The sequence below is a fragment of the Lepidochelys olivacea genome (genome assembly GCF_965140295.1).
Source record: "Lepidochelys olivacea isolate rLepOli2 genome assembly, chromosome: 4".
Classification (NCBI taxonomy): Eukaryota; Metazoa; Chordata; order Testudines; family Cheloniidae; genus Lepidochelys; species Lepidochelys olivacea.
Window position 1 is genome coordinate 121,431,517 of NC_140414.1, and position 72,089 is coordinate 121,503,605.

The 72,089-nt window shown below is 42.4% G+C and overlaps 1 protein-coding gene and 1 long non-coding RNA gene across 5 annotated transcripts; one reads left to right on the forward strand and one right to left on the reverse strand.

The window, feature by feature from the left end:
• Nucleotides 1-20,334: 20,334 nt before the first annotated feature.
• LOC311520053 lies at nucleotides 20,335-43,103 on the reverse strand. 2 transcript variants are annotated; one of them, XR_014711461.1, is made up of 3 exons: nucleotides 42,599-43,103; nucleotides 32,337-32,434; nucleotides 20,335-23,230 (listed from the first exon to the last, which is right to left on the reverse strand). It is a non-coding gene; the product is annotated as an uncharacterized lncRNA (long non-coding RNA). The 2 variants fall into 2 exon arrangements; XR_014711462.1 differs by having other exon boundaries at nucleotides 42,731-43,099.
• A 3-nt stretch (nucleotides 43,104-43,106) lies between these two features.
• Nucleotides 43,107-56,085, forward strand: HS3ST1 (heparan sulfate-glucosamine 3-sulfotransferase 1). Of its 3 annotated transcripts, XM_084627282.1 has the most exons (3): nucleotides 43,325-43,411; nucleotides 45,577-45,823; nucleotides 54,944-56,085. In XM_084627282.1, the coding sequence occupies exon 3, from the start codon at nucleotides 55,072-55,074 to the stop codon at nucleotides 56,017-56,019; it is 948 nt and encodes a 315-aa protein (XP_084483408.1). In that variant the 5' UTR covers nucleotides 43,325-43,411; nucleotides 45,577-45,823; nucleotides 54,944-55,071; the 3' UTR covers nucleotides 56,020-56,085. The 3 variants fall into 3 exon arrangements, with proteins under 3 accessions (XP_084483410.1, XP_084483409.1, XP_084483408.1); XM_084627284.1 differs by lacking the exons at nucleotides 43,325-43,411; nucleotides 45,577-45,823 and adding an exon at nucleotides 43,107-43,145; XM_084627283.1 differs by lacking the exon at nucleotides 45,577-45,823 and having other exon boundaries at nucleotides 43,159-43,411.
• Nucleotides 56,086-72,089: the final 16,004 nt, after the last annotated feature.

Here is a 72,089-nt window from a genome sequence, read left to right on the forward strand (position 1 = left end):
GAGAGTTTGACTTTTTGTGCCGGAGTGGAATTTAAAAAAATGTAGGAATTTTCCACAAAACAGAAATTCCAGTTTCCAGCCAGCTCTACTACATACAGTGGTAGGGAAAAATTGTTCTTTTATCTTCCCCTGAGCTAAATTATGTCTGTTTGACACAGCTCCATGCAGAGCCCCACTGCCCTAGAAGGAACAACAGAAGGCTTCCCAACACTTCCTGATTGCCCTAGCAAGGGCAGGGAGTAATGTGAGATGCCTTTAATGAGTGCAGCCTACTCAGCTCCACTAATCTCACAGAGCTGTTAACTCCAAAGCCCAGTGACTACTTTATTAACTATTTTGTTACAGATATTTAGTGGATAGAGTAGAGAAAGGGAGGGGAGTGATGCCTGTAGCACACTGCATGGAATGTAGAGGGAAGAACCGCATTTGGAGAAGGCACCAGGATGTGAGGCTGTGTGCACTGCTCAGGGCTAGAATGCAAAGCTGTGGCTGGAGCAGCTCTATGAATAGTTGCTTTAATAAAAAGCCAGTTTAGCTTGATGATAAGAATGGAGTCATCACATGTTACTACCCAGCACAGGAGACATGAAACACAAGCCACAGGAGCTGCTGGAGGGAAGGAAATGCAGAGGGAAGAATAGACTTGACACATAGGGACAGAAAAGAGGGAAAGCGAGAAAGAACGATTATTTATGCCACACTTAACAATGTGGTATCTAAGCAGAAGTAGAGAAACTGTGTATAAATGTCACGCCTCATAGGTGTGTCATGAATACCTGCTAAATGTAATGAATCATCATTGCTTCACAATGACTATTCAGCTTTATACAGAAGGATGATTTACAACCCTTGTTTCCCCCCTTCTTTCATTCTGCCCAACCAGAAGAGCTTTTTATCATTTTTGTTTATTAGTTGCTATCTTTCATTGTTGCATGAAGCAGAATCTCCTACAAAGCAAACAGAGAAAGCTGTTTGCTCATGTGATGGTTATACATTCATTCTTCAGTTGAGCACCTGTAAAATAAATATCAATTACTCTGACTTGAATGCATTAGTACATAAATCTAGGTTTTACAGTGAGATGAAAATTCTGCTGCCTCATACAGAATGTATATGCTTTGGTTGTGGGATTATCTTTTGTCACTCTGCAATGGTTGCATCACACAGTACTACGATTGTGTAATAAACAAGGGTTCACACCTGGAAAAAAAAATCTGTGAATATGTGTTCAAATAAGAAATTGAATTAGCTTCACCTGTATTTATGCCTCTTCAGTGTTTGCTATCTATTAATATTCTAGCAAATACATTTACTGTCTGGATTATTCACAGAAATAGTGAATTTAGGCAAATAGTAAAGAGTGCTCATAAAAAGTGAATTTTGAAATGACAACATGAGTATTCACTCTGGAAATCAGATTCTAAGTGTTTCACTCATCCTATTAGAAACTATGTTATGTGACCTATGTACGCATTCAAAACCAAAAAATTTTACTCAAATTGTAAATATCCGGTACCTGCAGTTAACTCCACGCATTAAATATATTAAAAATGGGCTAGTTGATAGGTCTCAAAATAACTGCAAACAGGGAATCATCATCAAGTGGATGTTATTCTGGTGGGGTCCCACAAGCATCAGATCTTGGCCTTACACTACTTAATGTTCTTTATCAGTGATGTCATAAATATAAAGGGAAGGGTAAACCCCTTTGAAATCCCTCCTGGCCAGGGGAAAGCTCCTCTCACCTGTAAAGGGTTAAGAAGCTAAAGGTAACCTCGCTGGCACCTGACCAAAATGACCAATGAGGAGACAAGATACTTTCAAAAGCTGGGAGGAGGGAGAGAAACAAAGGGTCTGTGTCTGTCTGTAGTCGTCTTGGCCAGGGACAGAACAGGAGTGGAGTCTTAGAACTTTTAGTAAGTAATCTAGCTAGGTATGTGTTAGATTATGATTTCTTTAAATGGCTGAGAAAAGAATTGTGCTGAATAGAATAACTATTTCTGTCTGTGTATCTTTTTTGTAACTTAAGGTTTTGCCTAGAGGGGTTCTCTATGTTTTTGAATCTAATTACCCTGTAAGATATCTACCATCCTGATTTTACAGGGGGGATTTCTTTATTTCTATTTACTTCTATTTTTTATTAAAAGTCTTCTTGTAAAACACTGAATGCTTTTTCATTGTTCTCAGATCCAAGGGTTTGGGTCTGTGGTCACCTATGCAAATTGGTGAGGCTTTGTATCCAACATTTCCCAGGAAAGGGGGGGTGCAAGTGTTGGGAGGATTGTTCATTATTCTTAAGATCCAAGGGTCTGGGTCTGTAGTCACCTAGGCAAATTGGTGAGGCTTTTTACCAAACCTTGTCCAGGAAGTAGGGTGCAAGGTTTTGGGAAGTATTTTGGGGGGAAGGACGCGTCCAAACAGCTCTTCCCCAGTAACCAGTATTAGTTTGGTGGTGGTAGCGGCCAGTCCAAGGTGTAATATTTTGTACCTTGGGGAAGTTTTGACCTAAGCTGGTAAAGATAAGCTTAGGAGGTTTTTCATGCAGGTCCCCACATCTGTACCCTAGAGTTCAGAGTGGGGGAGGAACCGTGACAAGTGACCTGGAAGAAAACAAACATTTAAGATGATGCAAAGATTGGGGATGAAGGCTAGTAAATAATGAAGACTGCAGGTCTCTGATACAGAGCAATCTGAATAACTTGGAAAGTGGGGCACAAGCAAACAATATGGATTTCAATATTCAATCAAATGTAAAATCATACATCCAAGAACAAAGAATGTAGCCATACTTACTAACTGGATAACTATCCTGAGAAGCAGTAACTCTAAAAAGGACTTGGGTGTTCAGGTTGGATAATCAGGTGAACATGAGGTCCCAGCATGATGCTATGGCCAAAGTGCTAATGCGATCCTTAGTTGTATAAATGGGAATGTCGAGTAAGAGTAGAGATGTATTACCTCTTTATCTGGGACTGGTGTGACCACTGCTTGTGTCCAGTTCTGGTGTCTACGATTCCACAATTCAAGAAGGATGTTGACTGTAGAGAGTTCAGAGAAGAGCCAAGAGAATGAATAAAGGATTGAAAAACATGCCTAGTAGTGAATGACTCCAGGAGCTACATAGCCTGTCAAAGAGAAAGTTAAGAGGTGACTTGATAGGTCTGTAAGTACCTACACGGGGAAATGAAATTTGATAACTGAAAGCACTTCAGTCTAGCAGACAAAAGAATAACAAGATCTAATGGTTGAAAATTGAGGCTAGGAATATTCAGGTTACAAATTGTTAACAGTGAGAGTAAATTAACCAACCATTGGAACAGCTTAGCCAGGGTTGTGATGGATTCTCCAGTACTAGAAATATTTAAACTGAGACTTTTCTAAGAGATATGTTGTAGTTCACACAAGAATTAATTCAGAGAAGTGCTATGGGTCTCTGTGTTTTACAGGAGATCAGACAAGATGACAACAATGGTCCCTTCTAGCTTTGGAATCTATGAAAGTCAATAAATGAAATCACAATAGGCCAGTGGTCTATTGTTGTCATTTATTTCTATTACATATTTGTTTAGGAGCCCAAGTCATGAAGCAGGACACTAGTGTTTTCCTCTTCCTTTCCTGGAGGCAGTTTGGGCTGTATTTTTGCCTTACAGTTTATTTCTTCCTGCTTTTTTTTATCTCCCTCATCTCTAGTATTTATTTTCTCGTGTCTCTCTTCATTCTTTTTCTTTTTTCTCCCCTTCCTACTTTCCTTGTGCTACTCCTACTCAGTCAGAACATGACATTCAAGGAGTGAGTTTTACACTTCATTCTGAAAGCAGTGAGGTTATTCTAATCTCCTCCAGTAAAGGCTTCCAGAGCCTTGGCACTGTTACTAAGGAAAGTCCTGTCTCCTTCTCTTAAATTGCCAGATAAAAGGATACTGTCGTGACATTAAAAATATCTTTAACTTTGTCACAGCTAAGTCCTTAATTTATTAAAATTCAAATAATTTTGAAATCAAATGCTTTTTCTCTACTTTTTGCTGTTTATTTATTTCTCTCAGCTTGGGGAATGAAAATGGATTTTTAAAAAGACTTGCAAATTTCACCCCTGCTTTTAGCCAGTTGGTAGTCAACTTCAGAGTCAGGTTCTCAGTTAGTAGCACGGTGCAGCAACACTGGAGATAGCAAACACTGGGCAGAAACCTTTAATTGTTGCCAAAATATACACCTTTCTCCACTGGAGTTAAAAACAAAACAAAAAACAATCATGGAAATATTTCTGTAGGTTTTAGTTTATTTTATTTTGAAAGCATTTCTCTAACTCCTACTCCCTCCAAATCATCCCATGTATGCACACCCCTACATTTTGAGACAAATTTGAAAGAAAAAAAAAGAACCAGAGAAAACTAAATTCAGTATCTGGCTTATGAAGGACTGGATGACTTAGGAGAGTGTTACTGGTATGCACAGTTATCCTGACTGTGAAAAAATCAAGACCATCTGATAACTATTTGCTGGTTTTAAGGAATTAAATTGATAATCTCAGTCCAATTGCTGTTTGGTAGGTATTCATAGCGCATCTGGGTCCTTTATTGGTCTGAAGCTGTGTAGTCAAATTCTTAACTGCCTTCCAGCTATTCATTTACCCTTCTGCAATGTAAATATAAGATGTTGCCATTCAGATCTGATAATGTTTTACACCCAGTTTGCAAAGCAGCAAATGTCTATGACAAGAGCTAGCTGGAGAATCAGGCCCAGACCTAAAGGTCAAAGGTGAGGCAAATTGGTATGGCTGTGCAGGGATACATTCATTGCTGCTGCCCATGATCAACCGGATTTGTTGATCTATAGAATGCTTTACTTTCCAGAATTCTCAGTGTAGCTGTTTCTTCCAGAATCTTAAAGTTATAGGAAAAGCAATAAAATTTCAGTTGACACTGAAAAGCCAGGCTAACAAAACTGCCCCCCGCCCCGTCAATGCCTATAAAAATATTATTTAAGATCAGAGAGTTAACCTGATTTTTCTAGTCTTATTATGATTTTTCTTGATTCTGTATGTTCAAGCTTGTCCCATAATATGATTTAATTTTTCTTCCACAAGTTCACATAAAAAGCCAGAAATCCCAATAAAGAGAGAAGTCTTGCAATTACCCACATATTAAAGCAATATTACCCAAGCATTCACTGTGAAATGCTAATATTTTCTATGTGCACAGGATACACAAAAGAAATAAAATCTCAGTTGTTTATCCTCATAATTCTCTATTTAATACTTTGAGTGCACGGTTATAATGCAAGAAGTCAAGGCAAGAACCATGGCAATTCCATTAAATGTAATGTGGAAAATTGAGATAGGCTACAATGAATATCCCAGGTGTGATTCTAATGATTTCAGTGGAGTTAGATCAGGAATGAATTTGGCCTAGTATGTCTTTATATATAAAGGACTCTGTATATTTCATTGAGCAATTATTTCATTATGCAAGAAACCCAGATTGAAATCTAGTGGAACTTTATATGCTAATCTTAGTTAATGCAAACTGAAAAGTATTCTGCAAGCAGCATCAGCGCACACAAACACTGTTCTTTTATCTTAGTTGGGGATACACAGGATGTGGGAAATTCCAGCAATAAGATGAAATGTTTGATTAAGTTACGCATGAATGGCAAGTTGAACAGATTTCTTTCTGTGACGTGTAAAGTAAACTATTACATCAGTGACAAGCCTAGAGTCATGACTGATCTGGTCACCGAGAGTTTCTTTGATCATTTACCCTTTTAAAGCAGCCACCTTATTTGTTTGGTATTTGACTATTACAGGCACAAACAAGTTGCACTGACGAAGCTGAGGGTACAGCAGGTGTTTCAACACACAGAAACTGGAGGGAAAAAAATCCCAAACAGACTGTCATTTAATATCTTGAGTTTCTGGCTGTTAAAGAAAAAGGAAACAATGTTGTTTATTTTAGAGTAAAAGCATTTTTGAAGCTAATATAACTAGAGAAATTAAATATGGGGCTCTAAAAAGAAACCTGGCTTAATGTAAATTGGGTTATCGTTGAAATGAATTCATAAGGACACTGTATATCTTAAAATCATAGGGCTCTACAAAGCTTTTCAATACACACACACTATTTCCATTATGTACACCAACTAACACAGTTATACCCACATGCTAAAAGCTTACATGCAATGCTTTTGTTCCTTTCACTTCTTGACAACAAGAACAAGAACTGGCCAGGATAGAACAGAAGAACTGTAATCCTAGTTTTCGAGAAGCTGATTAAAAAGCTCTTGTTTCTCGTAAGGACAGGGATAACAATAGACAAGCGAACTTCAGGGAAATCACTGGCAAATGTCTTATGAGTTCCACGTTATTGGTTTTTCTTTTAGAGGTGAGAGGAGAAGGAAGGAGGAAGTTATTTTTTCTTTATATAAACTATTCCCACCTGCTCCTCTACCTAGCCATAACTTGGCCCAGTTTTGGCACCCTCACTCTCAGAGTAGTAAGTTTCTTCACAATTACCCCATTCATTCCAATGGAGCTATTTGCTCAGTAAGGTAACTGCTCTAGGTGAGTGAGGGTACCAGAATAATAATACCTAGCACTCATGTAGTGAATTCCATCAGTAGATCTCAAAGCACTTTACAAAGGAAGTCAGTGTCATTATCCCCAATTTTACAGCTGAGGATATTGGGCTGCAGGGAGGTGGCATGATTTACCTGAGGTCACCTAGCAGGCCAATGACTGAGCCAGCAACAGGACCCCAGTCTCCCGAGTCCCAGTTCAGTTCTCTAGTCTAGTCAGGCCAAATTGTTACTATTTAATATTTATGGCCAGATCCTCAAATGACAAATCAGGGTAGTACACTGAAGTGGACAGAGCTATTCCAATTTAAACCAGCTGAGGATCTGGCCCATAAACTACCTGCAATTGTTGTTCTAGCTACTCCTCTGTCCACAGCCACCCACCCTATGTAGTTAACCAAGGTTAATTCACCACTGTTTATTCCTCATGGTTTCCTGCTCTCCAAGTACTCCTCTCCCCTATCTAAGACCTTGAGCTGAGGAAGACGCTGTGTTAGCAGGAGTGTTGCAAGCAAGACACAAGAAATATTTTTTCCACTCTAGTCTGTGCTAATAAAGCCGCACCTGGAGTATTGTATCCAGTTCTGGGTGCCACGTTTCAGGAAAGATGTAGACAAATTGGAGAAAGTCCAGAGGAGATCAACAAAAATGATTAAAGGTCTAGAAAACATGACCTATAAGGAAAGATTGAAAAAAACTGTGTTTGTTTAGTCTGAAGAAGAGAAGACTGAGCAGGGACATGATCATAGTTTTCAAGTACATAAAAGGAGGAGGGTGAAAAATTGTTCTTGTTAAGCTCTGAGGACAGGACAAGAAACTATGGGCTTAAATTGCAGTAAGGGAGACATTAGGAAAAACTTCCTTACTGTCAGGGTGATTAAGCACAGGAACAAATTGTCTAAGGAGGTTGTGGAATCCATCATTGGAGGTTTTTAAGAACAGGTTAGACAAACACCTGTCAGGAATGTCCTAGTTATTACTTAGTCTTGCCTTGAGTGAGGGGATTGGACTAGATGACCTCTCGAGATCCCTTCCAGTCCTATACTTCTATGATTATTGTTTTGTACAATGTTCACATACTTTTATGAAACTCCCTATCTGAAGTGTTGTCATTCAGCTAACAAACAACAACAAAATATTATAATTTTGAACCGAAGCCTCCATACAACCTGTGTCCACTGCTTTCTTCCTTCTAATGTTTTGGGACAAAACCCCTCCACACCTAATGTTTTCCTTTAATACTTTTCAACACAACACATAATTAACCTGTTGAGCTCTCTTTCATAATGTACCATTGAGACCAAGAGCTTTACCAAATTAGAAAAAAAAGAAAAGAAAAGAAAAAAGAATTGGATATTTATAGTGCACAATGAGAAAGTTCACAGTTACACTGGACAGGATAAAAAACAATTGAGATATACATCCTTTTGTTTTGGGGCAAATTTTAATTGGCTGAGATTAAGAAAAAGTGTCTCCTATAGGCACATTATTCCATAACTGCCCATTACAGGGATTCTTGTACCTTCCTGTCAAGTATCTGGTGGAGTCAGGATAATGGGCTAGATGGGCACTAGTCTGACATGATGTAGTAACTGATATGTTTCTACCCCACAGCCTTCCACCCTCCCTCACCCCTAGCCCTCCATAAACATGGCAACCACAGGTCTCTGAACTGAACCATGAGAGTTGCCAAATTTGACACAAACAAAAATGCAAAACAAAGGCCATTTTTGAGCAAAAAGTTGCAATAGTGAATTTTGAAACAGCTGCTGGAAAAGGAGATGATATTCCTCCAGAGTTATATATGGTCTAGTGGGAGAGACAGAAGGCCGAGAGTGAGGAGGTCCTGATGGTTATTTGAACCTTGGCCAAAGATTTGCCCCTAATAATACTTAGGTAGCACTTTACAAACATTATTTAATTGTTATAGGAAGTGGATTAATTATGTTGCCCACGTTTTACCAATGGGGAAACTGAGGATCCGGTAAATCACCTGACCTCTAAGATGACACAGCAAGTCAATGGCAGAACTATCATTAGAGCTGACACGCTAGATTGCAGCACAGCTACTCGGTGAGGGGTAGGGAGTAAGGACCTCCCTCTGAGCAGCCCAAATAAGGACTGCCCAGAATAGCAGCCCCTATTGCACAAGAGGGAGAATTGCCTGCCACCCAGAGCAACTTGCCAAAAAGGGGCAGAGAGATGGAGGGAGTAGGCTGAGCCCTAGCTCTGCCCACTTTTTTCCCCACCTCCCCATCCTTCAGACACACCCCTGCCAGAGTGTGCTGCACTCATTCAAGGGGGTGTCACAAGTTATTGTCTTTGATTGCAAGCAGGGAGCTCCAGCAAGCATTCTGTCTCTCTTATGCGCCTACAAGGCAGGGTGGCTCCACACCATCCCTTCAAACCATTTGTGCCTAAAAGGCCCAATCTAGCTCCAAGGTGTTCTTTAATTTCAGTCTAGTAGTCTGACATTTCCATTTCCATTCCACCAACAGTCACTGAGACGGTTCTCTTATGGCATGAGATGCTGTTCAGTGCGAGTAAAGGTGTCAGAAGTGTACACCCATGTAAAAAAAAATCTTAAAAACAAAACCCAGTTTTAACTACAAATTAGTCAAAGTCAGAATCTCAGATCTTAACTCTCAAATCTCAGGATGCCCAGGAGTTCAGCCTACATCCTATGATCCACATACAAACAGTATAATTTGGTTCTACAGGGGATCCAAAACTGAAACAGCTTCATTTACTGATTTTGGTGTTAAAATCTATGGGAACAGCTCAAGAAGTTTCAGCTTAGTAAAATCCAAACCCTGAAGCCCATCCCGCTTCGGCCTTCTACCACAACACAAACCTTAGCCTAACACTAATATGAGCCCCAGCAAACCTGAATCCAAAAAACTTAACATTTTCAAATTGCAACAGATAAAAGACTTTGTTCCTTATTGTTTCTCTACTTTCTCAGTTACCAACATGAACTGAAAGATGTTTTACTTCCAGAAAGCCATGTTGAAACTGAGACCATAACTTGTAACAATACAGGACAAACCTGGTGAAAATGATTCCATTAGATCTTTTGGCAAGTTCACATTGGGTGGTTTCCGAGGACCCATCATTTTTATAGATGGGCTTGTAAAAAGCCAGTTTTACCTCAAAATGTGGTGATTTAGCAGTTAGTTAAGATGGAAGAGGCAAAGGATTTCTAATTCTGGCTTGTAAGTGACACACAGGTTCTCTACCAACACTTGTGATCCCCAAATCCCTCACCTCCTGAGTCTAGCCAGAGCAGAAGACCAAGCTGAGGTGACAGAACAGCTGCAGTAAGGAGAGCGTCTGCTAAGTCTTTCCTCAATGCAAAAGTAAGTGGTAGCCTAGATCAGTGCTACTCCAAGTGGTGGTCCGCAGACCGGTGCTGGTCTGCGAGCCATCGGCTGCCAGTCTGCGCGCACATTGGGGAAAAAAATTGCCGGTCCCCCACATCAGACAGCTTGATAAGCACTAGCCTAGACGACAGCTGTATCCCATTACTGTCATGCTGTTCTCACTCACTGAGTGACCATGGATGAGCCCTGAATTATAGGAAGTTTTAGCTACTCAGCAACAGACACATGCCCACTGTTTCTTTGCTCCTCTGTTCCTGAATATTTTATTTCAAGTCATTGAAGCATGGTCTGCTCCTTTTCTGGTCTGCTATATAGCCAACAAATAGCATATTCCTCTTCTTATTAAGATGACTGAAAGTAAGTACTCACCCTGTGAAAAATATACTCTTTCTGGGGATAAGTACTCATTGTCACTCTAATGCTTTGGCTATTTCTTCTCTTCTGTCAGCTCTAAGAAGCATTATTAGTGATTCACATCATTCTCTCAGAACAACTGAAATGCAGGTGCAGGATAAATGGCATAAGTGTTTGAGTTTATTGTACAGAGCATATGCTCTTATTGTCTTTTATTTTCACTACTCAAGAGATTTCTCCCCTCAAACCCCAGATGTTTTTTTTTCATTACTCTTTTTTAATCTTTGTTCAGCTGATACAATGGCATTTGTGATTGCTAGATACAGTTTTCAAAGCACTGTGCCTGATATTTATGAACCTGCAAACCAGCTTTTGTTTGCTTGTGGCAGTCTGGCTCTTAGCAGTTCCTGTTTTAGGGTATACTAGGGAGCATACTAGTTTTGATTTGCTTGCATTTCAGGTTCATTCAGAATTACAGGAATGTGTCATCAACCCCCTTCAAACCTGCTTGGAGCCTCATTCCACAGGGATACAAAATCTTTAACTTCACTATTACTTTTTTTATTATTTGCATTACCATCTCACCTGGGAAACCCCATTGTGCTAGGAGCTGTACAAACTGAACAAAAAGATGCCTGTCCCAAAGAGCTTACAATCTAAGCATAAAACAAGACTCAACAGATAGATACAGACAGATGAGTGAGTACAAGGAACACTGAAAATATATTGTCTAAATAGACAAGCCAGACACATAGAGGGGGAAGGAGTAGAACACACAAGCAGAGTGAACAACATGAAGCTAGCAAACATCATGTTAGTGCCACAGTTATGTATTTATTTATTGGTAGATTTACTTAGCTCGGCGGGAATCCTAAGTAATGGGCAGAAAAGGGAAGGGAAGGAGGGGCAGGTGCAAAGTGAAACTCAGGTGAAGAAACTGAGGAAAGGGATGGATTGGAGCTAACAGCCAATCAGCACAGGGCACAGAAAGGCTGACAACATTTTCCAGTTTTGACGGGAATGTCCTGAGGTTCCTACTTTGGCTGCTCCTGTTCCCACCTCATGGAGCTTTTGGCTGGCTGCCCTCTGCAGTTTTCTCCCCAACCTGCATGGCAAGGGAGGCACCACTGGCGTCCTAATGCCCCCGTAATGTGTGTGTGTGGGGGGGGGGTCTCTTCTGCACATTTCTAGATCCACATTTCCAGCTGGTGGGAGAGAGGGGGAACGGCCCTGGCTGGGCTCCATTTTACCTCCTCTTCCTAGTACTGCAGCTGTCTTCTGGGGTAGGGGTTCAGAAGTGTTATGCCCCACCCCTGTACCCTCCTCCCACCACACATGCCCCTTCCTCACACTATCTTCAGGGAGCAGCCAGCATGCTGCCCCTTCCAGTGTCTTTGGGGGGCAGCTGGTAGGGCCAACCTCCCCTACGTCTACTGTGATGTTCTTCTGGGATGCGGGGGGAGGGAAATGGGGAAGGGTAGAGTGGCCGGACTGCTTCCCTGCTGCCTCCCATTTCTGCACCAGTGGACCCTCAGCCCATCCTTCCATGCCCACAGATCCTTGGAGACAAAGCAGAGGATGTTTCATTTCACCAGTAAGAGTCACACAGCTTTACTTAAGATGGGCTATATAGTCCAGTTCGTCTACCTATCAAAATACTTATATGGGCCCCATCACCATAGTATCTGAACAGCTCACAATCTCTAATGAATTATCCTCACGACACCCCAATGAGGTAGGAAAGTGCTATATCCTCATTTTATAGATGGGGAACTGAGGCACAGAGAGACTATCTGACTTGTTCAAGGTCACACTGGAAGTCTGTGGCAGAGCAGGGACTTGAACCTTGGTCTCACCTAGTCCCCACTGGACCATACTTCCTGAAACTAAGCGTAACCTCAAAATTCTCATTCTACCTCTGCTATTTATTTTCTGTGTGGCCTTAAACACTTTGTGGTTAAATTTCCTCATCTGTAAAACCGTCATCATATCTGGATAAGGGATATTAGGTAAGAATATATTCTTCATTTGATAAAAGAAGTCTACATTGACTGTCTTGACTGAACACTTTGTAAAAAGTCCCTCTCGTAGCAATTGAGAGATCTCAGTATATAAGGACCAAGTAATATACCAAATGGGGGCTAGAGGGAAGTCTGTTGAGACTAAAGAAGTGTGGTACAGATTTTACTAATTGTTTACACTCCATTTTTAAGCTTCATTTCTGCTCAGACTATTTCATTTAGGGCCAAATTCTTCTTTATTGTAGCTCCATTGACCGAGGATGAATGTGGCCCCTTATGTAAAACATTTATCAGGCCCATGCATCTCACAGTTAAAGATAAAAGTCTGGCATAAGTTACAGGTAAAAGGTCACCAGTACTGATAAAGTTTGGTGTGGAACATCTGTGCTACATAATTTATTACTGCAATATTTCCTAAGCCCTCCTACAAACCATCTTAAAGAGCTCTGCATATTAACAAATGAGTCAAACATCAACTTACCGTAACTGCAAGCTCGCATCTTAAACCATTTAAGAAACTGCAAACGCAACGCTGGAGTTTGGGTCTACAGTGTAAGGTGGGTTGTTCCTGATTGCAGTCAACTTAATACAAGTGCCACATCACAGTCCATGGCAAGCCAGTCTTTTCTCTTTTCAAACTCTGGCATGAAACAAAAGTTCAAGGAAATTGTTTGCTAATATACATCTCAGATCTCTGCCCAAATGAGGAAGAATGTGTTGTTTTCTCTTGTGTGAAACTGTCATTATTTGGCATAGATTATGTAAATGTAAACATACAGTACTTCAAAGTCCCCTACATGTAACAAAGGAGACAGTCTTGAGATGAATTTCTCTTTTTTAGACACATGCCCTGAGCACAGATGTTGAGGAAAGGAAGTTATCCTGCTGTTATAAAGTATAGTATCATTTCTTTGACCTCAAGATAAAAGAAGACAAGGAAACAAAGCCATGCCACTCAACAGGATATAAGAACAGACAGCTACAGTGCCCTGATCTCATGCACAAGTTTTACTGGAAGATAAAAACCACTTCCTTTACTACCCCTTCTATCAATATTACATTATTCCCAGAAAGTAATACTCAGGATGAGTGATACTGAAATCACTCTTCTTAATGGAAAAAGAAAAATCAAGAAAATATTAGCCAATGCACTTCCCTAAGTCACAATCAACAGCGGAGCTTTTAAAAATATTTGACTTGACCATCCAAGCAATCCTGTGGTTCATATTGTTTTTCAGTGTCAAATACGTTTATTAAAACCTTTGTACAATGCTCAAAAATAAATTAAAGTGTTTCTAAATCTTAGGACTGTTTTGCAGCATTTCCTATCTGATCAAGCTTTTGCACTATAGCTAGAGCAACATTGATAACATAAACTGCTCCCCTTTCTCTCTTCATCTCTCCTAAAAAACAAAACACAACAGAATAAAACAAAAACAAAAACAAAAAAACCCATCCTAGTCCAACCAGAGCTTTATATAATATGAAAAGGGAGAAGAGGCAGAGATTCCATGAAGTCCACTAGGGACACAGCTAGTGCCAATCTGTTTTATGGAAGGTGCTCTGATACCGTGGAGATGGGCAGCAGTACAACCTAAAGCATATCGCTACACAGTCTCTTCTGTGATTACGCCAAACCCTGTTCACATTATTTAGGCAAGTAGTGATATAACTCAGGTGAATCAAAAGGAGTAACTCCCTGAATGTGATGTCACTATTGTATATAACTAGAAAATGTCAGTTTTCCAATCTGTCAGTCTCCAGTATCCAGGCATCAGTGTACACTCAGTGTTTACGCTGTCTGCTTTTACAAATAGCTGCTAAGACATGAAGGGTCCGAGATCTTTGTTTTAGGCAATGCACCCTGCTGAAACAATAAACTGATTTGGAGATTTAATAAAATATAATTTCATGTATTGTAACAGTCATTTTTAATACTTTGCTCTTCTTTGAGAGCGAGCAGGGCAGCAGCTAGGGTACTGTAATATGGAGCAGTCAAATACACTAAAGATCTGCAAATGCCAAATAGACTCAGACATTTCATTACACTATTAACAGAAGCAAAAATCAGTATATAAACATAAAAGAGCCTTTTGCATAGGGTTTATAAAGCCTGATCTGGCATTTGTTACTCAGGCATTGGGTTCACTGAACCCGACTGAGGGGCTGCAGAACTGAATCAACTATCCTTGGAAATGGAAAAGTGCTAATCATTTGGGCTTGGATGCACAAAAGGAATTAGGTACCTAAGTCCTTATTTTAGGCACCTGTCAAGGTTTCTTCCCCACTCTGAACTCTAATGTACAGATGTGGGGACCCGCATGAAGGACCCCCTAAGCTTATTCTTACCAGCTTAGGTTAAAAACTTCCTCAAGGTACAAACTTTGCCTTGTCCTTGAACAGTATGCTGCCACCACCAAGAGTTTTAAACAAAGAAGAGGGAAAGAGACCACTTGGAGACGTCTTCCCCCAAAATATCCCCCCAAGTCCCCTTTCCTGGGGAAGGCTTGAGAATAATCCTCACCAATTGGTACAGGTGAACACAGACTCAAACCCTTGGATCTTAAGAACAATGAAAAATCAATCAGGTTCTTAAAAGAAGAATTTTAATTAAAGAAAAGGTAAAAGAATCACCTCTGTAAAATCAGGATGGTAAATACCTTACAGGGTAATCAGATTCAAAACATAGAGAATCCCTCTAGGCAAAACCTTAAGTTACAAAAAGAGACAAAAACAGGAATTTCCATTCCCTCCAGCGCAGCTTATTTTATTAGCCATTAAACAAAAGGAAATCTAACGCATTTCTAGCTAGATTACTTACTAACTTAACAGGAGGTGGAAGGCTTGCATTTCTGATCTGTTCCCGGCAAAAGCATCACACAGACAGACAGACCCTTTGTTCTCCCCACCCCTCCAGATTTGAAAGTATCTTGACCCCCCATTGGTTATTTTGGGTCAGGTGCCAGCGAGGTTACCTTAGCTTCTTAACCCTTTACAGGGGAAAGGGTTTTGCCTCTGGCCAGGAGGGATTTTATAGCGCTGTATACAGAAAGGTGGTTACCCTTTCCTTTATATTTATGACAGCACCTGAGTCCCAGTTCTGGCTCCACTGCAAAACAAAACAGGTGATCATTGAGTGATCCATTCCCTGTCACCCATTCCCAGCTTCTGGCAAACAGAGACTAGGGACACCATCCTTGCCGATCCTGGCTAATAATCATTGATGGACCTATCCTCCATGAATTTATATAGTTCTTTTTTAACCCTGTCATAGTCTTGGCCTTCACAACATCCTTTGGCAAGGAGTTCCACAGGTTGACTGTGTGTTGTGTGAAAAAAATACTTCCTTTTGTTTGTTTTAAACCTATTAATTTCATTTGGTGGCCCCTAGTTCTTCTGTTTTAAGAAGGAGTAAATAACACTTCCTTATTTACTTTCTCTACACCAGTCATGATTTTATAGACCTCTATCATATCTCCCCTTAATTGTCTCTTTTCCAAGCTGAAAAGTCCTACTCTTATTAATCTCTCCTCATACGGAAGCTGTTCCATACCTCTAATAATTTTTGTTGCCCTTTTCTGAACCTTTTCCAAGTCCAATATATCTTTTTTGAGATGGGGCGACCACATCTGCATGCACTATTCAAGATGTGGGCATACCATGGATTTATATAGAGACAATATGATATTTTCTGTCTTATTTATCCCTTTCTTAATGATTCCCAACATTCAGTTTGCTATATTCTTATTATTCAAGCATGGAATACTATCCAAAGAGATTCTATGGTACAGTTTAGTTCATTTAAGATTTTTACTTCATTTGATTCTACACTTTCTTTCACATATAGTGCCACTCCCCCACCAGCATGACCTGTTCTGCCCTTCCAGTATATTTTGTCCTTGGTATTACTGTGTCCCATTGATTATCCTCATACCACCAAGTTTCTGTGATGCCTATTATATCAATATCCTCATTTAATATGAGGCACTCTAGTTCACCCATCTTATTGTTTAGACTTCTAGCATTGGTATATAAGCACTTTAAAAACTTGTCACTGTTTAGCTGCCTGCCATTACATGATGTAATTGAATGGGACATTTTTTCGTTTGACTGTTTCTCATCAGATCCTACTTGTATTTTATCTTCTTCCATCCCCTCCTACTTATTAGGACGTAGGGAATCTCCATTTATAGATCCTTCCGAACCACATGCTCCTCTGCACCTCTCGGCTTTCCCCCAGCCCTTAGCTTAAAAACTGCTCTATGACCTTTGTAATGTTAAGTGCCAGCAATCTGGTTCCATTTTGGTTTAGATGGAGCCTATCCTTCCTGTATAGGCTCCCACTTTCCCAGAAGTTTCCCCAGTTCCTAGTAAATCTAAAGCCCTCCTCCCTACACTATCGTCTCATCCACAAATTGAGACCCTGAAGTTCTATCTCTCTAACTGGACCTGCATGTGGAACTGGAAGCATTTCAGAGAATGCTATCATGGAGGTCCTGGACTTAAATCTCTTACCTAGCAGCCTAAATTTGTCCTCCAGGACCTCTGTCCTATCCTTCCCTATGTCACTGGTACCTATATGTACAACCTTTTATGTACTTGAAAACTGTTATCATGTCCCTCTCAGTCTTCTCTTTTCTAGACTAAACAAACCCAATTTTTTCAATCTTTCCTCATAGGTCACGTTTTCTAGACCTTTAATCATTTTTTTTTTGCTCTTCTCTCTTAATTAATTGCTCTGAACCATAAGAGTAGTTCCCCCTATCTGTGACAGATATATGAAGAATATTATATTCTTCATTTTACTTCATTGTTTCAGAGCACTCTTTTGGGGAAGTTTTATGGCCTGTGTTATGCAGGAGGCCAGACTAGATGATCAGAATGGTCATTTCTGGCCTTGGAATCCATGTATCTAAGTGTTGGAGAATAACGGAGAAAGGTTAAACAAAGCTTAGAGGATTTTGCAGCATTTTGTGGCACACTTCTCAGTGAAGTGAAAGGCATCTCCTATCCCAGCTCTCCACACACTAACATTTTGCATGCCACTATCAAAGAGCCAATGAAGCATATACCTTTGGGACAAATTCATATTAATATGAAACACCAGCGTATACTCATTCAACTACCGGCAGCACTGTCTACAGAAATAGTAGCAAGAATTTACACTGGAATTCTGGATCGACCCCTGGAAAAAGGCATGTGGTCAAATAGCTGGGAGCAAGGCTTGGCGATCTGCAGGCCATTCAAGCTCACTCACTAATTTGTCTTCACTGCTAAAAAAATGTGCATTTTTTACCTCAGGGTAACTAGTGCATATGTTATGCTTAAACAAAGCACACAAGATCTTTTTATAGGGGAAAAGGCAATACACTGCATTTATTGAGAATACAGCAATTGGCATATGCTTTTTAGTTACACACACACACACCAGGCACACAGTCCCGCCAGTCGATGTTTATAGTTACCAGTCCAGAGTTTGGATCAATCAAGTGGCCAGCCAGATTTGTCGCAGAGGGGAGCTGGGCTCTGTCAGTCACGATCCAATGCTTTTGGAGTAGTGGCAAGATGAACTCAAAATCCCATGGCAAAGCACTTTGTTTTTATAGTCTTTTTTTGTTATTGAAGTTTATGGATTTTGCTGTGTTAGTCTGTGACCGGTTACTCCTTAATTGGTGTTATTTTCTGATGTTAATATTCCAAAGCACCTCCGAGAGGGTGTTACCCCAAGGGGAGTAAGGTAACCTTCAGAGAGAAAATACTCGAGAAGTGGTAGGGGGAAAGATAGAAAAGGAAAGCCCCTTTTCTCAGAACAGCAGACTCGGCTCCCTTCTGTGTCTGTCACCAGTGGATTTAGCTTACAATAAGGGTGTCCCTCCCTCCCTGTGTGATGTAATAAAAATGAAGGCAAGACAAGGTAATATGGTGAGAACAAAGGTAAGTATATTAAGGGTAAAGGTACAGAGAACTGGAAAAATGGAGGGAAGAAACTCAAACTTAACCATACAGTGATTCAGTGACTGGCTTTAGAAGCTTGAAGCTCAGACCCACAAAACCTCCCTGGGTATTCAGAAAAACAATAAATAAAACCCCAATACAGAAACCTTTTCCTACGATTTAGGCGCAGTGGACACAGCATACAGGGGCAAAGCCCAGAACCTTCTACTCTCCGGCTGACGTGCAGCCTTTGAGGAGGACTACTGGGGAGTCCTGACAACTGTTGGATTTCATTGCAGGCAGGGAGACCCTCCTGGATGATGGACACCAGGAAAGCAGGACCCTCCAGAGGTAAAATGGATTCAGTTCGCTGTGGCAGGGATAGTGAGGACAGGCCTCTCCTTCCTCAACCTTGCTGTGGGATAGATGGTACTCTTCTCTCTAGCTCTGGAGACTTAGGAAGGCCTGACCATGTACGTGCTGCTGCTGGAATGGACAGCCCAGCACAGGTGCTGAGCAAGTTCTTATATAGCCTTTTTGGTAGGAAAAATTGGCTTAGTCCGGTTTGAGCCAGGGAAATCCAGGGTCTTTACAGTAAACAAGTCTGCTTACAGAGATGGAGTCCGAAAGTCACAGATGATATACTCCATATTGGATTTCATTAAAGCCAGTGATTTACATAACCTTTACCTTAGACATACTATTCAAACAGCTAATTAAACACATTTAAACAATACCAACACAACATTTCTTACTAACAAGGGCCATTCCATCCTTTCGATTTAATTAATTGTTTTGTTTTGAGGGGTGCCAGCCTCCACCTCAGGGTCATCAATCTGCCTTCCCTCAGTCATGGATGCGCATTGATGGTCTTTGACGTTGATAAGTCTGTTAATTTTTTTCACTTTTTCTCCCTTGACCATCTGGCTCCGACAATGGCCTTTACACCTTATTTTTTTCTGATGCGTGCATTCCTCATTCACACAAACAGTCTTTTACAGAGACTTTGAGCATACAAACAGCAGTATTTTATATCGAGCGAAAAGACACTGTAAATTAAACCTTGCTAAATTTTATAACCAAACCAATTCACATTGAGGCCCAGGCCTTCAGTGTTCCTCTAATCTACTTAACATAGACACAATACCCTGCCTCTTCCCACCCCCGCTCTGCCCCTGCCCCACCACTTCCCGCCCTGTTCCACCCCCTCCCCTGAGTGCACCCCACCCTCACTCCTTCCCCCTCACCTCCAGTTCCTCCTGCACGCCATGGAACAGCTGGTCTGCGGCGAACGGGAGGAAGGTGATGGAAGGGAGGGGGAGACGCTGATTGCCGGTGTTGCTGGCGGGCAGAAAGTGCTGAGGGGAGAGGGAGGTGCTGATAGGGGGACTGTGGGTGGGAAGCACCCACAGAGTCAGTACCTATGGTCTCTGAGAAGACATGAGACTGAAGAAGCCATGTTGTAAGGAGCCACAATAAAACTGGAGCCTGTTAATTAATCTTGTGTCAGAGTGAGATCTTATATGGCAGATGATCCAGACACAAAGCATAAAACAAAGACAAGGCCTGGGTCAGAAAGACATTTATTCCTCAGTTGAGGAATTATATTGATTTAGAATAAAAAAGTTGACTGGAAACCTTCAAAACCAGTATCTACTACCTGGATCTAAGGTTACTTGAGCCACTACCTGAGGGGGTATAGCAAAAGACATGAGGCCAGATCATTGAGTTCAGCCAATCAGCGTTTTAGGCTAACCTTCTGCCCCACTATTCTAGGACTGGCTGTTGGCCAAACCGGCCTCTAAAATACCTTAGAGTAGCCTGAGACACAACATGTCAAACTGTTTAATTATGACACAAACAGGACACACTGATCTAGGAACAAAGGTAAGAAGTTTCAATCAGTAGCAGATTTTCAAAATAAATTAAGTAAAAATAACAATTTCAGCTATTATGATATACCATGAAATAATGTAATACAAAATAAAAAAACATAAAATTCAAAATTACGTTTAAAAATTTTTCAAACAAATTTTTTTCAAAAAATATTTCAAGACATTTTCTCATGGAAATTCCTGTTGAAACCAACACAATTTCATTAAAATTTTCAGTTTTTTCAAAACTGCTTTTTCGGATGAAAACTGTTTTAACAAAAAATGTCCAACCAGCTCTAGTGTCTAATGTGGCAGATATGTGAAATTGTGTGGTATATGCTACATAGGATCCATCTCTAGCTCTGAACTGAGGTATATGTCAGCTGCCCAGTGATTGTACTGGTTGAAGGAGAAGGGGCTAAAGATGAACATCACATCACATCCCCATTGGGTATGTCTACACAGCAAAGAAAAACCCACAGTTGGGCCATGCCAGCCAACTCAGGATCACGGGGCTCGGGTTGCAGGGCTGTTTCATTGCTGTGTAGACTTCTAGGCTTGGGCTGGAGCCCAGTCTCTAGGATCCTGTGGGGCAGGATGGTCCCAGAGGTCAGGCTCCAGCCCAAGTCTGGACGTCTATACAGCAATGAAACAGCTCCTTAGCCCAAGCCAGCTGTATGGGCCAACTGAGGGAAGAGGGGAAAGGGAATGAGGGTTCTTCACTGTGTACACATACCCATAGTGACCAGTACGCTAACTTGAAAGGCAGAATTAGCTATCACTTGTGTTTTGGGTGGATTGTAAAATTCCATTTGGTTATTTTTTTCTTCTTTTATAAAGTTTGAAGAGCCAGCTTCCTTTCTTCTCTTTTAGATGTGGAATGATCGATAAATAACCCGAAATACAGTCATTCTCAGTGTCTTTTTAGTTGTGAGTTGCATGTTTGAGAGAGCGGTAGATGGGAGAACATGCACTGAGCACAAAAGAGTTGAAAACAGCCTTTCCTCACCCACAAGTGTTAGAGGGAAAGAAAGAAAAGGATGCATTGAACACCATCTCAGAATGCACTAGGGGCCTGGCTTTGCTTCTCATTGGTGTAAATCAGGAGTAATCCTATTGCAGTAGGAGAATTACACTGGTGTAAGAGATCAGAATCAGGCTAGGTTTTGCTCCACAATGCAAGGCTGATATAGTGGATGAGGTGGGGGAGGGGTGGTTGGGATCTTCACGTAAGTGAATTGCTTATGGAATTGATTGATTTATGTTTCAAGACATTAGTGTTTCCTCACCTCTCTGCATATCATTAATGGGAAAATCTGCCCTCTCCTGTGATTGCTGAGGACCCTGGAAGCAACATAATTGAAAACTAATCCTGTTCCCATTGAAGTCAGTTGGAATCTTGCCTCTAGCTCCAAAGGCAGTCTCATAGTGCTGTTCCTCACATCCAGCCCACAAAGGAGTCCACACCTGTGCATGCTACAAAACACAGCTCAACAGTTCGGGGGAGGGGTGGGGGAAGGTTGGGGACAGGTTGGAGTCAGGTCCAAAAGATATGCCAGTAAACAAGTCCACCAATCTCAGCCGCTCTCCAGGTTGGTGGAAGGGTCCTACCCAGCTCAGAGCATAGCCAGGTCACCTAAACTGTGTATTGAGAAAAAGATTTGACCCCACAGACTGTTTTCCCCCTTAATGACTTTTAACAGAAACTTCCTCAGCCTTCTTTGTTTTGTGAAATTTTTTAACCCAACCTCCAGCAGCCCTTGATTCTCACAAGATTTTTTCCCCATTTTGTGCATCTCTTTTGAAAACAGGTAATTTGTCTAGAAGAATCAATCTTTAGTTTGCCAACAGTAACCAGTGTGCATTATGTGTCTTATTAATGAGAGCTAGACAATATAACTGAACAATTCCATTTTAAAAAAGACATCTTTCTGCAGCTCTTCTGATGAAAGTGAAAACAGACAGTGATTTTAAAGTGACTTCCTTTAATCAGACCACACCTCATTAATCGAGGTTACATCGCTATTTGCAATAGGTTTTTTTTTAATAAGATCATTTTTAAATAGATTTTAATGAGCTTCAGCTCATTTTTGTTTACTCTTTTCCCCTTCTGCTCTTTATTTGATTTGGAACAAAGAACTTGAATCATCATATCAAGCTGAAACTCTCTAATAGGAGGAATTGTTTCACTGTAGCACTCTGATATAAGTGAAATTCTGCCTATTTAATTTTAAAAGCATGTCTTTCTAGACATGCATACATTTACATATAAGGCTCACTGGTGGCAGATGCATAGCCAATATTTCATACCTGAAATCATGTAGGACAGTTCACTGCTGAAATGTGTTTCTTGGAGTCATGGGGCATAAAGGACATATAGGAAGCCTCCAAGATTTCCTTTCTGGAAAACAAGAGTTAGTTTTGGCTCTGACGGTGAAGCACCCAGGTAAACTCCTCAAGCACTATAACAACCTTAACATGGAGTCACAGACAGTCCCCTTGAGTACTATGATCTATCTTGCTACCCAGATAAGCTTTGTGATAAATGGTCCCTTACCTGAATACTGCTGTGATCTTTGGTGTAACTCCCAGCCACTTACCCCAGCTCAGTTGTACCTTACATCTCACACCAAAGACAATGCTTGTAGCCAATCTTCTAATGAACTATATACAGATTCAGAAATTAGGAAAAGGAAATGAGAATTATTTACCAGGTTAAAGCAGGGAAACATTTATATACACACAAATGAGTTCCAATCTACAGTTTCAAAATATAATAGAAGTTTCTGTGATAAGCAAGCTCTATATGTCCTTTAGGACTAACCCAGGCCAAAATACTGGGGATCTTTTGCTTATACTTAGTAATCCTTGCCCCTCAATGTCCAAGCAGCATAAAAATTCCTCTTTGTTAAGGCTTTTTATTCCTTCCCCCATTCTCCTTTGAGTTGCAAATTCAGATGTTGAGAGGAATTCTTTTGCACATATCCTCTTCATGAGGGTGGAAGAGAGGAATCAAAGTCTTTTGTCCCCTGATGTTCCACAATAGTTCATCGAATGCTGATGGGCCTCCTTTGTAGGCCAGGAGATAACAGTTCCTGTTGGAAATGAATATTTCACATTTACTAATGCTTCTCTGCTGTCTGGTGATACACAGTTACAGAGCAAACACTTAAATGTTACCTTATAACATGGGATACAGATATTGTAAGTGAAATTGATGCATGCAACAACTTATGAGCATTTCATAAACACTAAACACATTCTTATAATTCTAATACCTACTTTAACAAACAGGTTGGTTTCAGCTATGTATTTGTCAGTGTTCAGTTTAGACCTAGAGGCTTTGGCTTGAGCTGGCACCTGGTCTGCCAGAATCACAAGCAGAACAAATCTTCATAGCTGACCAAAGCCCTCTATTCAGTAATATGTAGAGGGGTGATCATCAGCAGAAACATCTCTCTAGCATAAATTGCTGGATCTCAACCACAGGACTGGAAAACCACTTCTCTTTTCCATTCTTGAAAATTCTTATGTTCTCCATATGTTGGCCAGCCTTTAAAGAAGGTCTAATTTTGGTTGTTGGGTTTAGTGTGTGGATGCTGGATGAGGTCGGTGGCCTGTGATTACAGGAGGTCAGACTAGATGATCTGGAAGTCCCTTCTGGCCTTAAACTCTATGACTCTAAGAAATGGCAAACTGGTGACATAGCCCCTACAAGGAACTCCCCACCCTCCCCCACATTGCCCTCCCCCTGAGACACTAGGAACATTTTACATTTTAAAAAAACATTAGTATGCTTAGTGGCCTCTGCTCCTTCCTCATTGGCTGCAAAAGTTGTCTGAGAACCAAGGATTCACATTCCTGGAGTGTTGAAAAATATCAAAATTGTGTCCATCTACAGTAAAGGTCTGTTATAGAGGTGAAGAGAGGGGATTTCTCAGCTTCTCCAAAGGAGAAAATATTATAAATAAAATGCTACTCTTGTCTCTGAATCGGCAGGACCTTTGCCATTCCACCAAGAGGGAAGGAGCAGCACCCAGAGATTGCAGAGGCAGATGGAGAAGGACCCTGGAGGAGATGCTCATTGGCATACACAAGAGGTCTCAGGAGCACTTTTGAGTTCCTCAGGGCATGGAAGGATTGGATCTTCCACAGGAATAGACAATGATGAACCAGTTTGTGGAGCAAGAGGGACCCCATAGCATTCCCTAATGGAGAAGCTGATAGAACTGGTGGCTGAATGAGTTCAGGGTCTGCCTGCTGCCATGGGCACTTGGCCACTGCACCTGTCCATGAACTTCCACCTTCTCCTCCTCCAGCTGCCACTCAGGGTGTTGCTGAGGTGGAGGACCCAACCTCCCCAAGTGACTGGGAGGAGCCTGCAAGACTTCCTGGATGACACCCTCCACTCGCACCTAAACCCCTCTGGGACTTCCCCTGAGTGTCCAGGACTGGAACAATGAGCCTGCAGGAGTCCCTGAACCCTCCCAAGTGCCCCCACTCTGGGCAGGAGACATCCCTTTTTGTCCCCAAGACCAGTTTTCCCCTGTGGTTCCACACTCGTCAAGGGGAGGGTAAGGAGATGGGTGCAGAGACTTTAACATTTAGCCCACTGTTCATGGATTCAGTCCCATTATGTTTTGTTGGTTTCCATCTTTTTAAAAAATATTTTACTTACCTGTCTAATATAGTACTTTCAATAACTGTTAAAGAAGAGTCCTTGACTTGTGTGAGGACCCTCCTCCCTAAGTCTGATGAACATAAGATGTTTTCACCTTTGGGATTGGGTGCCTCATTCACAGCACATGAACTGGAATGGTGTAATTGTCCGGTGCCATCATACTGCAAACACTTTTCAATCTATCCTACACCCAGAATCTCCCCACTCCCAGTTGAAGACATATCCACATTCCCAAGGACACAAAGGTGGGATGGGGAAAGTGCAGGTAGGGTTAAGTACTAAGAGAAAGCACTGCTAGTTGTAAATCCAGCAGAATTCACAAAGGGGAGAAAAACGTCTTTACGGCTTGGTTCACAATACAGGCATGCTCACTACCCAGTGATTAAATGGCCCCTCCTCCCCACCTCAAACCTTGACCAGTTTCAACCTTAATAGCAATTAGTGCTCTACACCAGTGTCAAAGTGCAGTTAGTGTTGCTGACAATGAATGGTTAGAAAAAAAGGGTACCCCCCTAAAGCAAATGTTGGTAAGTTTGGTAAGGGAGACTGAGTGCTCCTGATAATAAAGGGTTGTAAACAACTGTGAACAGTTAAGATAAAAGCATTGCATAATGATTGTTTTACATTTACTCAATTGCCACCCTTCACAGCACAAACCCAACCCTAAGGTGTTAACCAATGGAGGTGCCTTGTTAGAATTGTCTGTAATGTGTGAATTGTCACAGGAACCAATGGATAAGAATCTGTAGCTACAGGAGAACATAACCTTCACAAAGGTATGGAGCCTCACAAGTATGTGCCAAGGCTCCTTCCTGTGCTTTTCCAACAGCTGCACAGGGTGGGAAGGCATCCTAAGCACAGGCAGGTGTCATCCTCAGTCTCCCTGCTGTGTACATATTTCCCTGATTTCCCTTGCCCATTGGGCCAGTGTGCCAGGGTGGGATCTGGCTGTCTGCATGTGGGTGGGATCCGACTGCCTATACAGTTGATAAATCAGATTTGTCCTCAGACCATTCAGGATGGAAGCGCTCCATTTCACCCTCACAAACGTTATGGAGTTTGAAACAGACAACGATTGTACAAAGAGCATTTGCCATATTTGCATCCAGATGAGAGCGGGCACTGCCAATGAGATTTCCGCCTACCAAATGTGTGCTCCATGACCATTAAGTCACTGAGTTTGGCTATGTCTACACTATGCACCTTTTAGCGACACAGCTGTGCCTCTACAGCCTTGGCGCTAAAAGAAGCGCAGTGTAACCGCTGTTTGTCAGCAGGCGAGAGCTCTCCAGCCAAAAAAAACCTTACACCCGCAATGACCTCTCCTGCCGACAAAGTGCTTTTTGTTGGCAAAACTTTTGTCGTTCGGGATGTGTGTGTTTTTTTCACACCACTGAATGATAAAAGTTTTGTCATTCAGGTTCCAGTGTAGACAAAGCCTCAATAACTGAATTCTCTTTCTCCAGGGTCACTGATGATGGGGTACGGTTTCATGTGCCAAGTTAGGAATGGGTAAGCAAGGGTCTCCCAAAATAAGGGCTGGCACAGACACACTGTGTCGTTTCTGGGAAATAAAGTCCATTCTTCCCCCTTTAAGTATAACCCTGATCTCCTCAGCACACTGGTGTGATGGACGTTATCAGAGCTTCCCACACTGGTATAAATGAATTTGCATCTGAAGTCCACTAAGCCTTGCAGAATGACAGAATGAGTGAATTTCACATACCCGCTCGCCCCTTTTGGTGGGCAAAGTATTGGGATGTGGATGCCATCAATGGCCACTTCACAGTTCAGAAACCCCATCCTCTGAAATCCAGATATTATTTCTGGAACTTTCCTTATGGCAATTACCCATGGGTAGATCACAGTGTTAATTGCCTCACAAAACCTGCACAATCACAACCCCAACAGTAGACGTTTCAACCCCAAATTGGTTTGCAACAGACCAATAGCTGTTGAATGTTGCCAGCTTCCACAGGGTAATAGCCAGCTGCTCCTGCCCTGAATTGAGTGTTCTGGTGCTGGAGGTTTGGTGCAAGATCCTCACCCAGCTCCATGAACGTCTGTTTTCTTATTCATAAGTTCTGAAGCCACTGCTAGTCACCTCTATTTTCCAAAACAATATGATCCCACCACGTCGTGCTGGTCCTCCTGTACCAGAAGTGATGGTCCATCCCTGGGCACACTGTAGAAATACCAACGTCCATCATATCTGTACCATGGGAGCTGAATGGTTTGTCTATGATCCTGCAAATGTCAGCCTTCTTTGAGGTGCCAGAAAGTTTGGCTCAAATTCCATCCAGCATCTCACCAATCACCTCCTCCACTGCATAAACATTTGTCCCATGTTAAGGACAATGTGGAGAACCACATCATCATCCCATTGTTCCATGTCTTCCATTCAATTTGGCAGGGGGAGATGTGGTCAGGAACCACCATCTGCAAATGTATGAAGATGGGACAGTACGAACAACACACAGCAAAGAAGCTCCTAGAGGGTCTCCCTGGGATACTGCCCCTGAAACACTGCCCCACTAACATTGCATAACAGAGGCAGTGTGGACGCAGGTATACGAGTGTACATAACATTATACCTGTGCCCAGCAGCGTATGTGAACACTGGATGTGGGTATAGGGAACATGTGCAAGCATGTACTTAATATTTCAAAATTCCCTTCAAAAGGGAATGGAACTGTGGTTACAGGGCTGTCTGCATGAATGGCTGTCGTAGAGTCATGGACCTTGGAAGACCTCAGATCATCAGATGCATGGCTCTTGGAAGCTGAGCCAGGCAGGCAAAGTGGCAGGAAATTAGACAGGTTTCTGATAGAAACCTGATAGTTTCAAAACCTGGGGTCCATCGGAATGTTGGCAAAATTGGGCCGTCTCAGTGAAACATTCCAAACTGGGAAATTGGTTCATCAGAATTTTTCCTGTCAGCTCTACCTAGTAACCTCTGAATATGTCCCCTCTAGCACCCCTGCAGGCCTAGTCACAATTTACCCCTCAAACTCTAAGCAACCTGATAGTTTTCATTTTCACACAAGTCAACCAGACTGCATAGGAGAAGTAAATAGTTTAATTATTAGCTGTATTCTCTAGTAAATAGATAAAAGATTTGCTTTTCATTCTTTGTAACATGTCAAATAGGGAAATAAATGCTTTGCTCCTGTAGCTTTAGGGAAATTTGGGAAATCTGAAACAAGTCCAAACAGCTTCTCTCTGTTGAATTTATACAACAGCAGCTCTGAGCTCATAAAAGTATATCACTGTGGAACTTACAAATATGGCTTCATATTTATTACTCTTGAAAAGATAATTTGCAGTTATAAATAATTTACACTCATCTTTTCGGGGTATCCAAAACATGGGTTATATAATCCCTTTGGATTTTCCTGAGTATCTATAACATGGGTTTCATAGTCCCTTTGCTCTGTGTGTGGAAATCCCAGTGATATCAATGAGATCTAATGTGCATGCAACAAGGAGAGCATATAGTCCATGCATATTGCTCTCATTAGTTATATTTAATTACATCCCAGATATAGCACCCTTTTTATGTTTAGTAGTACCTTACTGCATGAGTAATTCAATGTATTTCATAGAATCATAGGACTGGAAGGGACCTCAAAAGGTCACCTAGTTCAGTCCCCTGCACTCACACTCGCCAACAGAAATTCCGAGCCTCAGAGCCAACGCTGTCCCTAAAAGGGGGCAGGGCACGGGGCAGAAGTGACAAATCCGTCACTTCCGGGACTGCCCACGCTGGCCGTGGGGCCCCCCAAAGCGTGGGACTTGGAGCGGTCTTGAGCGCCCAGGCGCCCTGCAGCCTGCCTGGGTGATTTAAAAGGGCCCGGGCTTCCGGCCGCTACTGCGGCAGCTCCTGGGCCTTTTTACATTTCCCAGGCCTCTGGGCAATAATGCCTCGCTCCTCCCTTCCCCCCGTCCCCGTTGGCAGGCCTGCCTGCACTCATGGCAGGCCTAAGTATTAGACCATCCCTGACAGGTGTTTGTCTAACCTGCTCTTAAAAATCTTCAATGATGGAGATTCCACAACCTCCCTAGGCAATTTATTCCAGTGCTTAACCATCCTGACAGTTAGGAAGTTTTTCCTAATGTCCAACCTAAACCTCCCTTACTGCAATTTAAGCCCACTGCTTCCTGTCCTATCCTCAGAGGTTAAGAAGAACAATTTTTCTCCCTCCTTGTAACAACCTTTTATGTAGTTGAAAACTATTATCATGTCCCCTCTCAGTCTTCTCGTCTCCAGACTAAACAAAGCCATTTTTTTCAATCTTCCCTCATAGGTCATGTTTTCTAGACCTTTAATAATTTTTGTTGCTCTTCTCTGGACTTTCTACAATTTGTCCACATCTTTCCTGAAATGTGGCTCCCAGAACTGGACACAATACTCCAGTTGAGGCCTAATCAATGTGGAGTAGAGTGGAAGACTTACTTCTTGTGTCTTGCTTATATCCCTGTTAAAACAGCCCAGAATGATGTTCATTTTTTTTGCAACAGTGTTCTATAGTTGACTCATATTTAGCTCGTGGTTCACTATGACCCCCAGATCCCTTTCCACAGTACTCCTTCCTAGGTAGTCATTTCCTATTTTGAATGTGTGTAACTGATTGTTCCTTCCTAAGTGGAGTACTTTGCATTTGTCCTCATTGAATTTCATTCTATTTACTTCAGACCATTTCTCCAGTTTGTCCAGATCATTTTGAAATATAATACTATCCTCCAAAGCACTTGCAACCTCTCCCAGCTTGGTATCATCCACAAACTTTATAAGTGTACTCTTTATGCCATTATCTAAATCATTAATGAAGATATTGAACAGAACCGGACCCAGAACTGATCCCTGTGGGACCTCATTCGTTATGCCCTTCCAGCATGACTGTGAACCAGTAAGATTACTCATAGAATGAAGTACTATTCAACATGAATGGCAAAATCAGGCCATTAAGGATTAGAGGACGCTACAACAAAAGTGTTTTTTAAAAAGCAACAGTGCATTTCAAGAAGTGAAGCTATACTGGATATCCACACTTCTTGATTAGGCGAAAATATATGGCCTCAAATATCATGTGCCTAATAATGCATACAAAGCATGTGCGTGTGCACAGCATTGGCTTGGAGGTGGTGTGGAACCACATTGTCCCAAGAGAAGCACTCTCACAATGTTTTCCAGAGTTGTTCAGTGCATGGGAGAACACCCAAATTGATGCACCTCTTTGAGCGATTCAACAAACTTACTCCCACTTCTACTGGCAGGGATGGAGGCTCTGACTACTCTGTCCCCTTTGATGTATCTGTGATGATCAGATACCCCAGCTGGAAAACAGAAAGTTTAAACCCCCAAAATGAGCAGTTAAACCAACTAATTGCATACTGTATTATAGTGCTATAAAAGTGTATCTGGTAAAGTCTTTTATAAAAGCTTGTAATGTTCTGAACTTGATGGTCAATGAGAGATATATACAGACTGGTTGTGAATCTATTTAATTTTTGTTTAAATAGAAAACTGTGCTCTTCATCTGTTCTATAACTTCAACTGCACCTCAAAACAAAGGTTAGCACTCAAGTAGCCAGGGGGGCACACAACACTGGCTTCAAATAACTATCTATTGTCCAGCCCAGGAAAAGACAATGATGGATCATTAGAATTAATGGGAAGACATTGAGACACCCCCAGCTATCAAGAGGGAATTTCCCCATGCACAAAGAAAAAGCCTTTTAAATGTAGGCTTGGGAGTGAGGTTTTTTATCCAGAATTTGAGGGACAGTCTGGTGTCAGGAGGCTGCCCGTGATCACTGGATCCTTCCCACAGGTAGAGGGTATGCTGAGAAACTGTCTTAAGGCATTACGTGACTTGCATTAGTGAATGCATTTTGTCTAATATGAACGAGTAAAACCTGAGGTTGCACTTCTATCTTTCTTTTCCGTGTAACTTGTAGCTGTTTGCTTTCCCACAGTATTTCTTCTTTGAATCTGTGCTTTATCTATTAAATGAACTATTTTTTTATTTTCAACCCAAGCAGGTCTCTGGTGTGCAAACTGTGTGGAGTATGTGCACTAAAGTAAGTTGGCATCTGAGGGGCTGGTGTACCCCTTCAGGGGTGGTGAACCAGAGGGAAACAGTCTGAGGCTTTGTCTACAGAGCACTTTCATCAGTAAAACTTTTGTCATTTGGAAGTGTGAAAAAAACACCCCCCACCCCGAATGACAACGGTTTTCCTGATGAAAAGAGCAGGTGTGAACTTTTCATTGGGGGTGGATTTATTTTGTTGGCGGGAAAGAGCGCTTTCTCCCACTGGCAATGAGTGGCTACACTGTGCACCTCTTAGAGGCACAACTGTTGCGGCACAGATGTGTCGCTAAATTGTGGGGAGTGTAGACATAGCCTGAATGTCTGGTAGTTCAGAACTTGAGGAGGACGGATTTGGGGAGATTCAGGACTGGTAGGGCTGTTGGTGTCATCCAGCAAGAAGTAACTAGTCTGGTAAGAGCCAGGGTGAGACCTTGTGCTTGAGGGAAGGCTGCTGGTGCCATGGAACTGAACCATAGTTGCACAGCACAGAGTTACAGGGCAGGCAATGAGTGGCCCTCAGAGTGTCACAGTACCAATCACACCAGGAGGATTAATTAGGGAGCAGTTCTTGCACCCCCCTGACTGCAGTGCATTCTGGCCAATACATGAGCTGTACTAGGAGAGGTTTCTTACTCCTTGTCCCCACACTCCCTCACACACTGCTTGCCCATGTAAGGCTAGGCAGAATGTACCCGATACCAATTTATGAGGTGCTGGAAGAATCAAGGGTATGTTTATTGCTTTGTGCAGGTCTCCACTTGTGTGGCCATAATCGTCTATCAATTACACAGTACAAATCGAACTTAAAATGTGTGTGTTACCTTAATAAGAAAACCAGTCATTTGACAATTTCAATTAGAATATGCAAATTGCTTCTCACCTGCCATTACTAAGTTATTCACAGATCATTCATGATGGGAATGTGATTCTATAAAAAGGGGTGAGGATAATAGAAAAGTGGATTAAAAAGTGAAAACTAGTAACTCACACATATTCTCCACCTCGGGAGGGTGGGGGCGGAGAATAAATGCAAAACATCACTCTCACCCACAATAATGCATAATATAAATTTCAAATGTAAGCATTTAAGATATTTAAATCCAAACAAAACCTTTTTTCTATGATGGTTTGTGGCAGGACATTTCCAACTTTCAGGTGCTGGATTAACTGATCCTGCTATGAAATTCGACTGGATTGGAGTGATCAGTGGGTGCTTTTAAAAAAACACAATAGTCGGTAGCTATGTAAATGAACCCAGGTGATAAAGATTCTATTTAAATAAAGCTGGAAGCCTATTGTCTTTGGCAGGTCCATGAGATAAAGGCTTAGAAACATGGATTTGCTAGAATTGGAAGGAGACCGCTAATAAATGATCAGCTCTATCCCCTTTCATCATCAGGATTTTTTTCATGATTCTAGACTCACCTCTAGATTCTACCTCTAAACTGTCTGCAGTAGGGCTCAAATCTGGAGACCATCATCACCTTCCTTGAGTAGCCAAGCTGGGCGGTAGGCAGATACACCTATGTAAGTGGAGCAATATAAGAATCACCAAAAGAGACTACTATAACCAATGGCTGAACTAGGCTCTGCACCTCTCTACATGTTTCCCCGATTGGTGGGTTAGGACAGGAAGATCTGCAAAGAAGCAGATCTTCTGGGTCTACCCCTCTCCAAGCGCTTCCCTGCCTGGCCCCACCTGCACTTCTCCCTCCCCCTACATAGTAGTGCTGCCATGCAGGCAGATTGTACTGTGCCAATTGTCACCCCATATCTAGCCCTTCCCCTTACACAACAATATCACATAAATTCCCCTGCAAAGGGGGCCCTCTGCATCCACAGAGGAGGAGGTTCTGTTTGGCCTAGTTCCTTGTCAAGCCATAGCTTGAAGTTTTGATTTGGGGAGTTGGATCCATTCCTCAGTCTATTTTACTAATTTTTTTTCTTTCTGTTAAATTAAATATTCCTTAGGTCAAGTGAAATCCATTATCTCTAGTCTTGTATTGCTATACATTCAATTTCTGATTGCAACCAGCCCAGCAGTTAGGGAAAATAACAGACAAGTCCCCAGATATTTATACTGAAATATTTGGGCTTCATTCTCCTTTAACTTATACCAGTGCAAATTGATTTCAGCTGAGTTACTGCTGGAGTTACAGAGTGCAAAACTGGTGCAAGCCAGGAGAGAATTTTTCTGTGAGAAAATGCTGGTAAGTGACCTGCATTTACATGTTCCAAAGAGATCCCTTTGGTAAGTATCTAGAAATTGTGCTAGGAGCTAGGTCTGTGTGGAATCTCAAAACTAACCTCTTTTCCATGTCTTCATATAAGTTCAATGTACCCTTACCGTTACCTAATTACCCATCCTCTCTGCACTTTCGTTGTGAGGATTTGTTGTTTTTTCCCAGGCCTTCACAACCTCACCTCACCTAACAGGCAATTTCTCATTTAGATTTTTCTCAGATCTCGTTCCTTATATTCCTGTATTAAACTGCTTCACCTCAGGTGGTCGCTTTTCATCTGCTAAATTTTGTTTGCCTTGTCTGCATTTCATTATGTAATTTCATTCTTCTATCCGACAGTTTGGTTAGTTGTTTATACTGTGTTTATATGTATATATTATTTCAAAGAGAATACAGACACTCACGTTGGAGCACGTGACTTGTCACAGGGCAGAGATAGTCTGTTAGTTAGGATTAGACCTCAGGATGCAAATTTGATTACACCAAAATGTTTCCCGAATTCATGTTCACTTCACTGAATTATCCATTTAGAAAAAGAGAGAGAGCCCCAAAGCCAAAATGTTTCATTTTAACATTTCAGAAGCCAAACACTGTGATTTTATAAATCTGAAATTGATTGAAACTGGTACTAGATCTGTCCCTTCACCTAAAGCCTGAGAGCTTCCTGAGTGAGTTCTGTGGCGCATTGCTCCAGCAGCAAAGGGAGGGGATAGGCCCCCATCCTGCCTCCAGTCATGTCAGGTGACCTGATGCTGGCAAGCTCAGCCTGTCTCATGGTCAATGCTGTGGCTATGTGTTCAAATCCATGTGACTTCTGACTGGTGTTCATGACTGACTGGGCTGGCTGGGCTCCTGCTGAGTGATAAAGCCAATTTTGGGATTAAACTTCTATTTTAAATAGTCAAGAGCACTATAAGAATCAGAAGAGACACCTCAGGATTTCCCAGTTTGAGCACTTGATCTGAGACCATATTGTTTGCATCAGAAGAAGCTGACTTTGACCTGAGATACAACTCTGTCCTTGAACAAAATCTGTTCCTCCATTCAGTCCTGACAGGCCTGTGGAATAATAGCATTCAGACTGTGATGCAACCTTATTTAAAAGATAACCAGTTGCAGATGAGACCTTGTTTGAGAAGTTGCATGCTGCTGCCTGTGATGAGGTAGAGAAACAGCAGAAATGAGGGAATGGAGCAGTGCAATGGCAAACTGCAGAAGACATTATATACACAGAGCCCATGAAACGATACCTCCTCCCACCCCACTCTCCTGCTGGTAATAGCTTATCTAAAGTAATCACTCTCCTTACAATGTGTATGATAATCAAGTTGGGCCATTTCCAGCACAAATCCAGGTTTTCTCACCCTCCGCCCCCCCCACACACAAACTCACTCTCCTGCTGGTAACAGTCCATCCAAAGTGACCACTCTCCCTACAATGTGCATGATAATCAAGGTGGGCCATTTCCAGCACAAATCCAGGTTTTCTCACCCACCCCCCCCACCACCCACACACACACACAAACTCACTCTCCTGCTGGTAATAGCTCATCCAAACTGACCACTCTCCTTAAAATGTGAATGATAATCAAGGTGGGCCGTTTCCAGCATAAATCCAAGTTTAACCAGAACGTCGGGGGAGGGGGGTAGGAAAAAACAAGGGGAAATAGGCCAGCTTGCATAATGACTCCCAGTCTCTATTTAAGCCTAAATTAATAGTATCCAATTTGCAAATGAATTCCAATTCAGCAGTTTCTCGTGTATCTCATTTATGTCATATCAATATTATTTTCATAAAGAATCAATATTTTCATAAAGAATATGGAATGACACATCACACAAGGTTTCATGGCTGAACAAAGCCATCACTTCATAGACTTCATTACTCCATGGAGCCTGTGTGAATGGGTTAGAATTCCATTTGGTTTAAACAAATGCACCTATTGCCTTCCAGTGTGATACATAGATTCATAGATTGAAGTGCCAGAAGGGACAATTGTGATCACCTAATTTGATCTTCTGTATAACACCTGCCATAGAATTTCCTCAAAATAATTTCTAGAGCACATCTTTTAGAAAAACTTCCAGTCTTGATTTGAAAATGGTCAGTGATTTTCCCACCATGACCCTTAGTAAATCGTTTCAGTGATTAATTAACCTCACTGATAAATTTACACTTTATTTCCAGTCTGAATTTGTCTAGCTTCAAATATAGGATTGTATATACTCTAGCTTCTAGTATAGGATTGTATATACTCCCCCAATTTTATGTCATCTGCAAACTATATAAGTGACGATTTTATGTTTTCCTTCAGATCATTACTATAAATGTTAATGAGAGTAGGGGAAGAACTGATCTCCGTGGGACCCCACGAGAAACACACCCATTTGATGATGTATGGAAGAGTGTCTTGAGGAACTTAAGGATGAGGTGTGTATTCCACACCTGGATGATATCCTTCTGTACAGTGGTATTTTTGAAGAGCATCTGAAGAATGTATGGAGAGTACTGCGACAGTTAGAGAGTCATATATTAATTGGAAATGGTGGTGTCTGCTGAAAGTTATAAAATGGATTCTGATGACCTCTTGGTGGTGCAGAGAAACTACCAAGAACCACAGCAGAACTTCATACTCCTGTATGACTTGTTGACTGTTCCAATGGAATCTGACACACACCACCATCAAAAGTGATCTCAGAAAAAGAAGGCAAAGGGCAAGGAAAGGGGTCTGGACAGATACCCTCCAAACAGCCAGTCACCTGGGCTGAGTAACATCAAAGTATTTTAAACCACCTGATTGATTGCCTGGTTATAGCCACCAATAATAATTCTGTCTCTGTCTTTCTCCTTCATGTAGATGCTTTCAATAAGGGACGAGATGCAGCCTTGTACCAATGTCAGTAAGGTAAACTAAGAGTCATTGGTTATAGGTCAAGAAAACAGACTGCAGCTCAGAAGAATTATCTCCTTCACTCAGGAAAGCTGGAGTTTCCAGCTTTTAAATGGTCCATAACTGACAAATTTTGTGGCTCTCTCTATTATGCAATTCTTTGTGGTTTACAGTGATAACAACCAGCTAAACCTATCTCTTCACCTCTGTCAGGTCAAATGTCACAGCAAACTGGTGGGTTGCAAAATTAGCTGACTAACTTCAAAGTTAGATATCATCCGCAGAAATCTAATGTGGAGAGATGCTTCATCCATCATGCCCCTTTATGTGGAAAAAATATATATGACAGAATTCACAGAAGAGAGAAGCAAGATGTTGTTAGTGCTGTCTTACAGTCCTTGGACGTGCCTTGCCATTTCTTTGTATCTTGGTTAGCAGCTATTACTGCCAGTGCTTTGGCAGTAGAACACTTCTCCCTGGGCATTAAATCCACTAAAGCCTATTCCATGAGAAGACCTTTTGGCAGCTCAGAAGGAAGAGCCAGTTATTACTAAAATTCTTCATTGTAAGTCCTTGGGGCACAAATTGAATAGCTGAGAAAAGACAGGAGGATGTGGTAAGATCGCTGCCTTGATGCATAAATGGTACGTGTTGCATTTGGATACACATGAAATATTTTTATCAGAAAACCAAGTTAAAAATGAACTGATATTACCTGAAAAAGACAAAAAGGCAGGTATGTCAAGAACTACATGAAGAGATGGGACATTTAGGGGCAGAGCAAGTAATCAGTCTTGCAAAGCATCAAACATTATGTCACTAGATTCTGTATATGCATCAAGTAAAAGAAACCTCACTTCTATCATTTTTATTGCATTCTAGATTTGCATTAATATAATCATTGTTCCCTGTATTCAGAATGTTGTAATATATGAGTTTACAATCTTATACCTCTCAAACTAAGGAATTCTCTAGGTTGAATTGATCACTAAACATATTTGCTGCCCACGGGCCCCTTTCTCCCCATTTCTTTAACGTTTCCACAGTCATAAAACAAGAAATCTGTGAGCTTGGATTGTCCTGAATTGCTTAAGGGTTTACTATATTACTGCAACCTGACAAATTCCAACTTTGTTATGTAACATAGTTTCAATGCAGCCCATACAAAGAAACCTTTTTAACGTTTTCACAATTATGTTACTTTCAGTTTTCTGCGTTTAGCTATCTTCCACCTCTGCATTTTAGAAGCAGATCAATCATGAGAAAAGGAGTACTGGGACAAAAGCAGAGGGAAGTTTTAAAATAACTCATTGTAAAATGAGTTCCACGCTGCTACTGCACAATGAATCCAACACCCTACGCATGGTATACTCAATGGAATAGTATGACATTAAAGAGTCATGCACTCCTATGGAGCCTTTTTTCAAGCAAGATCCTATGAGAGAGCATTCACACAACAAAGCTTCTCCCTTTGGAATGCCTGTAATACAGTAGTCATTCAGGATGTAGTGGAACAGTGGCAACATCAGGCAATGTCTTTTCCATATCCTCCTCTTAAAATCCATGAAGGAAGTATGATTGAATACCTACAATATTGCAAAGGTGATTCTGACATCCTTTTCCCATTCTAGTTTTGGGAATTCTAGTTTCCTTTTCCTAATTTATTATTACTTCATTGACAAAACTTAAATTTAGTAAATGTACAGTGATTGTAACACTCTTCTCTCTCAACCTAGTTTTCCCAGACTGAAAGAAATACTATCACTGTCTTGTCAAACAAACCTGATTTCATTTTTTGAGGAGCCCATTAAACAAAATGCATTTTAATACAGCCAAATGCAAAGTTATACATCTAGGAAGAATGACTGCATCCCATACAGAACATTTAGAATGCCTACATATACATATAGGAACATGTCTCCCCTATAGAATAGGAGACTGTATCCTGGAAAGTAGGTATTCTGAAAAGAATTTAGGGATTATAGTGGACAAGCAACTGAACGTGAGCAGCGGGGGTGACACTGTGGCTAAAAGGGCGAATGGGATCCTTGGATGCATATACCAGGGAGTAGTGAGAAGGAGTTAGGAGGTGATTTTACCTGTATATGGCATTAGTGAGAGCACTGGAATACTGCATCCAGTTCTGGTTTCCACAGATTGAAAGAATGTTGAAAACGGAAGAGGGCGAAGAAAAGAGCAACGAAAATTATGTGAGGGCTGGAAAAAATGCCTTGGAGTGAGACTTAAAGAGCTCAATCTGTTTAGCCTATCAAAAAGAAGATTGAGAGGTGACTTGATTGTAGTGTACAAGTACATTCATGGGAGAAAATATTGGGTATTAAAGTGCTCTTGAATCTAGCAGAGAGAAGCATAACAAGAACCAATGGCTGGAAGATGAAGCCAGACAAATTTAAGTTAGAAATTACACATTTAAAAAAAAAAAAAAAGTGAGCATGACTAGTCATTGGAGGAAGCTATCAAGGGAAATGATGAATTCTCCAGATGGCTTCACAAGGGCTGGATACCTTTAGGAACACATGCTTTAGTCAAACACAAATTATTGCGCCTAATGCAGAGGTAACTAGGTGAAATTTAACAGCCTGTGATATACAGGAGGTCAGACTAGATTATCGAATGGTCTCTTTTGGTTTTGAACTCTATGAATCTATGAAGGTTTTGAACTCTATGAATCTATGAATCTGAGCTACCTTCTTCTTACATATTTGCAAAATATGCTATAAACAGCAAGATAAACAATGTTGATAAGAAAAGAAAATAACTCCATATCAGGCTTCCAGGGTTACTATAAACAGTGAGAGGGAGATATAAACAAATCAACCAAGTAAAAGGACACTATCACTGTAATATTCTTTCCTTTGTTTCCCTACACATATTTATAGAATGTTATGTTCGTTTTTGTCTTAAAAGTCAGAAGTACAATTATGGCATCAATACTATGGATAAAGGAATTACTATACTTAAATGCTTTTATACATACAAAGACAGATACTGGATGCAGAGCTGTCTCTTGGGTAGGGCAAATTGGGGCGACCGCCCTGGGCCCCGTGCTTTGGGAGGGCCTGCGGACCTGTGTGAGTGGCCGGCACTCAAGACCCCGGGCGCGCGGGGTGGTAGCAGAGCCCCGAGCGCGTGGGGTGGTAGCAAAGCCCGGAGCATGTGGGGCGGCAGCCAGGACCCCAGGCACAGGGACCCCAACTGAGACCCCGAGGGGGGTCTGGCAGCCAGGAGCCCGAGGTACTGCAGCCCCCCCGTACCCCTAATTCCTGCACCTACGGAGGGGGCTGATTTGTCCCGGGCCCCGCACACCTCTACAGACAGCCCTGACTGGATGTTAAATACTACGGACTAACAGTACAACAAAAGCAAAGGAATTCAAAGTTAAACTATCTTGTCTTTTCTTAAAGAGTTGCATTTGCGTCATAGCAAACTTTGAAAAATGTTCTGCTTAGCAATGATGCTCTTTATAGACTGCAAATTATGTAATTTTCTTCTTCAGCTTTAGTATTATATAGTTATTTTATTAATTGATGTAGATGTACAAAAAGTATGTCTGGTCTATGCTCTATGCACACAAAAAGTTGCAAACAAAAATGTGCAAATAATTACAGACAACGCCCAAAAAATCATTCTCAACCCACCCAGCCCATCCATAATAACTCCCTCCATACACACACTCCCCTTAATCTATTTGAAATTATTAGTAACACATGCTTCTTGTTTCTTATCCCTCAACTGAAGTCATAATTATCTGCTTGTGATATTATAATTAGTTGCTATGACTATGATTTTGATGTCAGTACAGGACATCGGCTCTCTTCTTGCAGAAAAAAAAGGGGGGAAGGAAATATGCATATATATGTCAGGATCCCAACAAAGGCAGTCAGGACCAATGGTCAGAGTAGGGGCAAATCTGAGGCTGGGAGTCGTGGAGAAATTAGAATTGCCAATTTTTTAACTGCAGAAAACAGAACACCTTTGCCCCACCTCTGACCCGAGGCCACACTCACTCCACACACACACACACACGCACACATCCGTTGCTCTCTCTCCCCCACCCTCACTCACTCTCTCATTTTCACTAGGCTGGGGAAGGGGGTTGGCATGCAGGCTCCGGGTGGGGCCAGGGCCGAGGGGTTTGGAGTGCGGGAAGGGGCTCAGGGCTGGTACAGGGGGTTGGGGTGTGGGAGGGGTGGCGGGCTTTGGGAGGGAGTTTGGGTGCAGGAGGGGGCTCAGTGCTGGGGGAGGGGTGCAGGCTCTGAGAGAGAGTTTGGGTGCGGGGGGAGTGCGGATTCCCAGAAGTGGCAGGCATGTCTCTCCGGCTCCTAGGTGCAGGGGAGGCCAGGGGGCTCTGCAGGCTGCCCCCATCTGCAGGCGCCACTCCTGCAGCTCCCACTGGCCGTGGTTCCCGGCCATGGAAGCTGTGGAGCTGGAGCTCGGGGCAGCGCCTGTGCTGCAGGTGGGCAGTACACAGAGCCCCCCGGCCGCCCCTGCACGTAGGAGCTGGAGGGACATGCCGGCCGCTTCTGGAAGCCGCGTGGAGCCAGCCGCTGCAGCCACTTTTAGCAGCCCAGTCAGCTGTGCTCACAGGAGCTGCCAGGGTCCCTATTCAACCAGGTGTTCTGGTCGAAAATCATACACCTGGCAACCCTAGGAGGAGTTCATAGTCAGGTTCCAGACCATCATCAAAACCAAAGATCAGACTCTGAGTCAGTTTTCAGGGTCTGGGGCAGGAGGTGAAGTCATGAATCAAGCTGAGGTCAAAGTCAAGAGCCGGAATGGTCATAGCAGCTACAGGAGATCCACATTGTTGCCTAAATTCTTCCTGGAGTGCCCTTCGGGTGTTTATAGGACAGAGAGCCAATCAAGACCTATGAGGCTGCTGCCTATGTCAGACCCCTTAACTGGGATGTCCTATGCTCTGTGCCTACAGCATGTCATTAGCAGTGGAGTGCAAGCTAGTTACAGCAGCTGCTGGGTAAAAGCATGAAGATGCCAGCTACCTGGCAGCTCTGCATAGATCATGGGGCCTTGCATATATCTCCCAACCTCCATACAGAGAGCATCAGCAGCAGTAGGTGGAGCTTGCATGGAAAAAGTGGATTAAAAATGCCTCAGTGTCTGTATATGTTCACTGTGGACTGAGTCCTGAAATATTTATGCAAATAGCCCCACAGACATGGATGGGACTGCACAATTGTGTAAGGGGTGGCAGAATCAAGTCCTAAATCAGCATAGCAAAATGCCTTATTAACATTTGTTTTCAGAACAAGTTACTGACAATGTAAAGCAGCTAATTTTCAAAACAAAATACTGTACCAGAATGTTTGGATTTTTTCATCTAATCTGTAAAAGTAAAGCATGACCGATAAGCTTGGTTTTGGGAAAAAAGATGTCTATGTGGAAGCGAAAAACCATGAAAATAAAGGTTTATGCTGGAATTTCTTAAAAACCCTTCACTATGGAGCTGTTATTTGGTCCTCTGTAACATAGCTTGGGAAGTTGCTCCTGGTAAATCTATTATTGTAACTAGTGATTAATAAATTATCTTTCCAGGCAAAATATATTAGTAGAAACAGTGCAAATACAGACTTCCCCAATCTTGCTCTTCATTGCAGACTCCTGCTTTCATATTTTGGACCAGTTTGGTCACTGGTGTAAATTAGTATAGCTCCACAGACTGCAGTAATGCTCTGCTCATTGACCCCAACTGACTGACCCCAAATTATTTTTGTATTGCATGGGTCTGCTTTTCTCCTTTTGAAATCAGTGAAAGTCTGACCATTATTTCAGTGGGAGGAGGAGGATGCCCTGTGTTTGTGCTATTTCTAACACATTTTGCCTTGAAGAACCATGTATCACTTTTGGCAAATGCAGATCAATTTAGATAAATATTGAAAGAACTACTTAAAATGAATCCCAGCACAGCCTCCTTCTTTTTAGTACATTATGCTGTGAATTCAAGCAAACAAACATGAAATAAAACAAGTAATGCTGAAATGGTTGTTAAAAGGTAACACTATATACTGATTGGCCAAGTCTCTCTCATTAGTTTCCCTCATTAAAATTATTTTAGACAGGGTAGGAAATTCTTTGTGTTATTTTCAATACTTTAAAGTATATATTTAGATTATTTTTCCTATTAGTACTTTTATTCATCACATTTATTCATGCCTCAGCTACCTGTATTTTTAATCTTTGCAGTATAAGTGAAAAACTTTTAACAAAAGTGATTTTATTATACTAATTATACTAATTATTATTTACCTATTATATTATTATTATTGTTATTATTATATATCCCAATCACAACAGAGGCCCCATTGTGCTACAAACCCATAGGAAGAGATAGTCCCTGCTGCAAGCAGTTTTACAGTCTATGAAACCCAGCCCTGCACACGCTTTGGGGAGTAATTTTACACCTCAGTAGTTGCAATGCCCATGTTTTGCCACGATCAGGGCTTATGGCAATTGCAGGAGTCCACTCCGGAAAAGTGGTTTGGGGGATTTTGAGGGGTGGGGATCAGAGACTTAACTGGATCCGGACTCCAATTTCATGATTGGACTCTCTCTGTAAAATAGGTCAAGAGGGGGGTCAGATCAGCTGGAGCAGATTGAGTTTCTACTGCTAGGGCCACGGACCCTTTCCCGGAGACTTTACACCTTACTCCTTCCAGGGTCCAGTCCAGATCTCAGCGAAATCAGTGCCAGTCTTTCAATTAGCTTTCCCGGCGGTTGGATCCTGTGGCTTCCGGGCGCCGAACAGGCGTGGGGTGAAAGCGGGTTAGCGCCAGCCCCTGAGTCCCGTGCCTGGGCGCGGGGAGGAGCGCGCTGCTGTCCAGGTGTCACGCCCCAGGGCTGAGCCCGCCCCGATCTCTGCCTGTCCCCCACCGGGCTCGCCGCCCCTCGCGGTGGCTTTGCCGTCTGCCTAGGGCAGGGCGGCTAGTAGGGGCTGCCCGTCCCCTCCCGCCGTGCCAAGCCGCAGAGGCCGGCCCCGCCTCCCCTTCCCGCGGGCCTCGGAGTTGGCGCCCAGAGGCGGCGGGGCTGGCCCTGGACGCGGTGGGAGGAGGCTTCGAGCCCTAGGTTTGTACCTGAGCGAGGCTGGCAGCAGCGGGCGCTCGCTCCCTGGCTCTCTGTGCCAGGCTTCCCTCCTCCGCGGGGATCAGCGCAGCCTCTCGCCCGCTCTGCCTGTCGCGCTGGGGCTGCAGCGGCCGGCGCGCCCCGCTCCTCGCCTCGCTCCGGGCGCCCTCCTGCCCGCGCAGCTGCTCTCTCTCCCCGGCGTCTCAGTTCATGGCACAGCGGGGCGGCCCCAGCTGCAGGAGCCCGGCCGACGGCTCGGCGTCAGGAGGGTAAGCGAGGGGCAGGTGCAGCCCGGGGAGCGGAGCTCCTCTGCGGGTAGGGCAGGGCGGATCGGGGCTTGCTGCTTGGGTGGGGCACGGGGAGTGAGGTTGGGGGGCGCATTGGGGTGTAGGGTTGGTGTTTGAGGTGGTGCATGGGGCGGGAGGTTGGGGGCACGCGGGGTGTTTGGGGGCTGGTTTGGGGCGGCAGGTGGTAGTGAGGTTTGGGGGCAGGCGGGGTGCATTGGGGTTTGTTTGAGGTGGGAGTGAAGTTGGGGGCAGGCGAGGTGCATTGGGGTTTGTTTGGGGCGGTACGCGGGGAGTGAGGTTGGGGGGCAGGCGGGGTGCATTGGGGTTTGTTTGGGGCGGTACGCGGGGAGTGAGGTTGGGAGGCAGGCGGGGTGCATTGGGGTTTGTTTGAGGTGGGAGTGAGGTTGGGGGCAGGCGAGGTGCATTGGGGTTTGTTTGGGGCGGTACGCGGGGAGTGAGGTTGGGGGGCAGGCGGGGTGCATTGGGGTTTGTTTGAGGTGGAAGTGAGGTTGGGGGCAGGCGGGGTGCATTGGGGTTTGTTTGGGGCGGCAGGTGGGAGTGAGGTTGGGAACTTGGGGGGCTCATTTGGAGGAGGAGGTTTAGGAGCACGTTGGTGGCTATAATGGGGGTTGATATTTGGGATGGTAGCTGGGGAGTGAAGTTGGGGGGTCTCTGGAGGGGGCGGGGTGGGGGCACATGGGTGGGTAGGGGTTGACGTCCGGGTGGTGAATTGAAGTTGGGGGTCGGTAGGCTGGCGGTGTGGGGCAGGACATGAAGGATGCACGAGAGGTTCGTGGTTGAATTGGAAACTGGGGTTCGGGTAGGGGCAGGGGTGACGGTTGGGGGTGCGCGGCGAGGCGCCTTAGCGCTGAGGTTTGGGGGTCACCTGGGTGGGGTTGAGGCACTGGGCGGCAGGGGTCCGGTGTCGGCTCTGACTCAGGCAGACTGTGCCCAGGTGAGCGAGTGCGCCGGGCTCTGCAGCGCTCCGGGGGCCTGCCGGGACCGGGCACCGCTCTGACGGGCACGGGGCGGGGGCAGCGGGGGACTCGGGGATTTCAGCCTGGCACCGGCAGGTTCGCTGAGCGCAGTCCTGAGCAGCCCCAGCCCGGCCCTGCACGGAGGCTGAACCCAGGTATGCCCTGCGCTGGGCAGGGAAGGGAGTGAGCACCGAAGCGGCTGCTGGTTTTTGTCGGGATCTCCTCCGGCGGCGCGGGTCTCTTCGGGAGACTCTAGGCTCTCCCACCCCAGCTGGCCACGCTGCGCCCGTCCCCTTTCCGAGCCACTCGCATGTCAGCGGGGAATAGGGAAGAAAGGAGGAGGCACCTGGCCCGCTGGGGTTTGGAAGTCACGCTAGGTTTTGGCCGGGGCTGATGTTTGTGGGCAGGCGGCAGGTGTTTTCTCGATAAACCCTCGTGGCCAGCTTAGTGACACCGGGGTGCAAAGCCGGACCCTCGCCATCGGGCCCCGGGGAGCTACACGGGTGGAGAAAGCAGAATAACCCAGCGCAGCGTTGTAGTGAGCAGCAGAATGGTTTCCTGTTCCTCCTGGCATCGACTCACCTGCTGAGCGTCATATTACCAAAATGGATCCAAGTAGGACAGAGCGAGCTACAGATCTGCCCACCCAAGATTGGATGAGAGTTTGGGGGGATTGAAGGGGGAGCTAATTATTATTAAACCCCACCTTGGCTTTTGGGGAAGGAGGTGAGCTGTTAGCTTCTAGTATATAGGGGACAGAATTAAGCTGTCACAGCATGTCTGCATGGGACTTCAAAATTGAGGGACTAAAAGGTCTTGCTGAGAGACACTGCACAAAACAATCACTCAGAGGAAAATGCTTTTATAAGCCTTCTCTAAAGATGTGCTGCTGCTGCACACACCCCTTACCACTCACCCAGACAAGACATCCACTCCCCAGAGGGGTGCAGCTTGGCAGATTTTTGTGTCCTGTCTTCCATCCATTAGAAACAGTAGTAGACACTTAGCTGTGAAATATAACCAATCTGATCTCTGAATTTATTTTTTTTTTACATACACACACACACATATATATAATGTGTGTGTGTAACATATGTCTTTTCCTGTTCTCCCTGTAGTGGAATAGTTTGAGGTTATCTTTAGCCAAACCTTGTGCCTCTTCCTTTTTAGGAGACACAGGGAGAGAGAACTATGAAGTCCTAATAATTTAATCCTCCCAGACTTTGTATATATCAGCTTTGAAGTGTTTGAGATCCCTGCAGTGGCCACCAAGAATCCAGCTGTGCTCCTCATTATTCCTACATAGGACAGCAGAAATTGCTCAGTTCATCGCACATATCCAGTGAGATCGCTTGAAGTATATGCTCCCCAGTTATTTGACAGCATGGCTTAATGGAAAGGAAATGTGCCATTTGAGGTAATGTTTAATGCAGTGCATATAAGTAAATTGTGCCAGTGTTTTTCCCAGCGTTAGGAGGTCCTAAGCTTAGTGGAATAAGATCTACTTTTGTGCCTGCTTTATTTGCACTTTTAAAACAAGTATGTATTCCACTTCCTTTGAAATTATACGGCATTTTGGTTAAATGCAGTTAGTATTCTTGACTTCAGATTCAATTTCACACTCCCTGTATTTAGCACACTGTTGTATCTGTTCCTTTGACATTAACCCTTTTTAATATGCCTGCATCTGCAGAATTAATTTTTCTTTTCAGGTAGGTCAGTAGCAAACAACAACGTGTTGACTGCAGTGGATTTGCACCAATTTAATACAGCAATATTTGTCTCTAAAGTTGCCATGATTTAGATACTGGAAAAAAGCTCCTTATAGTTTACCCATCTCATTGGCTGCACTCTTATCCACCTCCATTAGTCCTATTTCCAGAGAATGAGAGAGGGAAGATATCTGCCGTCTCATCTGGTCTTCTTTCGAGAGCCAATGCAGGATTGTTCCTTCCAGAAGCTAGTGCCTAGCGTATTGACTGGTTTAGCCAAGTATGGCAGTTCATTCTGCTCTGATCTTGAAGCGAAGCACTTAGTTACCACAGGGCCAGGTATGAAGGAGTCGAAGTCAGCTTAGAAGATGAATTGGAAAAGGTTGGATTTTTCTATATAATAGACTAGTAGCCAGAAACAGGGCCTGCAATTACAAATCAAGGTAGGAAACTACATGATGGGAGGGAATGCAAAAAAGGTTAGTTTTATTTTGTTTATTTCAAAATACAAAATGAGGGTGGGATTTGGGAACAGGGAAGGTGGATAGTAGTATTCTCTCAGGCTTGTAACTGTCTTGGAGTTTTTTGATGCAATAGCAAGTAATGGACAGTTAAAGCTCTGACATTTGTGAGCACTGTTTTGTGTTTTTTCTCCCTTTTTTGTTTCTGCATAAGAAAACCAACTGTTTTACTTAAGGGGAAAAATAATGTCTTGAACGCTCTGAGTTAGACCTTTGTGTGTTTTTGAAGGCTATATGATGCAGTGGAGTAACTCCTCTTTTTTAGGAAAAAAATTAAATCTTGGCTCGGCACACAAGATTGATTATTTTGGGATGCGTGGGATATTTAATCTTAGCACATAATATAAAAAGCTCCATCTCCAGTGTCCTATTTTCCTTCTAGCCGTATGAAGCGTTTGCTGTCTCTTTACCACTATAAAGGTTTGGCTTATTCCTTTGCATGAAAGATCAGACTGATCTCTTCTGGCCTTAAAGGGAAGAAGGGGGAAGGAAATCTACAAAAGGGTGTTATATATATCACTAATCTATTTTAGCTTCTCCTACTTCATTGCTCACACTGAAACTAAGCCCTTCTTTAAAAAAGTACAGACTTGTGTTCATCATGATCAAACTAATTTGTATAAATTGTATTTAGCATTGTGAGCCCAGAAATATAGTAAAACTTCAGCCAAACACCAAGCAAGTCAGGCTTCCTTAACATGCAAATTTACATATATTAATGTTTAGAGATTTTGCTAATTGTGAAGTCAAATATATATTTAAATTACGCTCGGAACTCTCTTAAGGCTTTCTGACAAAAGGCATTTTCCTGATAAACTTTAGACCATTTCAACCATACTGAAAACTAGACTAGACTAGCCTAGGCTTCCCATGGTATCATATTAGCTATAGGAGTTCTAAGACAAAGGTAGTTCCATTTGTGGTGCAGTAGTTTTCAAAAAATCATAGGTTTTGGCAAGTACCCAGTATAGCAGAGGGTTCAGAGAGAATTTCTTTTGCTCCAAGTTTTTTTCCTCTTCTATTGAGACACAGATGGGCATTTTTCTTGTATTATGAGTGGTAATCAAGAGTTTATGCCCCGGAGATTTCTCAGTAGCTCAAGCAGTGCACAGTATTGTTTCTTTTAATATACTCTCATCTTTGTACAATTCATTGCAAACACAGAGACTGCCAGGTAATTACAGCACAAAACTAGAATTTGAACGTTTTCTTACCAAGTGTTACTTAAAAGCTGTATTACATTGAATTTTTTAGTTGAAAACCAGAGAAAATATTCTTATGGATTTAAAACTCGCAGAGAGACAAGGCGTGGGATGAATCTCTTCCTGAGGAGGGTATGGGAAAAGTTTTGCTGTAGAGGGAACTATTACAGGAAAAGTTTTTCCTATGAAGAAACAAAAATGTTTTGTAAGACCGCTATTAGACAACTTAAAATATTTGCTTCTTTGCACTTTAAGAGCTCCCATTTCAGTGCTCATCATATGGCAGTTTCTGCTCGAAGTCCTGCAGATATATTGGGGAGTTTTCTTATAACTTGACCCAATATGCTTGCTGAAGTGTTTTGAACCCAGCATATAACAAACAAAATAGGGAGAACATATAAAGTCAGACATTTATTCTCTTTGTAGAAGAGATGTGTTCACACTGTAGAGAACTTATCCTTGAAATTCTTCAAAAATACTCAAACAAGTCTCACTCATTCTTAACCAGAACTGTCTTACACCATCTATTTGTAAAGGCTACTTTTAATTGGTTTTTAAAAATTGCTTGTGTTCCAGAGAACTAGTACTGCAAAGTTTACATTACTTCAGCTGGACATTGTCTCCGTATAAATAAGCCTGTCTAGGACACTTAAGGATTGTGCAGCATGGATAGTTTCAAACCTTTTTAAATGGCAATGCAGTAATGTATGCCAGGTAACATACATCACAGTAGAGTTCAAGAGCACAATTCATTACAAGAAGTCTGGCATCTAGGGTGTGTTGAAGTCTAAGTTCTGATCAGCTTAGTGTGTGCAAATATCCAGCTGCTTTGGAGAGCCTGAGGCTCTCCTCGGGGGGTTCCAGCCCTGGTCTCCTTCTAGAGGTAAGGAATTTGCATTAGAGATGAGCCTAAACTCTAGAAGAAGCATTCAGATCTGGTATTTTCATTCAGGCTCATCTCTTGTGCCAGATTGTGCCCCTTTAGTTGGTTGCACTGAGAGGTCCCTCAGGTGCAACTCTCCTACAAGGAAGAATGTGGGGGAGAATAGGAGACTCAGATGCCTTTGCAGCATCATACATTCTTCACTGCAGGACCTGGGGCTGCGTTTGTTTGTGGGTTAGGGATGGGAGAGGCAGGTAAGTCACAGTGAGTTCAGAATTTTTGAACCACTACAAATTATGGCATCTGTATAAGACTACTATGGTGCAACAATGAGTCTCTTTCTCTTACAGTTTCTATTGGTGGGCTCTGAGAAGCATTTTCAGATTTACATAATTATTAAAATCTTATAATGTTGTTTAGAATTGTGTATGTGCCTAGTTTAAGAATGGTCTTCTATGTTCATGTTAAGGGGCCAGGTTCCAAGTACAGATACTGAATTGTTGGTGTGTTTTTGTTTTGTTAAAAGAATTGCACAGAACTGGGAGTCAGGAGACCTGACTTCTGTTTCAAGCTCTGCTCCTGACTTACAAGTCACTGTGGTAGGATTTTCAAGAGTTAAACTGCTGACTCACTGAGTTTAAATTGAACTCAATTGAATTAAACTCAATTAAATTGACACCTAACTCCCTTAGACTTCTTTGGAAGTCCCAGCCTATATCTTCTCAGTTTCTCGTTTTCCCACATGAGAAGTGAAGTGACTGTTTAAGACACATTTTTGGTCAGTAATAGTATTTAATATCTACATTAAAATGAAGTTAGTTCAAATCAGTTAAACTAGGTCTAGTTAAAATGCCTCTTGAGTGAGGATAAAATATATTAAAGATAAAATATATTAAAGCACTCAGATACTCCGGTAATGAGACCATATAAGTACCATAGATAGACAGATGTGCTTTAAAAAAAACCCTCAATGCAATTCAGTGATTATGACAGCTCTCACTTCTTTCCTAGTTACATTTACAATGAAAAAAAGTTGTCCATTTATTTCTGAGCTAAAATCTTTTTCAAAGTTAATGATAACTGTGAAGACTGATTTGATTGTTCCACAATTAATCTTATTGAATAAATAATGTGACCACTATTTTGCTAATTAATCTGAGAAAATTGCAGAAGAGATCAAGAAAACGTAATTCAAATTTAAAATGTCTAGGTATATTCCTCAAAGCATCATTTAACAGTAAATGTATTTCTCACACCAACTCACTCATTTACATGTAGCAGATACAATACTAATGATACTGACAGTTAAATTTTTGTATTAATCTAGAATGCATAGTCATTCTGTGAAGTCGTGTGTGCTCTAAATGACTTGTGGAAACAGTGAAATAAATTTTTGAAGCAGGAAAGTAATTTGGCAGAGTGGCTGTTAAGCTTACCTTCAAGAGCTTATTCTTGCCAAAACATTTTGCAGGTTTGAAAATTGCAAAGCTATATAGTGTATGTTAGCATCCTTAATTTTATATAAACTGCTGCAATTCTAATATACACACCAGTAATTTGGCTAATATTCACCTGAGGAGGGCATAAGAGGAGAAAGCTGAAGTAACAAACCAATGTATATGCAGTTTTTTTCATGGATATCACTTTGCCCATACAACAGATGTTTTGTTAAACTTGTATGGAATATTATGCACAAGTGCTACTGTCCATCATTGATATAAGATTCCAAGATTGACACTGAAGCCTAGAATGTCTGTAGAGCTAATGTGAAGTGATGGAAAAAGCTACAAGCATGGCCGAGAGCTCTTTTTGTTTAGAATATCACCAGGTTCAATTATCACTGGGATTCACAGTTTGATACTGTACAATTTTTAAGTTCTTGGCCATTTTCAGCTTTTTTTTTTTTTTACACTTTACAAATTACACCCATATGACAGCATGAGCTTTCACCAAGTATTGTGCTGTTACTGCAACACAACAAAAATAAGTGATCCAGATAATGGTCAAATCATAACAAAGTCTTAACATACTGCATGCATTTAAAAAACGAACACAAATTATTCAGTAATCAAAAAGGAATATATTTTTAACTGCACAGCTGAGACTCTGTTAGTTGCGCATGTGTAAAGAAGACAAATACTACAAATAGTAAAAACAAAAAAAAACCCAACCCTTTTTAACAAACGCAATTCAAGAATCCAATGGAATGACATTATGGGAAAACTACTATGAGGTCTCATGATGCAAAGCTGTTTAATATCTGAAACAAGTGTTTCAAAAAGAAAAAAAAGAGACAAGAAAAGTCATTTTTGCTCCACAGAGGCTCAAGGGTCCACCTGTCTACCTGGTCAGGTCTAGCCTGCTCCAGTCCCTCAAAACCATTCCTATGACATACCCTTCCTAGGTAAAAGGACTTGGGTAAGAAAAAAAAGCATGACTGGCATGAAACAATCCTTTCAGCCAGTTGATGGTTCTGTTTTTACTCACTATTTTCAGTAAAAGCATCGTTATTCAGCATGTTGTGGGAATGCCAGTTAATCAAAAATTCTGGTTAACTAAGAATCCTACTTACCAATGGAATACCAATTTTCAAAAAGTAGAATACAATAAAATGAACAAAGTATAAAACAGTATACGGGTACTTGCCAATCCAGTAGTAGCACTGCACTGCAGAGTGGTTGGTTTCTTGAAGCACTTACGTGTATACAGGTAAAGTTTTCTATACAGTAGGTTATCTTATGACACTACATATTACTATGAGCAGCGCATGGCATACACCTAAATCACTAACAATACACTTAACACTAAAACTATACTGAACATAATTTAATATTTGATTCAGACGGCACTTCAGGATCTTGCAGTGCCTCAGGGTCATCGTTATCAACATCAATTATCATTTTAGATGTAGATGGTGAGTAGATTGGGCTGAATCTGTAATGACCCTATGACACACCCTGGAAGCTGCTTTTTTGAATAAATTCCTGGTAGCAGCTTGCTTACTTATCTTCTGCTTCTTTTGCATAAAAGTAGACTGTAGAATGTGCAATTGCATAACCTGCTGGGCAGTATACTAGTCCTGGTCACTAGATTGAAGATTTGTATTGGGAGATATCAGTAATGCCAGTTAATAGAGCTTTCTGGTTGATAAAGTGTCGGATAACACAGCTTTTACTGTATATGAGACTCTGATGAACTGGTAGGCATAGTTCATAAGATAATAAAGTCAGTTTGGTTCACCGAAGTTTGAAGATAGCTAAATAATAGTTCCAGTGATGATTAGCTCACAGAACCCTTGGTTTACTGGTAACCTAGTTTACTTTCATGCGACTACACATGAGTAAGGGCTTGTGCGATCAGGCTCTTTAACGTTAGCATAACTTACTGGAAAATACCAGGAATTCAGCAGGAAAAAGGGCTGAACTGTTGTTTGAGGGGGTCCACAGGGAAACTCAGGCTTATATTTATGGAGCTTGCCCACTTAAAACATACTGCTGTGGAATAAGTGGCTGTGCCCTTAATTACCTCAATCAAGATTTGATATTTTGTTGTTTTAGTATTCTGACCAGCAACTATCCACCTAAGCAGGTTGTTGCTGCAACATTTGCTCATATTGCAACTAAATGTGGAGTTAGCATCATTCATTCAGGATATCTAGCATGCAGTTATCTATAGTGGAATCCCTATGGTTTACCCCCATCCGTGGGTGCCATATTTTTGGTATTATTTCTTAGCTGGTTTATATTGGCAAGAACAGAGTGGGATGGGGGGGGGGAATAAAAGAAAGATTAAGGACACAAAGCCACATCGCTGCGTGATCAAACCTATGATGGGGCAAAGAGGGAAAGAAAGCTTAGAGTTTCCCTATATCATACTTGTGAGTGATACATCACAAGACAGACTGTGCTACCCTCTCCACCATAGGACAGGTTATGGCTCTCCTCTCAATCTGCAAGAGGGCCGGTTTCCATGCTTCTATACCAGTTCTGGGCCCTGCACCCCTTCCCCCAACTACCTAGCAGAATAGCTGAATTGTAACCATTGTTGAAGCCACCAAGAGGATGTGTAAAGCTTGGGTAACCATTAGCAACAATAAAACACAGCAAACCTCCCCAATTTGGGGTACAGTCAAGCCCTTTGTAAATTCAAGGAAAGCACTTTGAAAAGCCTTTATTAACCAGAAACTATCACTAGTTCTTGTTTCAGAGAACTGACTTATTGTGAAGTCATCACTGGAATGTCTTTTCAGACTTCGAAGCATTTCCAGTACTTAGCCCCAATCTTTCAGGCAGGTGACCTGTAGCTCAGAGCTCCAGCTTTTTGGGCTGTTCAGTCCAGGCTGTCCCATGCGTAAAACCTTAGCATTTCACTATCCTAACAAGTCACAGCAATCAGATGCTTTCTCCTTGTGGCTTTAAACTCTGACTAGGATTAAACAACACTGGCAGCTGCCTAGATCCTTGTCTATACTAGCCCACTGCTGTTTGGAATGATGGAAAATTTCAGCAGAGCATCCTTGTATAGACAGGTATCGGGGTAGCCATGTTAGTCTGTATCCACAAAAACAACGAGGAGTCCGCTGGCACCTTAAAGACTAACAGATTTGAGCATAAGCTTTCGTGGGTAAAAACCCCACTTCTTCAGATGCATGGACCATGCATCTGAAGAAGTGGGGTTTTTACCCACGAAAGCTTATGCTCAAATAAATCTGTTAGTCTTTAAGGTGCCAGCGGACTCCTTGTTCTTGTATAGACACCACCTGTGGCTAGCTCAAAAGATAACTGGCATAGCTAGCATTTCCACACCAAATCTGACATGACAAAACAGGCCAATCGGTATCTAAAATGAATCACAATGGGCAACAAAAGATAGGACCATATTTCTTAAATTAAAATGCAACCTGATAACAGCTTGTAAACAACCCATCCTGATTCTTAAGAGTATTAATTCTTAACTGGAGTATTTAAAATATTATAGAATCAGTACTTCTTGCTGAAAATTAACTTGTATACCATAATGTGTCTGTGGACTTTGCTAATCACCTCATGAAGTGACAGTCAGTAATATCCATGAAGTGTCTTCCTATGCCAGCATTTGACTGCGACTGATTATCACCACCAATACTTGTTCAACATTTTGCAAAAACATTCAGAGTTAACGTAACATGCACAATCACAAGAAGATAAGCTCCAGAACTCAAAAGCATAGTGCACTAAATCTATAGTACATTTGTAATAGCCATCGTACCTCATTCCAGGATGAGGTTGTAGCCCTGATTCTGTTTCCCATATGTACTTCAGTTTCTCCTCTGCCTGGTCAGATGAGTTAATGTGTTTATGATCTGGCCCTCAGGGAAAATCAAATCCCTCCAATTCTAGGGCATAGAAGAGCTTCAAACAACAATCCAAACATAACTCCTAGTCTATTAACTTGGGGTACATCTTCCTCTTCCCCATCATTGCAGGGGTTTGCCATCTTCTGTAGATAGCACCATTAGGGAGCCCACTCTATTCCAGTCTCCAGTCCAGGGAAATCTATGTGCACTGGATATCAACTGCACTTAAACTCCCCTACTTCACTTTTCCCCAAGTCATTTCCCACTCAGGCCTTGTCCCCCAGCCCTTTCTCACACTCTTTCTCCAGGCTTCCCCGAAGCAAGACACCATACTCTCTCTAACTCTCCTGATATTCTAGGCAACTTTTTTTTATTTAATAGTCTGACTTTCCCCAGCAGGCTCTGCAGCCAGGCTGCAGTCACCTGACCTCTCAAGGGACTACACTACAGTTCCCAGAATTCCCATCTTTAAAAGGCCAAAAATTGGAGCAGGGATGTTCTGGTCCAGGCCTACCCTTTTTCTTTCTGGCTTTGGTTCCAAGGCATTTATCACACTTGTAGTTACTGATATCAAATTTTCATGTTATACCAGTGCAAACCCATTGAAGTCATGTACATAAACGAGAAATTATCACACTTTAAAGGCATCTTAGATATCTGAGTCAAGAGAAAACTTTATAATGTTTCTGTCTCCAAATGGCAGGAAGATGTTTTCTCATGCAGTTCTTATATTTACTTGTCTTTGAAATGTTGGAGTCTACTCTTGGGAGAACTAGGAAGTTTGATCTGCTGCAGAAACCAAGATGATATTTAACATAAACAATGTAACTTTTAGCAGTGATATATTTGAGTATATATTAACATGTTTCTCTTTCTTTCCCTAGTGAGTGCTCTACTTGAGAAATACGTGCTCAATCAGCAAAAGGAACACAACTTTTCAAGACCGGTCTATGTGGAAATCACTCCACACCCCATATTCTGGTTGAGTGAAACCAGATTAAGAACTTCTGCCATGGCAGCTCTTCTACTAGGAACTTTGCTGCTTATTGTTCAACCTCATATAGTGCCTTCCAGACCAGCTGTAATTTCTAAGGTTGAGGCCACTTCTCAATCTGTTGAGAAAGAGCTTTTAAAAAAAACAATTCTCAAAAATGACTTCAAAAGAAACATTCATTTTAACGGATCTTGCCAGCAGCTACCACAAACTATCATTATTGGAGTAAGAAAAGGTGGAACAAGAGCCTTATTAGAGATGTTAAGTCTCCATCCAGATATTGCAGTGGCAGAAAGTGAAGTCCATTTCTTTGACTGGGAAGATCATTATGGAAGTGGATTTCAGTGGTATATGAATCAAATGCCATTCTCTTATCCCCATCAGATCACAGTGGAAAAAACCCCAGCCTATTTCACATCACCCAAAGTGCCTGAAAGAGTTTATAACATGAACCAGTCAATAAGACTACTCCTTATTTTAAGAGACCCAAGTGAGAGAGTACTATCTGATTACACCCAAGTGTTTTATAATCATGTACAAAAGCACAAGCCGTATCCATCCATTGAAGAATTCCTGATTAAAGATGGTGAACTCAACGTGGACTACAAGGCAATAAACAGAAGCTTATATTACTTTCACATGCAAAACTGGTTGAAGTATTTTCCTCTTGATCGCATTCACATTGTAGATGGGGATAAATTAATCAAAGATCCTTTCCCAGAAATAGAGAAGGTAGAGAGGTTTCTAAGGTTGTCACCTCAAATAAATGCTTCAAACTTTTACTTCAATAAAACGAAAGGCTTCTATTGTCTAAGGGATAGTGGTAGGGAACGTTGTTTACATGAGTCAAAAGGAAGAGCACACCCTCATGTAGATTCTCATTTACTTGATAAACTGCATGAATATTTTCATGAACCTAATAGGAAATTCTTTGAGCTTGTTGGCAGAACATTTGACTGGCACTAATTTGTGGTAAGTTATTGATAAGCTTCAGAGCCTAAGTTTCAGTGTACGCTTAGAAATTATATTAAAAAGGGCATTTAAGCTATAATTTATTTGTAAAATCCATAAATACTTCTGTACAGTATTAGTTTCACAATTGCCATATAAACTAGTTATATTTTTCTACTTGTTAAATTTGAGGACATTTTGTATTGTTTTTCATGGTTGTTACATTGTGTATTACGTCTCTATATGAAGGAACTAAAATATTTCATTGCAGAAGATGCTTTCTTGAGATTGTGTTATCTGTTTAATATATAAGAAATTCATTTCAACGAAATCCCTCAGAATTATCTGAATCTTTGAAATATGGTATCTGGACTTTATTGTGAATGACCACATGAACTTTACACTTCTCTTTCTGTTGTTTTTACTAGGTGCTTTAATTTTAAAATGTCACTGTGGGCAGCAAAGTTCTCTAACCTGCTTTATACAATTAATTCTTACTAAAGTGGTACCTCACATACTTATTAGGACATGACATGTCAGGTACAATGAAATGCTCTGTAAACAGACATACCAACTACTGTACTTACCTTCATATTTAATTTCATAACCGGTGCCCCTGAAATTCTTTGGCAGTACAGTGCCAGTTTCATGGTAGATTTTAAAAGATTCTGTGGATACATGCTCATAAAAAACACTATTGGATGCAGAAATACAGTCAACCTAAGAACTTCCTTTATTTTCTGCATGTATGTGTATATGTTCTTTATACTGAAAAATGGGAGTGAAGGGTTTAAGCAATATTGGTAAATTTTAAAGGTTGCTTATGATTTTTCCTAAATCCTATAGCATTTATTTCTGCTTCAGAATCACTGAAAACCAACACGCACTCATGAGACATTAGTTGGATTAACCTCTAGAAATTAATGGCCTTATTCTTATTTACATTAAGACTTTCCGAACACTGCTCTGGCTATATAAAGGTTCCAAAACTGAATGTAAATTACATTTGCACCCCGATTAAAGCCCCTTTTTTGCTACCAGAATGGTGCTTTTTGCTTTCCACTCTACACCAGGAAAAATCCACACCTCTGAGCGATGCAGTTAAACTGACCTAATCCCCACTATGGACAGAGCTTCTCCTGTTGACATAGCCTCTCGCAGAGCTTGAGTACCTACACTGACAGGAGAAGCCCTCCTGTTGGCATAAGTATCTGAAGCATGACTGCAGCGTTCGAAGTGTAGATCTGTCCTTACTGCAAATGTGAATCAGACCCACAGATTTTTCTTTCTTTCTCTCTCCTCCCTTCAAGAATCATGAGGTCACATATAGCTTCCATTCATGATTTACAAGGCTACACATCTAAGGCCTTTTTTGTATATTGGGATTAGCCCCTACTTCAGCAATCCTTATGGCTCCCCCTCTGCTGGAAACAGTCCAGTGCAAATAATGGCTTTCCTTGTATACAGTAAGAATTTCCATGTATTATTGGCCATCAGTTGCTGAAATCAGAACAAACCCTGCATATAGACACGGTCCAAAACAGTACTTCAGAATGTAAGCTCTTCAATTGTAATGGAGGGATCTGGCCCAAGGTCTAGAATATGCAGATAAAGTTTCACACTGAAATTGAATTTTCATTGAATTCTGGACAGATAAAAACAATACTTTATATGATTTAAATTTGCATACATTAGCCTTTGGTGGTGAGATGGAGGGTGGGTTCAGGACCAGGCTGTGTTAGGCAGGTATGGCTGCTCGTGTACTATCTTCTGGATGCAAACATCACATACAATTCTGCTTGCATGAAGATTTGTAGCTGCTTTTTTTCTCTCCATCCCTTGTGTAATTGACCAAGCTGGATTCAACCTCAGAGAGGCTTTTTTATTGATTGATTTAATTATTTTAAGTAAAAATTTGGAAAAAAAAATACTTAAAATGAGGCAATATTGTACTGAATAAAAGATATTTTCTTTATTTCATTGGTCTTTTATTTGACAGTGTCAGCCTTAGAAGACCAAAATTTAGAATTTGACACCTATTCAGCACCTGGTTAAATAACACTTAAGAATTTGTCAGTAGATTAGTGCATTCAGATTGAATGGATATTTTTAGTATCACCATCCTGATTGAACTGCCAGCCACTGATCCAAGGGCTGCGGGGTTTGGGGCTTCTTTTATTTGGAGGTTGCTTGTTTAGGCTTTTTTGTAATAGGCACCCCTACTTCTGTGCTGTTGCTGGCGGCAGCACTGCCTTAAGAACTGAGTGCCTGGCCAGGAGTTGTTGCTCTCCGGCCACCAAGCTCTGAAGGCAGCACCGCTGCCAGCAGCAGCGCAGAAGTAAGAGTGGCAACACACCATACCATGCGAGGCTGGGAAGGTGGTGGCAGGAACCTGCCTTTGCTCCCCTGGGATCCCCTTCTCTGGGGAGGGGGTAGTAGGCAGGGTCCCCCCCATTGCTGCCCCTAGGAGAGCCCCCTGAATGGGGAGTGTCAGGCTGACCCTGGGGACAGTGCAGGATTCTGCCCCAGCCAGACACCCTCTTCCCTGTGGGCTCCACTGCCTGCAGCTCTCAGGGTGGCTTCCCCAGCTGGGCTTGAGGGCATGGAGGTTAGCTGTATTTTTGGGGAGGAGGGGTGCCATGTGGGGACAGGGGTGATGCTGGGAGGGTGCGATAGGCCCTGAGACCTGTGATAGAGCAGTGCCTCTAACCAGAAAGTGGGATGGGGGGCCTGGCCAGTCCCTGCCCCTCCTCAGGGTGCTGCAAGGGGAGTAGAGTGGCCAGTTACACAGAGGCCCGGCCAGCCACCTTTGGGTCCGTGAGCCTGCTGCCCTTCTGAGCCACAACCATCTGGTAACCATCTATTACCAACTGGAACACATGCCACTACTCCAGCCTCTTCCATTCCCCTGCACTGCAGGAGGTGAGTCTCACTGGCGGGGGTCAGTCACCCAGCAAATGATCCCTGCCATCACCTCCCTTTCCCCAGCCTTGCACTCTCCCCTGCTCCTTGCTCACCACCTGGCTATCCCTTCATGTGCTAGCAGAGCTTACTGTTCACCCTGCTCATCCTCACCCAACCTTTGCAGTGTGAAGGGTGAGGGAGGCCTTGCGAAGTTGGTGTTGGCTGTTGACTTTCAGAAAGACAGAGACGTGTACATCATTTCCCGCCCAGTTAAACTCTGTTGCAAACATTTGAGTTTTTCCTTTCCAAGCAATCTCTCACTGTTCTTGCCCCTTTTGGTGTGTGCACTGCTTAATTTGTGCCAGGACACCTCTTTCATTACAAAGAAAGCACGGAAATGGGTTGGGCTTGTTTTGAAAGGCAGTGCCACTTTTTTTTTTCCTTGTGAGACTTGGCAACGTTCATTCCTACCCATTACCTCTCTCTCTCACTGCAGGACCTCATGGAGGGTTCTCCATAGAGAACAAGATTCACATATGGGGACTGGGGGTATTAGGGAAGCATATTTTCTCCTCAGTCAGCATCAGCAATTACCCAGGAAAGGTAATACAGCTGTTGTTGGCTTTCCACAATACCCTTCAGTGGAGTCCAGCTTTTAAGGGGAGTCCTCGGGGACCCACAGAAAGTCCTGATTCCCTGGCCTTATTGGAGAAATGCTTCCAAGGAGTGGGGACAGAAGGGTGTTGGGGGCCCCAGAGCCAACATGAAGGAATCTTCCCTCCAGCTTAGCAAGAGTATTACCTACTGCCACCGCTGCAGCTGTTAAGAACAATGGCCAAGAAAGAGTGTATTTTGTCAGGATAGTCACATGTATTTCACACTGAGGTGTAACAGTTTTGAGAGAACTAGTTAAATGCTGGCAGCAGGTCACCCCCTGCATTAGCTACAATTGGACACCTTCGGCAGGTCAAATGTTACTGTTTTCACCCATTTTGAAGCACAACACTTAGAATGGGGATTCTGGGGTGAATACTCACCTTTACAAAATCCTCATTCACGTTCCAAAAATATATTGCTGCAAAAATTTCTACTGGCAAAAACATCTTTGCAAAACATGAACAAACAAGAGCTGCACCCCAACTTGGCTGAAGCAAATTCAAACTTTTAGTTAAGTGAATAGCCACGGCAAAGTTTTGAGTTATTTGGCCTGCTCTATTAAGAAGCAGCAGGATTTCCTGTGAACACCTTTCAAATGTTGAGCAATACAGCTACTTCCTTTTGTAAAAATGCTGCAGTTGTAGGTGTAAAATACAGTCACGCTGGTATTTTCCTGGAGGACTGATTTCTTCAGGGTTCTCAGCCAAGTATGTGGTCATTCCTTGGAAAGTACAAAATAATTTATAGCAACTTAAAGGAATCTGATATATTAGCCTTACCACTCCCTGTGACTGAAAGCAGAAATGATAATTATCCAAGCATGTCATTAGTCACGGTGGCATTGAAAGATTAAGCTCTGCCCTTTGATTCACTGTGCTTGCTGGTATATACACCTTAGAAAATCAGCTACTATACTTGCATGTACAGCACATACTGAATAAGAGAAGATGATTGAGTTTAAAACATAACAATGACCCCTTAAAGTCTGGAAGCTGGAACAAGATGATTAGGGTACATAAGACTCCCACTGGGGCAGGAGGGGGAATTCTCTGAGCAACAGCCCAGATTCTTATGATTACATTTACTATAGCATTGTCACAGGTACAGCTGGTATTGCACAATTGTTCTAAATGTCTCGTCACATTTACTTGTTGCCCAGAAACAACATTGCTTTGGAAAGCTTCATAAAAATCTGTGTAGGCATTTTCTGACTTGAGTGAGTTCGAGATTGGAGGAAAGGCAAGGCAGCATTATACCTGCTAAGTTAACCTATTAATGAGGCACTTCAGATATGACAACTCAAGTATAGCTTTAGCTGGAACCTTCCCATGTGAGGCTCAATTTTGGCCAACCTTACAGAACTCAGCTGGAAAATAGAGGGTGCTGGACACATTTCCCCTTCTCTGTGCCATGAGTCTTAGGGAACCACAAGTACCGCCCCCTGCTAGCACCCAAATGGACTCTAGCTACCCAAAATGATGCAGGGTGAGGTTAGGACCACTGACATGTGCTTTCCTTGCAAAGCAGCCTGAATGACCACTAGCATCTACACTGGGGTGGACAAACATTTTGGCCCGAGGGCCACATCAGGGTTGTGAAACTGTATGGAGCGCTGGGTAGGGAAGGTTGTGCCTCCCCAAATAGGCTGGACCCCGCCTCTATCTGCCCCCTCCCACTTCCCACCCCCTGACTGCCCCCCTCAGAACCCACAACTCATCCAACCCCCCTGACCCTTGTCCCACCCTGCTCCCTGTCCCTTGACTGCCCCCCTGAGACCCCAACCCCTATCCAATCCCGCCTGCTCCCTGATGGCCCCCCAGGACCTCCTGCTCCTTATCAACCTCCCCCCCACACTCCCTTACCATGCCACTCAGAGCAGCAGGACTGGCTTATTGGAAAGCCTGGGAGGTGGGTGGGTGGAAGCCATGCTGCCCGCACGGCGGCATAGCTGTGAGGGAAAAGGGAGAGCGGGGGAGGGGCAGGGGACTAGCCACCCCGGCTGGGAGCTCAAGGGCCGGGCACGACAGTCCCGTGGGCCGGATGTGGCCTGTAGGCTGTTTGCCCACCTCTGATCTACACCACACTTGGGGGGAAACGTATAACTGTGAAACAAGTTTAAATGATGTTTAAACTAAGTGTACTCAACTTGCTGTTCCATACATGCTAGCTGACGAATTCATGAGACACTGCCCCAAATTTTGTAAGCAAAATATTTATCATTTTAACCACATTCCTGGTCACTTGACTTTATTTCTCACTACACATTCTCAATTAAATTGGAAGGCAAGTATCAATGCAAATATATTGGAAAGACCAGTCACGAGTGAAAAATCTGAAAACATTCTATTAGACTTAAAGGGCATTATATGAATATCTTGCTTGCTAAAAGAATGTGGAGACAATTTCTACCTTGTGCGGAACATTAGTTGAGGAAAAGCAATACTCTCTTTTCCTGCAACAATAACCCACCACCTTAAAATATTCAACTTCCCACCCATACAATAGTTGATTCAGCTTTAAAGTTAGTGCAATAAACTCAGACAGTGAGGATCCAGATTTTAAATAGATTCTAGGATAAATACAATGTGCAAGTCAGGGTAGGGAGAAACAGCTGGATGCATGAAAGTAGCTGGTCTTGTTGGCCTGAAAAGACCTAATCTCATTTAATTATAAAGGCTAAGAAAGTTTTGGCTTGGTTAGTACTTGGATACCACCTAGTGTTGTCTATGATAGCAGTGGCTACTATGAACGATGTTATCATTTTTTAACTACAGTTTAGTCATTGATTCTAGACTCTGTGCTCTGCCAAAACATAGTCTAAGGCCCTGATCCTGCCAGTTCTGCGTGGACAGACTTGTACACCTGGGAGGAGCTCTTTGCATGATCAGGACTGAACTCAGCAATGAATACAATTCAGACACATATGCCATGTGGAGAAGAGGCAATGGGTGAAATCCTGGCCCCATTGAAATCAATGACAATATTATCATTGACTTCAGTGGTGCCAGGATTCCACCCAATGAATTTAGAGTGAAGCAGTGCAGTAGCTTGTCATAGGGTTATGCTAACCAAGTTGGTGTCTTGCCTCCCTTTCTAATAATAATACATCAACAATAACATCATTAATCTGTACTCAGGCTGTCTTGAGCTGAACTGATCAGCTCCCAAAAGCTGACCAAGGTTCAGACTCAGCTACACCTCCAAGAAAAAGAAGAGTCCTTGCAACATACATCTTTTGTTATATCCACTGCTATCATTACATCATGTTATGGAGCCCACTCTTGCAGTTTTGATTGTACTTCACTTTACTCTCTCACCCTTTTAGTCTATGTCATTTTTCTGTAATTAAAAAGAACAAAGAAAAGGCATTTTATGCCGAAGTTACAAGCCACATTCCTCTCTTACACCTGTGGAATACACTGACATCAATGTCATACTTGTTACTAAGAGCAGAATATTGTTGTGCTAATGTGTTATGCAGGAGATTGTAATTAGACAAAATTCAAATTTATGGACCTGTCAGCTTGTATTACAGTAAAGACTATCATCATTTGCTTATGTAATCCACATGACTTCTGGGTGTGGTGTTCTGTCCCATCTAGTGGCAGAGACCACTTAAAAGAGAGAGAGATTAATGAGTTTGCTCTGCAGCCTTGGCTAAGAGCTAGTTCGCTTTTAGCTCATGTGGTAGAGGCTCATGCACTAAGCTCCAAAGGTCTTCGAATCAATCCTGCCAGCCAACGACCGGGATTTGTCGGCATTACATAGCAATGGGTAATAAGAATGGACATGCTGGGTCAGAGCAATGGTCCATCTAGCTCACTATCCTGTCTTCCAACAGCAGCCAGTGCCAGATCCGTCAGCGGGAATGACCAGAACAGGGCAATTTCAAATGATCCAGCCCCTGTTGTCCAATTTCAGTAACCCTGGAGTGTGTGGTTGCATCCTGATCATCTTGGCTAATAGCCATTGATGGATCTCTCCTCCATTAACTTACCTAATTATTTTCTGAACCCAGTTATACTCTTGGCCTACAGAACATCCCCTGGCAACAATTTTCACAGGTTGACTGCATGTTGGGTGAAGTGCTTTCTTTTGCTTGTTTTAAACCTGCTATCTATTAATTTCATTGGCTGACCCCTGGGTCCTGTGTTATGTGAAGAGGTAAATAAAACTTCTTTATTCACTTTCTCCAACCATTCATGATGTTATAGTCCTCTAGCATATCCCCCCTTAGTTATTTCTTTTCTAAACTGAACAGGCCCTGTTTTTTAATCTCTTCTCATATGGAAGCTGTTCCATCCCCCTAATCATTTTTGTTGCCCTTCTCTGTAACTTTTTCAATTATAATATATATATTGTGAGACAGGGCAATGAAAACTGCACACAGTATTCAAGATATGGCTGTACCCTTGATTTGTATAGGGGAATTATGATATTTTCTGATATATTTGTTAAATAGAACAATACAAAGGAATGAATTTTTCCTGTAGGCATAGATGCACATGTTACATGTACTTTTACATATGACCTTAAATTGAATGTTAATGTTCGTCCTTCTGAATCACTGTAAATAAGATGGATCATGTACCATTTATATCTGAACTTCCTCTCTTCATGGTTAGATACAAATACAAGTAGGCATTATTAATAGCATTAATGTACATATGTTGTGTGGTCTTGCACTGAAAGGCCCTAATGGAATGTACATACACAAAAGGTCCTCTCCTTGGACCGTCACCTTGTTGTGGTAGAGAAGCTTGTGTCCCAATGGCTCTCAGAACTATGTCATCTGGAGTCTTGGACTCCTGGTAGGGCCACCTTTAGTGAGCAGTTCTGAGGTGAGGTTCCAGACAAAGCATGGTCCAAACTTCAAGAGCCCAATGGTGGAACAGGTGTATTTGAGTTCTCTGCTGCTGTGAAGGCAGATTACGGCTGCAGCAGGACAGAGACTTCCAGTTGTCTCAGACTTCTCTGCCCTGAGTCCAGGGCTCCTTCCTGTCAAGTTTCATGAGGTTGCCGCCTGCGCACCAGCTCCCTCACCCTTAAAAGATTTCATGCATAGGCCTCTGCCAAGGGTGTTAACATCTCCCACTAATAAAGTCCTGCGGTGATGGATGAGTGGTGGTGGGCACAGAAACAATGATCTCTGGGAGTCCCTAGTCACAAATCTGCATGCAGGTGGTGGTTGTGTGTTGGTCGTCTTGCAGTTGGACTTGTGAGACAGAAGCGTTATCTGGCAGCTGCGGCCATGACTGAGTAGTCCTTTTCAGGATTCCCTCTGCTCACCGTGAATGGGGAAAAGGCTAGAAAAGGTGCCCTAAACATAAGCTGTCTCAACCACCTCCTCCACAGCTGGATGGCCGTGTCCAGCAAGATCACTCTACATATGGTCAGAACATATGAAGCAAAGTAATGAAGTTCACCACTTCGGAATGTTCGGACTCTCATGGATTCCTCAAGCAGTGACTGTCCTGAAAGAAAGTGCCATGATAGCTAGAGAACTTGCAAGTTATGACATCAATGTTGCTGCCCTAAATGAAGGCCAACTGAAAGAAGATGGAGATGGTTATACCTTATTTTGGAAAGGAAAGTCATCTGAAGAGAGGCATATTCATGGGGTTGGTTTTGCCATCAAGAACAAGATTGCTAACCAGCTTTAGAACTCCCGATGGGTATTAATGAATGTCTCAAGCTTAGTAACAACCACTATGCCACAGTCATCAGTGCATACACTCCCACACTTGACAATGATGAAGACAAAGAAGTTTTACTGTGCTCTTGATGCAGTCTTGATTGCCACAGCCAAGGAAGATATGCTTATCCTCATGACTTGAATGCAATAGTTGGGTGACACCCTGAACTCTTGAGAGGCACCATTGGGAAAGAAGGGGTGGGGAAAGTAATCTCTAATGGCATTCTCCTCCTCCAATGTGTGGAGCATGATTTGCTTATATAAATACCATCTTTAGACAGAGACTACTTGGAAACATCCACATTCCAGACACTGGCATCTTCTTGACTATGTCATTGTCAGATCCCATGATTATACTGATGTAACTTATCACACGAGCCATGAGAGGTACAGATGAGTGCTGGACAGACCATTGTTTGGTCAGATCGATCATGAACATGCAGGATGCACTACAATGCAATAAACAATGAAAAGGAATGTGAAAGATTTAACATCAGGGCACCTCAAAATTATTCTAGTTGCAAGACTCTTCAGCAACTCCTCCTTGAGAGGCTCTCTGACCTACAGGACAACAACATGATATCCAAAGACACTGGGAGGAGTTCAAGACCATTGTTCACAAGGCATGCACTGAATTGATTGAATACCACCATCAGGACTGGCTTGATGAGAACAAGGAGGAAATCTTAGCACTTATTCATCAGAAGAGAAGCACATTTTGCACTTGGCAAAATGAACCCTCTAAGGAGCAAAAATGAGAGATTTATCAGCTCAAAACTGTAGTTCAAAGGAGGTTGTTTGACAACAAGAACCAGTGGTGGCAAGCAAAGGCCATGGAGATCCAGAGCTTTGCTGATCAGCATGATATGAAAAGCCTTTTTTCCAAGCAACAAAAGCCATCGATGGACCAAGCTCAAGTGGCACAATCTCTCTGCGATCTGATGACAGCTCCACCCTTCTTAAGAACACCCCTAAGCAGCACTGGAAGGAACACTTTGATACTCTATTGAGCTACAAATCTGAAGTCTCAGCTGCCACCATTGAGTTCATTCCTAGCATCCGGTAATAGAACCTCTTGCCAGTCCCGCCATCTTTGGAGGAAGTTTGGCAAGCCATCACTCAGACTAGAAACAAGGTGCCAGGCCCAGATGGCATCCTCATGGAGGTATTCAAAACTGGTGGAATAGCACTAGCGAAAATACTTCAACTTCTTGTGAGGATTAATGAGGAAATTCCACCCGACCCAAGGAAAGCCAATATTGTGACATTTTTAAGAAAGGTCACAAGTCACTGTGTGGGAATTACCAAGGCATTGCCCTGCTCTCCATAGTCAGGAAGTTCCTTGCTCACATCCTTTTGAACAGTCTCCTCCCTCTTGCCAAAGACATCCTTCTGGAATCCCATTGTAGTTCCAGACCATCTCGGGGCACCGCTGACATGATTTTTGTTGCACGACAGATCCAAGAGAAGCGTAGAGAACACCAGCCATTGTTTATGGCATTTATTGACCTAAATAAGGCATTTGATTCCGACATTCATGAAGCATTATGGAAGGTGCTGTCTAGATTCAGTTGTCCATTGAAGTTCATTTGCTTTCTCAGGCTACTTCATGATGGGATGACCACCACCATCCTCTAATGCATTGGAGACAGACCTGTTCACCATCCGCACTGGTGTTAAACATGGATGAATTATTGCCCCAACCCTTTTTCCCCATCTGTCTTGCCATGATCTTGATTCTTATTTGTGACCTCCGTTCTTCTGGAATTGGGACTGAGTATCATGTGAACAGCCAGCTCTTCAACTTTGGTGTCTTCATTCTGAAATTAAGGTCACTAGGGCTGGTATTACTAACCTTTAACATGCTGACAACTGTGCTAGCCTCGTGCACACTGAGGCTGACTTGCAGTCCACCCTAGATCTTTTCTCAGGTGCCTATCATAGCCTGGGACTTTCCCTCAACATTGGGAAGATCAAGGTGCTCCACCAGCCCCAGCAAAAGTTGCTCCCCATTCTCCCACAAATTGCCATTGGGGGTGAACTCCTGGAAAACACTGAGCATTTCCCTCACCTTAATAGCCACCTCTCCCAGAGAAGCCAATCTTGATGCAGATATTGAACATAGGATCCACTGTGCCAGTGGATCCTTTGAAAGTTGATCCGTTGTCTCTTTATTGACAGGGAACTGCAGATGGAAACTAAAGATCCTGTCTATAGTGCAGCAGTCATCCACACTCTTCTTTACGGATCAGAGACATGGGTGATATACCGAAGCCATCTTAAGCGTCTGGAGAGGTACCAACAGCTCTGCCTTAGGAAGATTCTCCATATCAGATGTGAAGATTGTCACACCAATGCCAGTGTTTTGTCTGCAGTTAACATCACCAATGTTGAGGTGAAGATTATGAAACATCTTCAACTTTGCTGGGCTGGCCATTGTTTGCAGGCTGATACTCTTCTTCTGAAGCAAGTCCTCTTTTCTCAACTTAGTCATAGTAAGAGGACTTGTGGGGGACAGAGGAAACACTACAAGGACACCCTGAAAGTCTATCTTAAGAATGGAGGCATTGACCCCACACATTGGGAAGAGCTGGCTGGCAATTGACAGCAATGGCATTTCATTATACATCAAGCCTCAGCCAGTTTTGAAGAGAATCGCCTTGCTTAAGAGGCTAAGAAATGGCAGAGGAGGAAGGAAAGGGTACAGCACCCCAACCAGCAGTTGTGCTCTCTCCAAGCAACTACCTGTCAGATGTGGAAAAACCTGTAGAGTATAGAGTACAGATTGGACTCCTGAGCCATCTTAAGTCTCATCAATGACCTCCCCCCCTCATCCTTGCAGACATCATCCTCCTATCTAGGGATAGCTGCCACTGATGACACAGAAGATAACATCCTGGGGTTTTAAATTTTGGTTTTGTGCCTCTTTAGGATTGCAAGTCTTAATTTATTACTTTATATGATTAATATTTCAACTGTACTGTTGCATAAGTGTGTGCGTGCGCAAGCAGGTGGCTTAAGGAAGGAACACAGGAACCACAACCCTGGGTAAGACCAGTAGTTCATCTAGTCTACATAATGCTGTCTGTTACTGTGTCCAGTGCCAGATGCTTCAAGAGAAGATGAAAAGAACTGAAGTAAACAGTCACAGTATCCTTCCCATAGGGCCATAGGAGAAGTTTCTTCCTAACCTCTATCACCTCAGGCTAATTTGTGTTGCCATTATTCATGTTGAATTAGTACTTTCAGTAAATGGGGCTTCAAACTGCTACCCAACAAGAGTAAGGACATCAGAATTTGTCCCTTACATTTTCTATAATTTGAGTTTGCATCTCTTAAAAAAAGTTTATGTAACATAATTAAATGTTCTAATTCTCCATATAAATGTCTAATCCTTGTTTTTGTATATTTAAATTTATATCCAGTCCTCCATCTTCTATGAATAAAAGATTTTGGTGAAGAAATTTGTAACCTGAATGAGGAAGGGAGTTCATTTTAAACACTTTGCAGACAGGAGACTTAAAAAAAATATTTTATAATATAAAAAAAGAGCATCTGTGGACCAGTTGGTTTCTTGCTGAATCAGCCAACTGGATGTGATCCTGATTTTGGCAGTTTCACCAGCCCTGTGTAGTCTTCTATTCTGTGACTTCCATGAGATATTTATTATTGAATATGGCTGTAGGTTGGATTGTCATTTACATCATGTTTTAATCACTCTGACATTAGTTTGCTAATTTAATAATTAAAGTGATGGTTAACATCCTGGTGTAGTTTTTGCATATCTAATAAACTAGGATCAGCTGATGCTCAGATATATTCACAACCTGGAAAAAGTTAAACAATGTGAAAGTCTGACCATGTCAATGCTTCTTTTCTGTGACTCATGGTAGAATTTCTTCTACATCTTTTAAGCAAGAAATGTAAACCTGAACTATGCAAAAATAAAGGAAATAATTCTTTGAAAATAGGGCAATATCACAGACATATTTTAATAAGGGGATTAACTGGTCATGAAAGACGTTCCATTGACACCATAGAAGTATTTTTTTTCCTATTTCACAGAACAAATACAACATGGAGAACAACGCAAATTTCCCCACAATGTCCTAAAAATCTTTCAACTCTCATTTGGAGGCACCACTTCTAGAGATAAGATGAGTTGAGACTAAATGCCCATCCAATCCTGAGCTTCTCTGCTAACAAGGATCCAATTGGTGGTATATGTGATAGTCGCTTTTTGTATTATGTAGACACCTCTGAATTAAGAGTCATACCACTAACCAGTTTCACATGAGCCACTCAGTGTGAATTTTACATAACCAACTAGATATGACACAATGATATAGAATCCAAAGTTTGAACAGCCTATTACCAATGCACTGAGCTAATAACCCCCACGGAGGTTCTTAATAATTATAGGTTTGACCATAATAATTCTGATTTTGCTTTTCTATTCTCAGATAGCTAGGTGTAAATTATAGAATATCAGGGTTGGAAGGGACCTCAGGAGGTCATCTAGTCCAACCCCCTGCTCAAAGAGGACCTAATCCCCAACTAACTCATCCCAGCCAGGGTTTTATCAAGCTTGACCTTAAAAACCTCTAAGGAAGGAGATTCCACCACCTCCCTAGGTAACCCACTCCAGTGCTTCACCGCCCTCCTAGTGAAAAAGTTTTTCCTAATACCAACTTAAACCTCCCCCACTGCAACTTGGGACCATTCCTCCTTGTTCTGTCATCTGCTACCACTGAGAACAGTCTAGATCCATCCTCTTTGGAATCCCCTTTCAGGTAGTTGAAAGCAGCTATCAAATCCCCCCCTCATTCTTCTCTTCTGCAAACTAAATAATCCCAGTTCCCTCAGCCTCTCCTCATAAGTCATGTGCTCCAGCCCCCTAATCATTTGTTGTCCTTGGCTGGATTCTTTTCAATTTTTCCACATCCTTCTTGTAGTGGGGGCCCCAAAACTGGACACAATACTCCAGACGAGGCCTCAACAAGCCAAATAGAGGGGAATGATCACGTCCCTCAATCTGCTGACAATACTCCTACTTATACAGCCCAAAATGCCGTTAGCCTTCTTGGCAACAAGGGCATACTGTTGACTCATATCCAGCTTCTCGTCCACTGTAACCCCTACGTCCTTTTCTGCAGAACTGCTGCCTAGCCGCTCGGTCCCTAGTCTGTAGCAGTGCATGGGATTCTTCCTTCCTAAGTGCAGGACCCTGAACTTGTCTTGTTAAACCTCATCAGATTTCTTTTGGCCCAATCCTCTAATTTGTCTAGGTACCTCTGTACCCCTACCCTCCAGCTAATCTACCACTCCGCCCAGTTTAGTGTCATCTGCAAACTTGCTGAGGGTGCAATCCACGCCATCCTCCAGATCATTAATGAAGATATTGAACAAAACCAGCCCCAGGACCTACCCTTGGGGTACTCTGCTTGATACCAGCTGCCAACTAAACATGGAGCCATTGATCACTACCTGTTGAGCCCGATGATCTAGCCAGCTTTCTATCCACCTTATAGTCCAGTCATCCAGCCCATACTACTTTAACTTGCTGGCAAGAAAACTGTGGGAGACCGTATCAAAAGCTTTGCTAAAGTCAAGGAATAACACGTCCACTGCTTTCCCCTCACCCACAGAGCCAGTTATATCATAGAAGGCAATTAGGTTAGTCAGGCATGACTTGCCCTTGGTGAATCCATGCTGACTGTTCCTGATCACTTTCCTCTCCTCAAAGTGCTTCAGAATTGATTCCTTGAGGAACTGCTCCATGATTTTTCCAGGGACCGAGGTGAGGATGACTGGCCTGTAGTTCCCCGGATGCTCCTTCTTCCCTTTTTTAAAGATGGGCACTACATTAGCCTATTTCCAGTCATCCGGGACCTCACCCAATCGCCATGAGTTTTCAAAGATAATGGCCATAGGCTCTGCAATCACATCTGCCAACTCTTTTAGCACCCTAGGATGCAGTGCATCCGGCCCCATGGACTTGTGCTCGTCCAGCTTTTCTAAATAGTCCTGAACCACTTCTCTCTCTCTCCACAGAGGGCTGGTCACCTCCTCCCCATACTGTGCTGCCCAGTGCAGTAGTCTGGGAGCTGATCTTGTTCGTGAAGACAGAGGCCAAAAAAGCATTGAGTACATTAGCTTTTTCCACATCCTCTGTCACTAGGTTGCCTCCCCCATTCAGTAAAGGGTCCACACTTTCCCTGACCTTCTTCTTGTTGCTAACGTACCTGAAGAAACCCTTCTTCTTACTCTTAACATCCCTTGCTAGCTGCACTCCAAGTGTGATTTGGCCTTCCTGATTTCACTCCTGCATGCCTCAGCAATATTTTTATACTCCTCCCTGGTCATTTGTCCAATCTTCCACTTCTTGTAAGCTTCTTTTTTGTGTTTAAGATCAGCAAGGATTTCACTGTTAAGCCAAGCTGGTCACCTGCCACATTTACTATTCTTTCTACACATCAGGATGGTTTGTTCCTGCAACCTCAATAAGGATCCACTTTTGCTGGTATACATTCTGAATAATTCTGTTGACTTCAGTGGAATAACTAACTTCCTGACAATCCAGGAAATTTTCTGGAAAGTTTAGGGGACAATTTCCTGGTGCAAGTGCTGGAGGAACCAACTAGGGGAAGAGCTCTTCTCGACTTGCTGCTCACAAACAGGAAAGAATTAGTAGAGGAAGCAAAAGTGGATGGGAACCTTAGAGGCAGTGACCATGAGATGGTCGAGTTCAGGATCCTGACACACGGAAGAAAGGAGAGCAGCAGAATACGGACCCTGGACTTCAGAAAAGCAGACTTTGACTCCCTCA

Excerpts from the sequence above, each read along its gene's own strand:
- HS3ST1 (XM_084627284.1), top strand. The coding sequence starts at position 55,072 with ATGGCAGCTCTTCTACTAGGAACTTTGCTGCTTATTGTTCAACCTCAT.